Source organism: Diabrotica virgifera, chromosome 5 (genome assembly GCF_917563875.1).
Source record: "Diabrotica virgifera virgifera chromosome 5, PGI_DIABVI_V3a".
Lineage (NCBI taxonomy): Eukaryota > Metazoa > Arthropoda > Insecta > Coleoptera > Chrysomelidae > Diabrotica > Diabrotica virgifera.
Window position 1 is genome coordinate 218433408 of NC_065447.1, and position 72089 is coordinate 218505496.

The 72089-nt window shown below is 34.1% G+C and overlaps 2 protein-coding genes and 1 long non-coding RNA gene across 3 annotated transcripts in view; 1 reads left to right on the forward strand and 2 right to left on the reverse strand.

Annotated features, from left to right (window-relative positions):
• Nucleotides 1-31488: 31488 nt before the first annotated feature.
• On the forward strand, nt 31489-32936 carry LOC126884662 (uncharacterized). The gene is made up of 3 exons (XM_050650730.1): nt 31489-31967; nt 32037-32245; nt 32303-32936. Exons 1-3 carry the CDS (start codon nt 31697-31699, stop codon nt 32729-32731), a joined length of 909 nt encoding a protein of 302 aa, XP_050506687.1. The 5' UTR covers nt 31489-31696; the 3' UTR covers nt 32732-32936.
• LOC126884666 (uncharacterized) lies at nt 32923-36439 on the reverse strand. Its single transcript, XR_007698119.1, has 2 exons — nt 35787-36439; nt 32923-35625 (listed from the first exon to the last, which is right to left on the reverse strand). It is a non-coding gene; the product is annotated as an uncharacterized LOC126884666 (long non-coding RNA).
• Nucleotides 36440-71237: 34798 nt separating this feature from the next.
• Nucleotides 71238-72089, reverse strand: part of LOC126884663 (uncharacterized) — a 930-nt gene continuing 78 nt past the window's right edge. The window contains exon 1 of the mRNA XM_050650732.1: nt 71238-72089. This exon is cut by the window's right edge and continues 78 nt beyond it. Coding sequence (XP_050506689.1) covers nt 71279-72089 — 811 coding nt within the window. The 3' untranslated portion in view covers nt 71238-71278.

Sequence of the window (72089 nt, forward strand, 5' to 3'; positions counted from 1 at the left end):
GAAACTTATCAAACCTGTCGGGATTCTGGCCTGTCGGGATTTTGGCCTGTCGGGATTCTGACGTGTCGGGATTTTGGCCGTCGGGATTGTGGCTGTCGGGATTTTGGTTGTCGGGATTTTGGGGTAGACCCATTTTTGGCACCGTACCTATTTCCCTGCTTGGTATCTTCGGCAACCACTTGGCTAGACCCCGATTAAATATAAGAAGAAAGAAGAAGAGGAAGAAATTTCTGGTCCTGTTCACGACCACCTCCCTTAGTGGATTGTACTGAAGCCTGTCTTGGATGGTTGCGTTTAAAACTGCCTTGTCATGACGATCAATTTATTAACCTGTACATGCTAGGTAGTTATTGCCCAAGACAAAGAAGACCTGGAGTATATGGCTAGAAAACTAATGGAAGAGTACAAAAAATGGGGCCTCGAAGTAAATGTCCAAAAAACACAATATCTTTGCGTAGGAGGAGAAAATAATCCAGATGACCTCGACTTAGAAGATGAAACTATTAAGAAATGTGACCAATGTACATATTTGGGGGTAAAACTGACAAAGACAGGACGAAGTGATGAAGCCATAAAAGACAGAATAACCAAAGGAAAACAAGTTATAGGTGCGTTGAATTCAGTATTATGGCAAAAAAATATAAGACCGGAAACGAAAAAACGAATATATAATACCATATTAAAACCAGTAATCGTCTATGGCTCAGAAGTGTGGCAGTTATCACAAAAACTTAAAGGTAACCTATTGGCAGTTGAAATGGATTTTTGGAGGAGAGCAGCGGGAAAGTCTAGATTAGAACATGTGAAAAATGAGGACATCAGGAGACAAATGAAAGTACAAAGATCAATTATAGAAGACATCGAAAAACAACAACTAATATGGTACGGACATGTTAGACGTATGGGGGAAGAAAGACTACCCAAAAAGATATTAGAATGGGTACCACCAGAGAAAAGAAAACGAGGACGACCACCAACAACATGGATCCAAGGAATCTCAAAAGCAATGTCAGCAAGAAATCTATCTGAAGAAGACTGGCAGAATAGACAGGCTTGGCGAACGGGAACCCAAAGGCGTATTACGCTGTGAACGGGATTTATATATACATGCTGTTTCCATTCTTCCAAGCTTCTTCCAGTTGGCCTGCGCTATGGTGAAACACGCTCAAAGTCCCCCCGTCTAAATATTTGAAATTCCGACCCAGTAATACTTTCGCTACGCCCTGTATATCGATCTTCCGCATAGTGCAGAGTATGGCGTTATTCAATTCTCACGGGATTTGGATGTTTATTTCGGTTCATGCGATTCTTTGAAATTTGGTGTACTAAGGTGCCCCAAATTGTTGATATCCTACAAAATTGTAAACGGAATATTTTTCAAAGAGGTTCCACGTTAAGTAGGGACTCAGAGTATTAAAAGGTTTTTATGATATTTACAGTTTTGGTTTATGTTCGTCGGTATATCCAAATAGCTAGAGGAAGAACCCCTGCTATGCTGTAGACGTGTAGACTGTTGCAGTCTAGAAGATGAAAGGTTTTTATGATATTCACAGACAACAAACCTATTGTATGTGTATTGCAACAGGAAAGGCTTAACCTAAGTCGAGGCTTTTAGTAAAGCTCTGAAATATTGTTTCTGAGGACTAACTGTAATATTCTGAGTCATCGCATTTCGTGTAAACTCAAGGGATTTTGTTATTGCGAAGTTTAAGTATTTGTAATTGGTTGAAAGTAAAACCATCATGGCGTTCGAGGGATGTCTTGAGAGTTTTTTGGACCATTTGATTGGTAGAGAAATATCTGGTATGATTCCTATTGGTCTAAGTAGGAAGTCACTTTTTTTTGGGAGAAGGAACCTAACTTGAGAAGGGTCGAGTTAGCGGTCCGAGAAATTAGTTCCGTAAAAGCCATCATCATGTTCAGTTGAGTTCCGTAGAAGTCACCATCAAGTGAAGTTGAGTGATGAGTTCCACCAGGGCCATCATCGAGTTAAGTTGAGTTTTGGTTCCGTAGAAGCCATCATCATGTTCAGTTGAGTTCCGTAAAAGCCATCATCATGTTCAGTTGAGTTCCGTAGAAGTCACCATCAAGTGAAGTTGAGTGATGAGTTCCACCAGGGCCATCATCGAGTTAAGTTGAGTTTTGGTTCCTTTAGGGCCATCGTCATGTGAGTTGAGTTCCATTGAGTGTTTCGGAATGTAGTTTTCCAGTTTCCCAGCCGGCTAGGTTGATTCCAGCCCGGCGAATGTGATGGTGTATCGTGAACCCCGGCGATTTTCTCGCTGTTTCTAAGCAAATCGTCGTTATCATTTCATACCAATTTTGGTATCCACTAATTTCTTTTAAGCAGTCAGAACCAGAAGTAGGAGAGAAGAGTTTCAATTTTCGCATTACTATGTTTAACAGTGCAGTTAAAACATGTAGTATGCTCACATACTTTATTTTGGTCAAAGTTAATGAACTTTCAATAATCATGTTCGAGTCTAACTAAATGATTTATGTTCGAGTCTTAACTAAATAATTTTGTCCGAGTAAAAGTAATTTGATCCAGTTTAACGAACTTTTAAACTATTTATGTTCGAGTTGAAAGCTGAATTTTTCTATAATAACGTTTGTTTATAAACAATGTACTGTTTGCTGTAGCTATTCACAGTGAAGTGTTTTCTCGCGTAGTGAAATGGCGTTTTGGACTTACCAACCAACAACAGAAGAAAACAGGACATTCATTGAAAGGTATAATTTGTATGATTGTAAACTTTTTCGTTTCATCTTTGTTTATTTGGTAATCTGGTCTCTAATTATAACAGAGAGATCAGAGATTAATTTTTTTGTTTTTAATAAATAATGTTTGATTTTCAACATATAATTTATTTTCTTCCCTTCTCTCTTGAATCGTAAGAACATTAAAAAATTGACTGAGTATAGAATTCTGAATAAATAAGGTAGGTTACGTTATAATATTCTGTATATTATGTATATTTTTTTATTTGACTGTTTTCTGTTTTATTTTGATTTAATACCATTTTTCTTTTAATATTTGTTTTTTTTGTATAAATTCTGGTTCCTTAGGTAACCAGTGGCGCCCAATATTTTATTTTTTTTTTCTTTATTTTTTATTTCACATCCATATTCCGATTTTTCTATCTTTCTAATTTTTCTAAGCTAATAAGAGTATATCATAACACCTTATAAGAATCCACTCACTTAAATCTCTTGATGACTTGAGCTTCCGAGGTACTTAATAAATTTTGTAGCACGAATTTTGTCAAATCTAAATATATCTTCATGTCTATCTAATTTGTCGCGCTACAATGGAACTCCATACTGAGATTGAATATAACGTAGGCCTGATATAATCGAATTTTCTTGGTCTGAAATAGAACACTGGTATATGTAGATTTTAACCAATCCCTTCGCAACTAATGCCTATTTCATGTCTTCTTGGATGTCTGCTGTGAAAAGATAATACACTGGGTCTTTTCTATGTTGATCTTTATGATATTATTTGTCTGTGTAGTCTGCAATTCTCTTTAGATGATTTTCAAATCTCTCAAGGATCCTCCTGTTGTCTTTGGCTGCGGTATATATTGCTACGTCCGTCGTTTGTATATAGGACTGTGTTTGCTCGGTTATCAGTGGGCAAATCTGAAACAAAAATATTATATAGTATCGGTGGTAAAATGCTGCCCTGAAGCATCCCCTCTTGAATTGCTTGCGTCCTGGGCATCTTTTTGTCAGCTGAAACCTGAAAAGTTCTATTAGTCAAATATGTATTACATGCAAATATGTATTACATGTTGACTAAGTAATGAAGCAGCCTAAGCTCTTTTCATTTTGTAGGTTAGGATTTTTTCCAAATTGTGTCATAGGCTTTTTCTATGCTCAGTATGGGCATCCCTGTTCTTTGTTTCTGTTAAAGTCGATTTTTGCGTCACTGACCAGTCTTGCTAGTTGGAGTTCACAATTTCTTCCTTTTCTGGAATCTAATAGATCTTCCCGGATGACTCTCCTTTCTGCATGTTTGTAAGTGCAGTCGTAATATTGGTGTGTAATTCTCTGGTGTTCTTCCTGCCTTCATTGGTTTTTGGCAGTGGAAGAATTTTTGCATGTTTCCATTTAGTCGGAAAATATGCGTGTTCTAGTCAGAATCTTATACAAATACAACATTATATAGAACAATTATTGCACTATCATTTTTTTCGGTAGTTACATCAATGTAATATTCTGAATGTCTATTTCCTAATAATTTTCTTAATACACTCACCGGCACAAAATTCGGCCACCCAAAATTTTTGATTAAGTTTGACTATCTATAACTTTCTTATTTGTACTCCGATTTTCAAGATTCTTGCATCAGTTTGTATGTACATGTATTGATGTTGTTTGTTTTTTATTCCGGTAACAAAATTTTTTTGCTTAGATGGCATTATACGGGGGTGAATGGAAGCGTTGTATTTTCTCCTAACTTTAAAAAATTCTGTGGAATAATTGGAGGGCTGATTTTGTTTTATACTCCTTTTATATTATCCTGAAGATATCACTAAGGTTTTGTTTTTTGAATTATATGAATATTTCTTTTCTTGTAAGAGCTGCAGATAAAAACACTCCTTTGAAGATTTTTTTAATTAAAAGTATCAAACGCACTAAAATTAACAAAACAAAACAAAATTAACAACAAAATAAAACAATTCAATAGCGGGTATGTCCACCTCTTGCAGCAACGACTTCTCGCAATCTGTTTGGCATCGAATAAAGATGTGTTATCTGTGCCTGAGAAATAGCCCGATATTCCTCTACCAGGGCCATAACTGTATCAAATTTTCTGGAGGCCTAGGATGACGGCGAATAGCCTTTTTTAATTCATCCCATAAATGCTCAATATGATTGAGATCTGGGCTGCATGCGGGCCATTCTAATCTTATCAATCCAACCTCTATTTTGTGAGTCCATCAGTGTTTTTATTAACAAAAATTGGTACAGTACAGCTCTTACAAGAAAAGAAATATTTGGATAATTTAAAAATCAAAATTTTATTGATGCCTCCGGGATAATATGACAGGACTATGAAACAAAATCAGCTCTTCCATTTTTCCACAGAATTTTTTAAAGTACAACGTTACCATTCACCCCTGTATAATGCCATGCAAGCAAAATTTTTGTGTTACCGGAATAATACCAAATGATATAAATGCATATCATCATCATCAATGGCGCTACAACTATTCGTGAGTCTTTGCCGCGTTTACTATTGCCTTCCATGTTTGTCGGTCCTGTGCCACTTATTCCCATTGTCGCACTCCCATTTTCTCTAGATCTTCTTTGACTGCATCTCTCCACCTTTTTCTAGGCCGCCCTACAGACCTTCTTCCATCTGGCCTTTTCCAGAACACATTGTTTATAAGGCGATTGTCGTTACTGCGTATCACATGCCCTGCCCATCTGAGTCTATTAGCCTTTATATATCTGACTAGATTTTCTTTTCCGAATAGAGACTATAGCTCGTTATTGTATCTGCGCCTCTATACGTTTGTCAGGCTCCATCATTCGAAGGATTTTACGTTCCCAAACCAGCAATTTATTTACTTCTCTTTTTGTTCGCGTCCATGTTTCGCTTCCATACGCGACTGCTGGATGTATTATCGTCTTATATATCTGGATTTTTGCACCTCGTGAAAGAAGTTTTGACTTCATTAGATGTTTCGTTGCCAAGAAAGATCTGTTTCCTGCCATTATTCGCGTTTCAACTTCTCGCTCTAATTTGTTGTCATTTGTGATTGTTGCTCCAAGGTTTTTAAATTCTTTAACCACTTCGAAGTTATGATCGTTTATAGTAATATTTTGCCTTATTCGCCGTCGTTCTTGTTTTGAGACGACCATATATTTTGTTTCGTCTTCATTTATTTTTAGACCGATGTTTAATGCAGCTTCTTCAAAGCTGCATGTACATACATGTGCCTACAAACAATCTTGAAAATCGGAGCAGAAATAATAAAGTTATAAATTGTCAAAGTTAATCAAAAATTTTGGGTGGCGGAATTTTGTGCCGGTCAGTGTATTTTTGCTACTCCTGCTGGACTTGGGTTTCTTCTTCCTCTACTATGGATTCGTGACTGTTATTTATATTTTCGTAGTTGTTGTTTACTATTTATATGGTTTGTCCTTTTGACATGTTTTGCCATGTTCTCCAGCCAGTTTTCTTGCTATTGCATCCACTTTTGCTTGAGTTTCGAAGTACGTTCCTTCGTTGTCAATGATTCGTGTTAAATTGAAAATTGCAGATAACATTTCCCTGTAAGATTTTCTTTAATAAATAAGGACAAATAATTGTTTTATTAAATTATGACTTAGCAGACATTGATTCTCTGATGGTGCTTAGTATGACGGTGAGAATTATCCTTACTCAACTATCTGCAATTTTGACGATTGACTGAACCATATAGGCAAAATGTTACCTTATCAGAAAACATAATTTGTTTCTTCTTCTTCAGGTGCCATCTCCGATACGGAAGTTAGCAATCATCATGGCTAGTTTAATTTTTGAGGCAGTAGCTCTAAATAGTTTTTTGTGCTGCATCCAAACCATTCTCTTAGGTTCTTCAGCCATGAAATTCGTCTTCTTCCGATGCTTCTTCTGCCATCTATCTTACCTTGCATTATGAGTAGCAGGATGCCATACTTCTCGCCCCGCATCACATGTCCGAGATACTGTAGTTTTCTTTTTTTAATTGTAAGTTCAGCTTCGTTCTCTTTACCTATTCTTCTCAGTACTTCGTTGTTCGTAACTCTATCTACCCAGGAAACCCTCATAATTCTTCTATAAGTCTACATTTCAAAGGCGTTAAGTCGTCTCATTGTCTCTACATTTAACGTCTATGATTCCACTCCATAGTAGAGTACCTACACTGTTATACTTAACATTTTGTTAGGCGTACGTAAGAGCTAATGTTAAATCTTTGCTACATAGGACCTTTTCATTTTAAGTGTACTTTTTTACTCTTTCGATCTGCTGGCCCTCTACTATCAAGATTTCGTTATTATTATGGTTGTTTTTATTAATTTTCATAAACTTCGTCTTTTTGATATTGAGAGAGAGTCCGTACTCCCTACTACACCTTACTATTTTACTCATGAGTCTTTGCAGGTCTTGTAAACTATCGGCTATTATTACTGTATCATCTGCATATCTGATATTGTTAACTAAGATTCCATTTACTCTTAATGCCGACTGTTTCATTTTCCAGAGTTTCTCGCATTACCTCTTCAGAATAAGCGTTAAATAATAGAGGTGATAGTATGCAGTCTTGCCTGACTCCTCTCTTTATTTCCATTTCTTCAGATGTTTCTTACTATTGCTCGCTGATTGTAATAGAGGTGTGTTATTAGTCTTAAATCTCTTTCATCTAGGTTTTTAGTTTTCAGAATTTCCATGAGTTGATCATGTTTTACTTTATGAAACGCTTTATTGTAGTCTATAAAACAGACGTAAAGAGGACGGTTAACATCCAAACATCTCTGTGTCAGCACGTTGAAGGAGAATATTGCCTCTCTGGTACCCATATCATTGCGGAACCCATATTGAGTGTCACTAATATCCAACTCCAGTTTAGAGTGTATTCTGGCGTGGATAATTTTTAGCAGAATTTTCAAGGTATGCGACATTAAGCTTATGGTTCGGTATTCACTGCATTCTTTGGCATTCACTTTCTTTGGCAAACACACAAATGCTGATGTCAACATTTCTCTAGGGATGATTCCCGTAGTATAGATAGCGTTGAACAGTTCTACTATTATGTCCAGGTTTTTCTCGTTGACCAACTTTATCAGCTCGCTAGGTAATTCATCTGGACCAGCAGATTTATTGGTTTTCATAGAGTGTATTGCCTGACTAACCTCTGATGTGGTTATCTCTGGGCCCACATCTCCGGTTTGGCTATCTACGGATGTACTAGCTTCTCTCTGGTCATTAAATAGTTCCTCGATGTGCTCTTTCCATCGTCGTAGGTTTCGTTCTGTCTCCGTTATAATATTTCCATTTTTGCCGAGCAATGTATTTGAGGTTCTTCTATTTCCTATTCCGGCTAGTTCTTTGACTTTTTTATGTAGGTTGAAGTTGGCATATCTGTTTTGAGTTCTTCTATTTCTTTACATTTTTTGAGAAGCAGGTTTCTTTAGCCTCCCTAATTTTTCTTCTTATTTGGTTTTGAAGCTGTTTATATCTATTAATTTGTTTAAGAAAACTTAAATTTGGTCCATAATTTAGCCGAGGTCTGTAGATATCTTCCCTATCATATTCGGAAGCGTGGTATTCAATACTATGTTTAATTAAAAAACGGAATCTAAAGAGCTGGAGATTTAAAGATTTCTTACGTTGGAAAACAAATTCCGGTCACAGATTAAATCCGAGCTTTCTATGCTTTGCAAGGCAAACGGACGATAAATGAATATACGTGGGAAATCTACAACCAAGACTCCAACGAATTTAATTCCTAGTACTCAATTTGTAAGTAAACGAAGGTAAAGAAAGACAGTTTAAAATTTAGTTTCGATACAGGGACCACCACCATTTGCTTTTTCTTTAAAAATATCTGTAACTGCTGGCAGGGAAATCAGCATAAGATTTTATTGACTAATAGTAAAATACTTTTGTTTGCTTTCCTTTCAGTAACTTGATTTACTCCAAGAACAAAGAGATTGTAAGGGTCATATTGCCCAATTCGGGGCCGACCCGACGCTGCAGCTTGTCGTCAGCATCGTCGGTCGGCGCGGCGGCGTCTCTTTAGGAAACGGCGCTTTATGTAATAACGCCGACGTATTGCGTGGCGGAACACCAGGTCTTACAAGTGCCAATGTAAGTGAAATGAGAAGAGTATAGGCTTTCTAAGTGCCTCTCCTCTTGTCACAGTTCAAAGGATTTTTTGCGAGGCAATAACAAAAAGATGTTTGCGAATTTCAAAGCTACTTTTAATGTTTGTCAGTCTTCTCTATATACGTGTATGTATGGAGTATGCGCAACAACAAAAAAATACCACGAAGAAAGCTTTTTCCATTTATTGTTGAAAAATTTTCTAGAGATGGATTAGCCTCGTTTTTATGTCGAGTTTGCTTGAAGAGCCGATGTATGAAATCCTTTTTTCTGCGAGACTTCTTTGTGTTGCGTTTGTTTCGTTGCTTTGATGAAAATATACATTATCTTTTCATTGCAATTCTTGAGTCAGTTCGGCTGTAACTACTTCACCAAAATGTAGGTTATGTCTACACAAAGTTTCAAATATTAATAATCTTCCCACTGTTCCTTCCCACAGAAAAGTCATGCATACTAAGCTTTGACAAGCAATAAAGTGTTTCAATTATCTGAAATCAATTCTAAATGTCCAACATATTCATAAAATTTAGCATTTTAACAATGGCTGGATATTCATAAATTGTAAGTTTAATAAAAACAACCCATAGGACATCTTCGTAAGTCCTAGGTTTTCACCTAAAGTGACCGGAAGTAGAGCCGGAAGCGACATTTGAACTGTTCATGTAACATTAGGTTTCTACATCAAACATCAGTTTCTTTCTTAATGTCCAGGATAGCAGTGGTTTAGTGAAAGTATTGTTCCGATTGGTAAAAATGTGTTGGATTTTGCTAATTCTTTAAATTGAACTTCGTTTGGTACTTGTGTCTTAGTTTGACTGTAATTGAAAGGCGAAATTAAAATCATGAAGCAGAAAATCATCAATAAAGCACACACAGCAATAATCAGGGAACTTAACAGTAGCAATAAAACAAGAATAAAAACGGAACATGGACTGACCGAAGAAATAAACGAGTCGGCAGGAATAAGGCACAGTCATAGCCTGAGTCCGAATCTCTTTAACGTGATCTTGAATAAGATAATAAAAAGCATAAATGAAAACAACATTGGATGATGCAATAATCAATGCAGAAAATGGAGATGACCTCCAGTACATACTTTATAGATTCATTGTAATAGCTCACAAGTTAAAGAGGCCCGGTCAATAGCCAAAAAACCCAGCAGATGTAAACTAATGATTAACGAACACAATAGAACTAGAAGTCTTGAATTTCAACTACCAAGGGGAGAACATCGGAATACTTGATGAATATCATATGCGGGAACAAGTATATGAGCGTAGGGAGCAAAATCCGGATATAGGTATAAAGCATGTGTAAGACAAGTACTAACATACGCAGCGGAAACTAGAGCTGAAACGACGCTTACAAAAACGCCGATGAGATCTACAGAAATGAAAGTATTAAGAACCATAAGAGGAATTTCTCTCAGAGATAGAATAAGGAGTGGGGATAAACTAAGAAAAATTGGAGTCCAGGATGTATTGAGATGGATACCAGCATGAGACCGTAATGGAACGACCATTTGGACAGATTGGACCCAGAAAAAATCCCGACATTCGCAAAAACACTAAATCCAAAAAACCAATAGTACAAAAAACCACTAGGAAGACCCCCGAAGAGGTAGTACCTATGCCAGATGAACATCAATATTACAAAAGCTGGAATGATGGAATAAACAGGGCTATGTCCTACTTATAAGAAGAAGACGAAGAAGAAAAGAAGAAGAATAAGTTTCTTCTATAATATAATTGTATAGTGTTACATAGAGTTCGGATTTAAAAGCACAAAGAAATGCAAAAAAAGCGCTTAAAGAGCATAACGATTTTATGAAAAATACATTTTATTATACAAAAAAAAGCATGAAAATAAGCATATAAATTTACTTTTTAAGAAAATATATATAATTATCTCTAGGCTTAGCTTAAAAACTAGCAAAGACCTATTATAAATTTAAAAATAAAATAGAATAAACAACAAAAATAGATAATTGAAACAAAAATGCTTTAACCTAATTGCGTTTCTCCAAATATTTTATTGTTTCATTCACATTCACAGAATAAAAATTGTTTTTGATAAAAACAAGATTGTTTTGTAATTCTGTTTCACCTAAAACATCTTTACAATCTTTTATCGATTTGCTAGTTACATCTTTAAGTTCCAATACGAAGCTTTTAAAATTTTCGAAAAATGCGGCGGAGTATAAAGCTGCATCTAACCATCTACCCTACCCAGTTAACACTGGTTCCGGTGGTAATGGAGTGTTAGGGAATATATGTCTCTAAAAAGTTGCACCCTTAAAGAAGCTTTAATGAAATTTTTTTTCCATTTTTTATCAACTTATTAACAAATGGAAATTGCAGCCGTCTAGTCTCAGCAACGCGATTCAGGCCGTGTGCTGGACACGTACAGTGAATTAGTTTTGAATAAAACACTTTAAGATTTGATGCTGTTTTGATCATATATGGTGCAGCGTCGAAAAGCATTAATACTATTTTATTGGTGGGCACAGCCTCGGGAAGATAAAAATTTGTTAAAGCGTCATTTACGAATCTTGGAACTGTATTATAATTGTTATTTGTTGCTTCTAGTTCTTTTGAGCACACTAAATAACCCTTCGTCCAGATTTCTTCGTGAAGTGCGCCTAAGATTCAATTAGCAACGTACCTTCCACAAGTATACGTAGTCTCGTCCACAGCAAACCAGATGTAATTGTTTCCCACTAGTGTCTTTACTTTTTTTCTGGTTTTCTTGTAAACGCAATTAACATATTTTTTCGCAGAGTACTTTTATCCGGCGCATGTCTTCGATAGTATCTACTTTTCGAAAAACAATATAAAACTTTCATTTTGCAATATATTTAATGGGAGATCAGAGTCCGTAATTGCACTACATAGATCAAAATTAAATTTCTGCTGTTCGCAAATACAAAAATGATAATAGTAGATACATAAAAAAGCACCAAATAAGTACAAAAATTCAAAAAAGGCATACAAATTTAAGAAAAGTAAAGAAAGCATAAATGGTGTCAAAATTATTTATTTATGCATATTTCCTTCATATTTAAAAAGGAAATTATCCTGCTTGTATTATTTACCATAAGCATTATGCTTAGAAATCCGGACTCTAGTACAACTGTTGAAGAGAAATATCCTTGAAAGTTGATTAAATACTAAATGTGTAAATCTTGTTTGGATCTGATGTTCAGTTTGCTTTTCATAATTTTACTACTAAGTATTGACAAAACAAATTTCGTAAAATCAATTTCAAATATTAATAATAATAAAAGCGACTCGTGTTTCCGTTGAACCTTTAACGTATGCACAATCAATCAGAGTCCCAATAAAAATCTATCTCGAGTCATTGCATCCTTTACCCGTCCTTAGGTCGTTCTTTATTCATGAGATGAGCGCGCGGGAAATGGCAAAATACCCCGGAAAATACCTCGTTCGATATATTTCATTCCTTTTCAAAACCAAACACATCACTGTTGATCAATTTGTTTTCCTTGTGATAAATTATTCGCCGGTAGGTTTTCCTTCCGCTAAGAAAAACGATTTTTCTCTTTTCTGCGTTTTTTATTGGTGAAAGAGTTGGAATTTGTGAGTAATAGTTCGGTTTGCTGCTAAGTGATTTTTTAACCACTTGGGATAATTACGTAGTAGTTTGCTGTACAACAAATAAATGACATGGCGAGATAACCGTATTAAGCGATTTTTTGTTTAATAGAACGGGCCAAAAAATAAAAGAGTGCTACGAACACATGAATGAACCAAGGCTTTATTTACATTAAGAACTGCTAGATTCGGTTTGGTTAGATTCAATGTAAGGAGGCGTATAACCACCCTTTCACTCAATCTAAGATGTCTATTGTGGCTTATATATAGGTTAAAGTTGTCCTTCAGCCCAGTGGCGCACCCAGGGCTTTCTCTTTCCAGGCCCATATAAATTATTTTTTATGTGCCCTTTCCAGGGCATATAAAAAATAAAGAATAGTAGTAAAATGTAACTTGCCTTTCTCAAAAAATACAAAAAAATTTCGGTGCTCAAGCCAACCCCTCCCCCAGAGGAAAATTCTAGGTGCACCACTGTTTCAGCCTTTTTATAGATCTATTCTTGTAGGTCCTCTTTATATAGTTTCTGCAGGCACATATCTATAGAATAAATATTTGCTTAGGAGACAGTGATTGATGCTTAGATTACTGTAGACTTTCAATAAGGCTTAGGATTGGCTTCCCTCCACTTATTCCAGCGTTAACTCTGTTATCAGTTTTAGAGCCATCTGTATACCAGCAATGATTTGCCATTATGAGATTCGTTTTATTCGACTACTATTCGTCCCTTCCTAGAAAAACGACCTTCCTCTAAAAGGCTTTTGAAATTATATGTAGGTTGCATTGCATCTGGTACCATTAACAACTCTGAATAATTTATTATATTTCCAAATTTTATCCTGTTATTCTTTCGCACTGCTTCCTGGCCTCTGATCCGGCTTCTGTATGCTTCTCCCTTTGCTGTCTTCTCCATATCTGTACGGAGGGAGGCCAAGTATGACCTTAGTGGTGGTTGGGATAGTCGAAATCACTCCACTACTGTGATTAAGCATGATTGTTGTTGAAGCTTATTCAGCTTCACTCTGGTAGTATATTGTTATCATTAAGACCACCATACTAGTGCTCCATACTTAATCATAGGCCTGCTCATAGTTATATATAGCTAGTACATCTGTTTAGGTTCTATATCCCACGTGCATCAGATTATCCACGAGGTCTAACCACAGGAGGGAAGAAAGTACTCTCCCTCTGGGTGTCCCTTAGTTGTTTTCGTCTTCTTCATCATCTTACATCAGATTCTAGCAGATCTTGCAGATTTGCTAGAATCAGTCTATTCTACAGCATTGCTTTGATCCAGTTGCATACGGTAGTCGATATCCCTTTTAATGCCCACTATGCACTATCCACTTACTGAAAAACTGTCTACCTTACTGTATTAATTTAAAATAAAATTAAACACATTTCGCGCAAATGAGTAAATTTTATGGGCAAATGGTCTTTTAAAAGAGTGATTATGATGAATGTTAGAGATTTACTGTATTCAATAGTTTTATTGATCTTAGGCAGTGGTGTCATCGTGTGGGAACGCGTGGGAACGCCGTTCCCGCACTGGTTAAGAAAAGAAAAAAAAATAATAGAGAATTTAGGTTTTGTAAACAAAAATTAGCAGTGCGTTCCGGCACTGCGTTCCCGCACTGCTAATTTTGCCATGACACCACTGATCTTAGGCTACGGCTCCACGGGCGAGAAATTGACGCTAGCAGTAGCCGTAAAACGAACTTAAGGTTCCGCGGAACGGAATAGGAATAGTCGAACTGTACCGACTACAGGACTTGTGCGTAGTCGGTTCAGTTCGGCTATTCCTATTCCGTTCCGTGGAACCTTAAGTTCGTTCTACGGCTACTGCTAGCGTCAATTTCTCGCCCGTGGAGCCGTAGCCGGTTGTTCGAACGCTAATCAAAAATGATCATTTTCAAATATTTAATTACTGTCACAACTGTCAATGTCAATTTTGATTGGGTTGCTGAAAACATAATTATTGATTAACATTATGAAATTAGTTAATCAGTTATGTTAATAATTGTTATGTTAATTGATTAACTAATCTAATAATTATAACCAATTATGTTTTCAGCAACCCAACTAAAGTTGACATTGACAGTTGGTGACAGTAATTAAATATTTGATAGTGATCATTGTTGATTAGCGTTCGAACAACCGGCCCTAAAACAGAAACATAACTGAATAATCAAATAAAATAAATACGAAAACTACAATACCTTGGTCACGTGATGAGACGATCAAAATACCGCACAGTCCCCAAATTGCAAATTTCGAAATAGTAAACAGATTGGCATGCTTGGGCTTCCTGATAATCAACAATGGCGGTCCTCAGAAACCAAGCGAAGATTAGCAATGGCCCTAACCGTAACAGCTAAATTAATTAAAATATGGAAAATCGAAAAAGTACAGGAAATACTAAGCTAAGGTTGGTCAATAATCTTATTGTTCCCATTGCTACATAGGTCGCTGAAACCTGTACTCTCAAAAAAAATCAATAGAAGTAAGATCGAAGCCTTTGAAATAGAGTTGCACAAGTTTGACTTGAATGTTTGAACTTGACTTGAGTTTAACTTAATTTTAAGTCAAACTCAAGTCAATCCTTCTGACAAATATTTCAAGTCAAGTCAAACTGGTCAATCGTATAGGTTTGAAAATTCAAACTGTTTGTCAAACTAGTTTGAAAGAGTTTGAAAAATAATTTATTTAGGATTAGATATACTTTTTTGTCGAGATAGACATGTTAGTTGCCAATTAAGATAAGAAAATTAATAATACAATGAGTGCCACATAAAAGTCAAAATTTTCAATGTGTTTTAATTTAAAACTTTTAAATGTAGATATTTATTTTTTTCGAATCCTGAGAAAACTAATAAGTATTTTTGAAAAATTTAAACGCAGAATGAAAGATTGCGTTATTACCGAGGGCCGAAAGTCTCTTAGAATAAATAAAAAGTTTCTTTTGAATGAAATATTTGCAATTAATAATAACACTAAATTTTCCTTTTTATGTTCACCCCTGTAACTTATTAAAATAAACATTATAGAAGTTTTCAGTGATGTTCGTCCCTCAGAAATAATGTAATCTTTCATGCTGCATTTAAATTTTTTTTTTAATTCCTATTAGTTTTCTCAGGATTTGAAAAAAATTAATACATTTAAAACACATTGAATATTTTGATAAGCGACATGTTACGCCTATGCCCTTAAAGGTTACAATAAAATAAGACTATTTGGTTTTTCAATGGACAGCTCAAAATAAAATGATTTGGAATTTTTATGACTTTCTTTTATTAAAAAAGGCATTTATTTATCTTAGGGCCAGTTCGAAAAAACATGTGGTACCAAGCTGCTAGTTCACTCGAAAATATGTACCACAATACAAAAGTTATTATTGCTGTATATTCGTTGGTATTTCTTTAAAAGTCTGGCTTAGCATACCTACCTAGAAAGCCCGAAGGGATCATTTTGGCCCCACGTTCTGTGGGGCCAATCAATGGGGCTCATCAATTAAAACTCAGTTTAAAGAAATTAAATCTGCTCTAGACGATAGAATCCGATTTTATTTTTTACTTTCATTGTTTAACACATTCGCTGCCTATCAAAAACATTCGGAACACCATACAGTTTGCAGTTTTTGATATTTGCCACACATTGCCTTGTTACAGTCGTGACAATGATTGGAAGTATGATTTCCTTTACAAAATATTTTCAACTGATATTTTTTTCGTTTTTGGATAGTAACATTAATTAGTTGTTAATAGACCTGGTGTTGCTAGGCGTAGTTCCAGATTTCGGAAGGCAAGGTATGGGGCCCATAATTCTTCACACAGCCGAAGAATAAACTTACGAAGACTGAGTCTACTTCCAGTTATTTCTTTATAAATAATCCATGCATTTATTGCTTCCAAGTCAAGAGTATTATAAAACATGTACATAGGCCATCGTCTTGAAGTTACTTTCGTAGTATAAAGACGCGTCATTTGGTCCTCTACACCAACAATTGTATCTTTGTGTTCACCAACAATTTTATCTTTATTACGTAGATGATTAGTACCAGTATAAGGGTAACCATTTACAATAAACATATATAGGTACATCAATATAATTTTACCTATCCGACAGGAATTTGAAAGTAAGGCTCATCGAATTTCCCAGAAAACGATAATAACTTACACAGGGCCAATTTGGCCCCTTTAGACTTCTATGGTAGACTTGTTAGAGAAACCATTTAATAAATTTAGTAAACAATCTTTTTTTGTGTTAAATAAGGCTTTGTATCAAAATATTAAAAGTCATAAAATATGAAATTATTATTGCCTCAAATAAAAAAAAAACTACAATAAGTTCAAATCGCAACAGGGGCCAAATTGACCCCTCCGACTTTCTAGTGTTAAAATTCAAAACTAACCATAGGGTTATTAGACCTGGATCCCGCGTACCAAAAAAATTTATTAATGGCAAGCTGAAAATCTGTTAATAGCTTAACGGTGTCTAGTCGGACAAACTTTGATGTACGCGAACACTGGAACAGGGGAAGTTTTAATTGTGGAACATTTTAAAAATTTGGAACGTCAGATTACGAAAATGTCCCATGTATTTTGTCGGTCAGAACATCCAATTGATTTGTTACCATTTCATTAAAATCTCATGCAAAAATTAGACTGCTATTACTAACCAGCAAGATTCCTGTCATCTGACATGTTCTTCGTGTTCCACTCATTAAAATGTCCAGTTGGTGATAAACACCAGTCTGGTTTTTGCATGAGAGTTTAATGAAATGGTAACAAATTAATTGGAAGTTCTGTCCGACAAAATACATGGAACGTTTACGTAGTCTGACGTTCCAAATTTTTAACCTTTTCCACAATTAAAACTTCTTCCGTTCCAGTGTTCCCATACATTAAAGTTTGTCTGACTAGACACCGTTAAGCTATTAACAAATTTTCAGCTTGCTATTAATCAACTTTTTTTTGGTACGCGGGATCCAGGTTTATATGGTTTTATATCTACAATTTAAATTTTTTTCGGATACAAGCTACAAATGTTGGGTTTAAATTTTTAAAAAATTAATGTATAAATATGCCTTAAGCTTTCTTTTTTAATAATTATCCCAACTGACGCGTTTATTGGGTTTTATTTGTCTCTCTGCGGTTTAAATATCGTATCAGCAAATACATTTCTGTTTATTGAAATTTGTCAAAAACATTTTTCTTGACCTTGTTGGGAGAGGGTGGGAATTTCCCCTACCCCTCCCCCTCCCCCCGTTGATCCGCCACTGAACAAATAAAGACGTAGGCGGTCTCGTTTAAAATTGAAAATAAACACGTTGCGTAATATTCAAACTTTTCAAACTGTTTGAAGATGTTTAAATTCAAGTCAAACCTAAAGATATCGAAATCAAGTCAAGTCAAACTTTTTTATACAAAAAGTTTGATTTCAAGTCAAGTCAAGTTTGTGGAGTAAAATCAAACTAGTTTGACTTCATGCATCTCTACTTTGAAATGGGGGTTTACCGAATAATTTTACGCATGTCCTGAACAGAACACGGAACCTGTCTGTCAATTCTGGAAGAGCTTCATATATAGGCCTGGATCCCGCGTACCAAAAAAAAGTTGGTTAATAGCAAGCTGAAAATTTGTTAATAGCTTAACGGTGTCTAGTCGGACAAACTTTGATGTACGGGAACACTGGAACAGGAAAGTTTTAATCGTGGAACAGTTTAAAAATTTGGAACGTCAGATTACGAAAACGCCCCATGTATTTTGTCTGACAGAACTTCCAATTGAATTGTTACCGTTTCATTAATCTTTCGTGCAAAAATCAGACTGCTATTTTTCACCAATATAACTCCTGTCATTTGGCATGTTCTTCGTGTTCCACTCATTAAAATGCCCAGTTGGTGATAAACACCAGTCTGATTTTTGCAGGAGAGTTTAATGAAATGGTAACAAATCAATTGGAAGTTCTGTCCGACAAAATACATGGAACGTTTTCGTAGTCTGACGTTACAGATTTAATCTGTTCCACAATTAAAACTTCCCCGGTTCCAGTGTTCCCATACATCAAAGTTTGTCCGACTAGACACCGTTAACCTATTCACAAATTTTCAGCTTGCTATTAATCAACTTTTTTTGGTACGCGGGATCCAGGTCTAATAAGCATGCTATTAAAACAGTAAACCGAGCATACCTAAATTATTTCGGCCCTATAGCTAGAAGAATGTGCACCATGGAAGTATTGGTAGAAGAAGGAGGGGTAGAAGGCCGGAGACCAACAGGAAGATTTCCAATACGATGAGCAGACCAAATGAAGACTCTGGTGGGAAAATTTCTACATGAAGCCATCCAAATACCACAGGATCGCGTCCATTGCAGACAGCAAGCTAACAATATTTAGATTGTCATCACGCCTTGACACGGGCTCAACGAAGGGGGAGGAGAACATCGGAGCATGGAACATTCCTTCAAGAAGTAAAGTAATTATCTAAGCCCGTAAAGAGTAGGTGTATAAAGATAAATTAGCCATTTTATCAAGAAGGAAGACGGAAAAACAATGTTTTGGAACAGGAATTTGATGTTTACTTTTAAAGAAATATTCTCAAGGGAACAAGAAAACATTTCTGTTTTCATCGGTTTTTGGGAGATTCGAATTAAGCAGAGTTTATTGTATTTTAAAGCAATTATGTACATATGTACATATTACGTACTGTGCCGTACTTTAGCTGCTGTGGTACATTTAAAACCATATACGAGGACACAGGATCCTTATTTACGACTTACTTGAAATATTTACAAAGCAAATATGTTAATACGGCTACAGATGTATGCACATTAAAACTAAAGTGCGGACAGACCTTCATAAATTACATTCGTATTGTAATTAACACGTTTTCATTGTTTAATTAGAAGATGGTGATGCTAAAGAGATAATTAACGGCATACGACGATCCACAACTGTTGACAATTAGAGGGAAGATAAATTCTTACGAACGACCAGGATTATATTTAGAAAATTAGGATGTGATGAATACGTTTTCATTTTTTATTTCGGAGGATGATGAATGGCCATCTTCTGCTACATTAATTTCTGCTTCTGTCCCTTATTTGCGTCTTTAAATATATACAGACCTTGTTATTCATGAAAAAGGATTCTAAATAAGAGGGAATTGTGCGGTTAATGTTTTCTGTCGCCCCTAAATGTGAACTTATATCCTCTCGATTATAGATATAGCATATTCGGTTTTTTAGCTGCATTAGAAAATTAATTGTACGCTTAGATTATATTATAATTTTTAGCTTATACAAATTAATGACTATATGGGGATAACAGAAGTCATAAAAGATAACATCTACTTCACCTTATAATACAAGGAAAAGTGGAAGGAAAGAGATGGGTTTGTGGAAAGAAACTTTCTTAGCTGCGTAGTATTAGGCAAGGGTATGACAAAATACATACAGGAACTCTTTTATGATACTAGATCCGAACAAGAACAACCTCCATCCTACATATATGTGATGACCACTTACCAATCACATCAGATGAAGTGGAAAGAGCAATATCACAACTAAAAGATGGCAAAGCCTCTGGACCTGACAATGCATAATATGATGAATTCATAAAACTATTTAACACCGACGCGACGGTACTCAACGCCTAACCAAAATATTTAATGACATATATTTACGCGGTTTAATACCAAGAACATGGCTGAAGTCGACGTTTATTGCTTTACCAAAGAAATCAAAATCCGTATCCTGCAGTGATTTTCGAACCATCAGTTTAAAGAGCCACATTTTAAAATTATTTCTAAAAATTATATATCAAAGAATATATTGACTGTTCAAAGAAAAAATCAGCCGTACACAGTTTGGTTTTCGGAATGCAGTGGGTACAAGAGATGCTCTATTTAGTATACAAATGCTATTTCAACGATGCAGAGACGTAAATTGCGATATTTATGGATGTTTCATTGATTACCATAAAGCGTTCGATACAGTAAAGTACGACAAGCTGATGGAGATATTAACCAATATTGGAATAAACACCTGTGATTTAAGAATTATCAGCAATCTGTACTGGAATCAAACATCAACTATCTGGACAGAGGCAGGAGAATCAGACGATATCAAAATTAAACGTGGGGTCCGTCAGGGATGTATACTATCACCACTTCTGTTTAACATTTCCTCTGAGCAAATCTTTCTGCAATAACATAAGATACGCAGACGACACGGTGATATTCGCTTACAGTTTTAAAGCCCTCCAGGAGTTAATGAACAGAATGGCAGAAGTCAGTCAGAGATACGGACTTTCACTAAACACTAAGAAAACAAATGTATGACGATCTCTAAGAAGGAACAGCAATTTGGACGAATCAGTGTGAACGATCAATAAATAGAAAGAGTAAAAACATACACCTACCTTGGTAACGTCAATGAAAATTGGGACCAATCCATAGAAATCAAATGTAGGATAGAGAAAGCAAGATCTGCATTTCAAAAAATGGCCAAGTTATTCAAATGTCATGATTTGTCGATACCCATAAAAATCAGGTTACTACGATGTTATATCTTTCCTATACTGTTGTACGGAGTTGAGTCGTGGACTCTCACAGATGCCACCTGCAAGAAAATTAAGGCTTTTGAAATGTGGCTTTATCGTCGAATCCTGAAGATATCTTATACCGTCCACATTACTAATTAGGGTGTTTTGCTGAGAATGCAAAAAGAAAAAGAGCTGTTAATAACAATAAAAACAGCTAAAAGCGAATATCTTGGTAACATCATGAGGAACAGTGAAAGATATGGACTGCTGCAACTAATCGTACAAGTAAAAGTAGAAGGAAAGCGTAGAACAGGAAGACGAAGGATTTTCTGGCTGAAAAATCTACGTACGGGGTTCAAACTGAAGTGGTAAATGGACATAATGGAAATAAAGGCAACCTCATTGCTAGCTAGGAAGGCAACAAGCCGACTCTTAGGACCTGGTGACCTTTTTGGCTGGCCAACTACAATATTCGCAGAAATTGTCAAATATCGCTCCCACACGCAAACCGTGAACAGGTGGGAAGAAGGGCCAGGATGTAGACTTCCCAAGATAATAAGGAACCTTGAGAAGTTAACATCAGAAAAGTACTTGGGAATGACCAGGAATCAACCTACGCTTGACAGTTGGTTTTTAACTGGCTATTGTCAAAGCAAACACTTCCACACCATTGGGCTTGTGCAGGACACACCTCTGTGCAGGGAGTGTGAACGAGATGACGAAACTGTCGGGGATGTTCTTTTGTGAAGGTACCCCGTCAAAATAGCCCCGTCGAAAAACCTCCGACAAAATATCCCCGACATAATATCACGCACACAAAATAGCTCCGACAAAATAGCCTGCAGACAAAATAACCGCGGAGTAATGGCCCGCCCACAAAATAGCTCCGACAAAATTGTCCCGACAAAAAAGCTCCCTTGAGAATTCATCATGAAATTATCCCTTAAAAATGCATTTTTTTCGGAAATGGTAATTATCCTCTATTCAGATGTTTATCTTAACCACATTAAATAAAAATGGTCTTTTCAGAGAACTCGAACCTGTCTTCTGTTTCGATTAAATGTGTTCTGCTTTTCGATTAAATTCAATGTTCAAGCCAGCTCCCGCCAACCATCTGCCTCTTGGAAGTTTGAACATTTAATTTAAGCGAAAATCAGTGTTTATTTGTGATATAAACATTTTTGTCTGATTTCTGACAGCAGTAAAATGTATTTTGAATTAAATAAATTACATACATTCTTTTTTCTTTGTCAAATAATTTAAATTAAAAAAAAGTTTTTGGACACCTTGTATTAGGTAAATGTTTATATTACTGAATAGAGAATTAAACAACCTTTCAAATGAGCTAGCACACGACCCTTATTCTTATTTAAAAAAATTATCGATTACGACATCACGCCCAGATGGATGACGTCACTAGTATGACATATATACCAAAATATCGTAATTTTAAAAATAAAAATCGACCTGTTTCAGGATTTTTCCCTAACATCGCGGGTTTACGAAATAACGAATTTATTCCTTTCATTTGCACCATAGGGGTATCTCAGGGGGAACACCACTGCAGGTTAGAAAAATCAGGATAGGGTCGTGGAATCTTGGTAGTCTTGCAGGTAAGAGTCTGGAGTTAGTGGATGCGCTCAAACGAAGGAGAGTTCAAATTGCTTGCATTCAAGAAACTAGGTGGAAAGGTCAAAGGGCGAAAGAACTAGGTGAAGGTTACAAATTGTGGTATGCAGGGAGTAGTAACACTAGAAATGGAGTTGGTATAATTGCTGATAGTGAAATGAAAGATAACGTCGTGGAAGTTGTAAGAACGAGTGATAGAATGATGTCAGTGAAATTTGTAACTGATAAAGAGGTATTGAATGTTGTGTGTGTATGCTCCTCAAACAGGTCTGGGTGAGATTGAAAGAAGAGCTTTCTATGACAAATTAGGAGACGTCCTGAGTGATATTCCGTCAGAGGAGAAAGTTATAATAGGAGGTGATTTCAATGCACATGTGGGCCAAGCCAAGGCAGGATACGAAGCAATACATGGGGGATTAGGCTTTGGAACTAGAAATGAAGCTGGAGATGACATGCTTGAATTCGCAACAGCATTGGATATGGCGATTGTTAACACATTCTTTAAAAAGAGAGAAACTCAACTTATTACCTACAAAAGTGGACAACATCAATCCCAAATAGACTACTTCATGATAAGAAAAGAAGACATACGTGGATGCAAAGACTGCAAGGTAATAGTTAGTGAGACAGTAAGCCAACAACATAAGCTGCTTGTTCTGGACATCGAAGTAAAAAAGCGAAACTAAACAAAACTATCGGAGAGGACCACAAAAAATCAAGAGGAGGATGCTAAAAGATGAGAAAGAAGGTCTATTCAGGAGAAGATTAGTAGAAAAAATATATTGGAACATGAAAAGAAGCCCTAATACAATTTGGAGAAAAATGGCCAGTAGTATTAGAGAGACTGCTATTGAAATACTTTGGAAAACGTCAGGAAAAAAGTTTAAGGATAAAGAAAAGAGACTTGGTGGTGGTCAAAAGAAGTACAAGGAAAAATAAAAGAGAAGAGAAAATTATATAAAAAGTGGCAAGAAACCAGATCCGACACAGATCTTGATCTTCAAAACTATATGGTGGCGAAAAAGGAAGCGAAAGTAGCAGTAGCAAAAGCCAAAGCAGAAGCGTATTCAAACCTATACGATCAACTTGATACCAGGGAAGGCGAAACGAAGATATATAAAATAGCCAGAGAGCAAAGAAAGCAAAGGATTTTAATCAGATTAGATGTATCCGAGATGAAAATAATAAAATACTAGTTCACGAAAGGGATGTCAAAAAGAGAAATATCCGAGAATCAATTTGGCTTTATGCAGGGCAGATCAACAACAGATGCAATTTTCATTATAAGGCAGTTGATGGAAAAATGCAGGAGTAAAGAAACAAACGCTCATATGGTATTCATTGATCTTGAGAAAGCATATGATAGAGTTCCTCGAGAGATTCTGTGGTGGGCACTCAATAAGAAAGGAGCCCCTGGTGAATATGTAAAGATTGTGAGGGATATGTATGAGGGAGTAACGACTAGTGTTCGGACAGGTGTGGGAGAGACTGATAAATTTCATGTGAAAGTAGGATTGCACCAAGGCTCTGTGCTTAGTCCGTATTTATTCTCATCAGTTTTGGACCAGATAACAGCGAAACTACAGGGTAACATTCCATGGTGCTTAATGTATGCTGATAATGTCGTGTTAGTAGGAAATAGTGAAAGAGACTTAGAACAAAAACTGGAACAGTGGAGGCAAGCTCTGGAGGAAAAAGGTTTAAAACTTAGTAGGACAAAAAAGGAGTATTTAGATTTAGAGTGTTCATTTAAAGATGGAGTTACTACAAATAAAATGGTATCTTTGGATGGTAAACTGATTGTAAAAAGCAATAGTTTTAAGTACCTGGGATCGGTATTACAGAGTAATGGAGAAATAGATGGAGATGCATGCACTAGAATTAGGGCTGGATGGATGAAGTGGAAAGAAGCGAGTGGTGTGTTGTGTGACAGAAAAATTCCAATGAAGCTGAAGGGAAAATTCTACAAAACAGCCATAAGACTGGCTATGATGTACGGAACTGAATGTTGGGCAGTGAAAAATAAAGAGGAACAACGAATGCATGTGACGGAAATGAGAATGCTTAGATGGATGAGTGGAGTGACAAAGAAGGATAAAATTAGAAATGAGTATATTAGGGAAAGTCTAGGTGTGGCACCAATTCATGCCAAAATGAGAGAGCATATAGGTTAAGATGGTTTGGTCATGTTTAACGTCGAGACGTTAATCACCCAATACGAAGAATAGCTGAAGTGCAGATTTATGGAAGGAGTAGGAGAGGAAGACCAAAGAAGACCTGGGGGAGACGATAAGGCAGGACATGTTGGTAAAGGGGATTAACATTGATATGACCCAAGATAGAATTGTGTGGATAAATGCAATTTAGGGAAGCCGACCCTGCATAGGGATAAGGCAAAGAGAATGATGATGATTTGCACCATACATACTCTATGTCTGAATTGCAGATATGAATGAATCAGATTAAATTAAATTATTAGAAGAATTTTTTTACTAAGCAACAACATTTTTGTTTAATTTATTAATATTTTGTATTTTGACAACGACGTCCGAAGTGGAAGTCGAAACGTTAATAGAATAATTTTTTTAAGTTAAATTGTGGCTTATTTCAGAATTAGAATAGTGATTTAAAATAAATGGTCCTCTGTTAAAAGGTAAAACTTTTTATTGGGGGTGTTGTCACCGGGGCTGTTTTAGTCAGGGCTGTTTTAGCAGGGGCTGTCTTGATCGGGGCAATTTTGTGTGCGATCTATTTTGTCGGGGCTATTTTGTGGAGGCTATTTTGTAACCGTGCTATTTTGTCGGGGCTTTTTTGACGGGGCTGTTTTGACCGGGCCATTTTGACGGGTCAGGTTTTGTGAATGTCCGGAGTTATCGTCAATACGAGAGTATGCGTTCGGCGAGCCTTGGCCTACACCTACCGACATAGGGGATATGTCCCCTGGTTATTTGTCCACCTTCCTAGAAAAGGCAGGATTGATAATGAGCTAAGACCGATGCCACATTATGCGTTTTGACCGGATGCGTTTACGCCGCATCCGGTGAAAACGCATAGTGTGACAGATCGGTCGGGTTGCGTTGGAAACGGATGCGTTTTGAGTCATCGCTACGCGCTTACGAACTGCACCAGACTCTACGCATAGTGTGACAGGTCGGTCCGGTTGCGTTGGAAAATGGATGCGTTTTCACCGCATCCGGTCAAAACGCATAATGTGGCATCGGCCTAAGGACGACAGCTGCGTTGGAGGATGCACAATGGGTCAATTGTGGCCTAAGTGCTGTGGGACTTGACTTGCTCTCCCCACTCTACAGATACAGACAATCTAAGGTATTTAAAAACGACGCCTTTTTACAATCATTTATATGCAGATACTCCACTGTATCTTGATTTCACTGTTCCAGTGTTTGTTACATTTTTTAGTATTATCTACTAACGTCCTTTTAACATTAGGTTTTAATATATAAATCCCTTAAGTTTGATTTTTTTTCATTTTTCTAAAATTAAAATATTGTCATTTGACCCTGTTTAATATCTTTATAAACTGATGAACATATTAACATTATTTGGAAATTAATCGGAAGTTGAAACAAAGCACAGCGCACAACCATAACTCACTAAATGGCTATCAGTCTTCGAACATGAACAGATTTATGGAAACAAGTTAAAAATAAAAATATACAGAGCGAAATTTATATAGTGTTTCGAATGATTCACTCGATAGGAAAGTACAAGGTTCTCATTAGCTTTCCTCGAGATGTTCGGCATTTGTTTTCCGAAGAGAGACACAACACAGACTTGTATAGTCCACTGACAGATTTATGCGTTATTTGTGGAAACAGACGTTGAGGGTCCTATATAAACAAATACTTTTCCATTCTTCATGTTTAACTCTACGTTTCATGTTTTTCAAATACACACATTTAAACAGAGGCGTCCGCGTCCCGACTAAATGCTACTTATGAATAACTAGTAAAAAACAGAGGCATGACTTATTGATAAGACATGGATCATATTATTTTCCGTCATAGCTTCTTCTTCCAAATGCCAAAAAGATGTGAAAATGCAACGATAATTCCAATTTTAAAAAGTGGCGATAGTACGAAATGTAATCACTATCGAGGAATTTCTTTATTAGACGTAACATACAAAGTTATAGCTTCTCTAATAAAAAAGAGGATAGAAAAAATAGTTGAACCACAATTTGGAGAATACCAGGCATGTTTCTGAAAGGGTAGAGGAACAACAGACCAAATCTTCACAATAAAAGAGACCTTAACGACCTGATATGAATATAATATTTCAATTACTATTCTCTTCATTGATTTCAGCAAAGCATACGACTACATAAAAAGAAATAAGCTGATAAATATTTTAGAAGAATTTAATATCTCAAGAATGTTAATTAACCTAGTTAAGATGATAATGACAGGAACAACGAGTAATGTGAGAATTAAACACCATGTATCTGAATACTTCACCATCAAATCCGAATTGAGGCAAGGAGACCCCCTATTAACTTTACTGTTCAATGTAGTGCTTGAGAAAATAGTGAGAGACAGTAATATGAACTGTAAAGGTGATATATTGTACAAAGGACATCAAATTATGATCTATGCGGATGATCTAGCAATTATAGCAACCAGTGAAAAAGAACTACAAGACATAATGAGTAGAATGGTGGAAAATGCTTTTAAAATGGGATTGCAGCTAAATTAAAAGAAATGCAAATTTACGAGAGGAACACGACAACCCTTGCAGTTCGAACTAAACAAGGGGGAAAGGCAGTTTTGTTTTAATTTGATTCAGAGTTGGACCACCATCTACAGATAGCTATTTCTACATCTTATGCTTCATCAGTGTAGCTATGCAGTCCCAACTCTGAAACAAAAATCAACAATCCTGCCTTTTTAAGGGAAATCACCGCGATGCAGTAATTCCACCTTTAAGACGCAAAACAGCGAAATCTCTAGTAAAACTAGGAAGACGAAGAAAAGACCCAGATGCAAAGTTTACTGTAATAAAACAATTAAAATAATTGAAATAAAACAATAAACAATATTTTAAATCCAAGACTTTTCGTCGAAAGAAACTGCTTTCTGGTTACATCCTGAATCTCCGGCTTTATAAGCATGGAGACGACGAATATAGAAGAAAGTAGAAAGGACAATGGTCACGTATCTACTCCCTTTTCGTCTAGGAAAAAGTGCCGAAAGACAGTTTCGATTACTCAAAAATCTGAGTAAAGAAGAACAAGGGGGAAAGGCAGTTTTGTTTTAATTTGATTCAGAGTTGGACCCCCATCTACAGATAGCTATTTCTGCATCTTATGCTTCATCAGTGTAGCTATGCAGTCCCAACTCTGAAACAAAAATCAACAAGCCTGCCTTTTTAAGGGAAATCACCGCTAGAGATGCGTCAAGTCAAACTAGTTTGACTTTATTCAACAAACTTGACTTGACTTGAAAACCAAACTTTTTTTGTAAAAACGTTTGACTTGACTTGATTTCGATATCTTTAGGTTTGACTTGAAATCAAACTTTTTCAAACAGTTTGAAGTTTGAATATTATATTGCGCAACGTGTTTATTTCCAATTACCGACTTTTGTTTTGACTTATTTGGATAGGTCTGAATCTGTACTCTGCTAATCTGTACTCTGTAAGAGAAAAAAGTCTGTAGTCGAAGCAGAATTAATTAATAAATATATTGATTTATTTGAACTAATGTGAACTAATTCTTTAAAACGACATTTCAAAGTCGCAAAAAATTTATTAAACCTACTCTATTAAAAATATAATATTTTGTTGTTCCTTCGTAAATTTAAATTTTCGTTAAAGTAGATTAAACTAAAATTTGTATGATAAAAAAACCATCCAACGAATTCTTTGTTAATCTAGTAACCTTAGGGTGACCAAATCATAAACTTGAAAAAACGGGACACATCCAAGGAGCAGTAGCGCACCTAGTTTTTCTCCGGGGGGGGGTGGCTTGGGCACCGACTTTTTTTGTGGTATTTGTGAAAGACAAGTTACATTTTCCTACGATTCTTCATAATTATATTTTTTATATGCCCTGGGGGAAAGGGGGTTTAACCCCCAAACCCCCACCTCCTGGGTGCGCCAGGAGGGTTTGGGACGATACCCAAACAGGTAGGAACGATTGAAACTTGGGAAATAAAACATAACATCTTTTAAAATAGAAGCATATTTTAGCTAATTTGTTACCTATATATCCTTTTCAATTTACCTTTGACTGTAATTTACGTACCATCACGACTGCGAAACAGACAGAACACTAAAAAACTCCGCCATAATGACAAGGATCAACAGCCCGTCAGAAGAATACAAAATAGCAAGAAACAAAGCCAAATTAATAAATAAAAAGAAGAAAAATGACCGGTAGAAGATAATTTTAAGCATTAACACAAGAGGACTAAAAAAACCAAAAAGAAGAAACCCTATTTGAAGACAAACAGATCAGCAGAATAGGGGAATAATAGGTATTACAAAAAAATGCTATTTAGTATGAAGGAAACACACTGCGATGAAAAAGTAAGGCCGTAGAAGATAACGACGAAGTAGAAATGTTTACAGAAGTACAAAAACAAATATTAAAATCCTAGGAAACGGAAAATCATCAGGAGAAGATGAAATAGTTGTGGAGTTAATAAAATACATCAGGAGCAGAATTCCATAAACAAATTAACCAGCTAATACAACAAATATGGACAAATCAGACTATTAGACGATTGGAACACAGGCAAACTAACGCAAAAGATGGAAAACATATTAAGTTGCGAGATAACAAGAAATGAAACTAGTGAAGGTGGAAGATTTAGCGACAAAAACCTATAAACTTACATTCTATTTATTGTTTTCCACCTTTAGACGTATCAGAGGGGTATGCCAACTAAAACTGCCACTCTCCCAGTGGCAGTTGCCAAACTCGTCCGATGCGTTCAAAGGTGGGAAATAATAAGTAGAATATAAATTTATAGGTTTTTATCGCTAAATCTCCCACCTCCACTAGTTTCATTTATTTTTATCTCACAACTTAATGTGTTTTCCATCTTTTGCGTTATTTTGCCGGTTATTAACGCGCTCATCACTGTATAAAAAAAGGAGATCGGGAGGAATGCGAGAATTACAGACCAATGACTTTATTAAACACCATATTATAACATTTTAGCAAACATACTAAACATGAGACTTAAATCATGCGCTGAACGAATATTAAAAGAATATCAAAACGGGTTCAGACCGGGAAAACGACAATTAATTCCATACATACAGTGGAGCAAATAATTCAAAAATCGAGAGAATACAACAGAGAAAGGCACCTAATATTCATAGATTTCAAAAGCGCTTTTGATACAATCATTCGGACGAAAATGATGAAGGAGCTAGAGAATGTTGGAATCCCAGAAATATTAAGACACATGCTGACAGTGAGCCTAAAGAACACCAGACCAAGGATCAGTTTCAACGGAACAACTCCTAAGGAGATCAATGTAAACAAAGGCGTGAAACAAGGCGATTCTATCTCCCCGACACGATTTATTCTTATGTTGAAAGTAATCATACGGAGGACAAACTGTGCAAACAAAAACATTATTACGGATTATACAACTTCAACTAGTAGCATATGCAGATGATCTAGTCATCATAGCGAAGACGAAGATGACACTTATAAAAGCATTTGGAAAATTAGATAAAGAAGCGAAGAGAATAGGACTAGAGATAAACCAGCACAAAACAAAATACATGACGATAGAGAAGGACGACACACTAAGAAATATCTAATAACACAGAACAATAAACTTGAAACTCTATCCACCTTTAGCTACTTGGGAGTAACAATAGGAAAAGCCGAGAGAGAGAGAACAGAGGAAAGAATTCTGAAAGGCATTAAAACATATAGATTGAATAGAAATCTGCTGAGAAACAAGGCTCTAAGGATCATGTGAACTTATAATGTAAGATTTTAATAAGACCTGTTGTTACATATGGGATGGAAACAACGACGATTAACAAGAAAGAGGAAGAGTGCCTTCTGAAATTTGAAAGAAAAATAATTAGAACAATACTGGGCCACAATGTAACAAGAGAAGCAGAAATAAGAATGAAACAAATGGCGAGATTGAAGAAAAATTAAAGAGAGAAAATAAATCAGATACATAAAATCAACCCAACGCAAATACGGGACATTGCGTCCCGAGAGACTTTTTCGGGACCCCGGGACAAATCGTTAAAAAACGGGACAATCCCGATTTTTCGGGACGTTTGGTCACCCTAAGTAACCTCCAACAATTTTTAGTTTGAATATTATTTTGTTTGTGTCGTTTAAATCAGAAATTCTGGTGTATAAATAGAACTCTTTACCTACATACTTTTCTTTTATTTCGTAAAAATAGGATATCTCTTTGAATGCGATGACATCCGGACAACATCTGTTTATTTTTTGACCTGGCCAGCCCTTCCGAGACTTGCGTCTGTTAATGAAATACATGCAGTGACACCAAATTTAATATTTTTTGAAATATCCCTTGCTTGGCAGAGTTTTTTATGCATTATGTAGGGGTAATATATACAAGGAAATGAAACGCTTTCGTCATATTTTATTATCAATAATATTAATCAAGTCAATAATTAAGTTAAATCAAGACTATTATATACCTAATAGCTAATATGCAACAATTACAAGGCAATAACAATTACCTGTTATTATTCTTAGGAAATCTAAATAAACTTATTCCTCTTCCTGTCGCAGATGAACATCTGCGAAATACACACGAGTAACCAGGCATTTTATAACCATAACCATAATGATACTATAGAGAGATTTTGCACCTCTTAAAATAACCGCTGATTTTGGCTCCGCTATGGTTAACTTTATTAAGCATAACGATTACGGCAACGTTAAAAAGAAGAGTTTTTGCAGCCTGTCAAATAGGTTTTTCGTGTCATGTTATTTAAACATAACCTCACTTCACAACGTTATTTTAATTTTCGAATATCAAAATAGAAATTTTAGTACAATCAGGGTACAATGGAAGATGCATTAGATAACGTTATCAGGAGGGGTCGAGGGCGAAATGGTATTGACCACAATTTAGTAAGGGGAATAATTTTAAATGATATATTTGTAAATCCAGTAGTAAATCCCATTCAAGATCCAGTTTTACAGTTTGATTTAGACAATATGGAAGACAAATATGTAAAGCTCAACTTCAGGTTTCAAAGAGAAGATCTTATAAGATTGGCAGTGGCATTGGGAATTCCTGAACAAATAAAGACAAGGTCTAGACATTCATCTGGAGGTATGTATGCAAGTTTGTTGCTTACTCATCTGTATTCTATATTAAGTAAGATTTTTATACTATTTATAGGACTCGAAGGACTATGTATTTTACTAAGAAGATTAGCATATCCAAGTAGGCTTTGCGATTTGGAACAACTTTTCCGAAGGTCCGCTACATCAATATCTGAAATTAGTAATTATGTTAATAACCATATTTACAGGAATCATGGTTATCTGTTAAGAGATTTGGGAAACTTGCCATGGTTAAACAGGGAAAAACTAAGTGCCTATTCTAATGTAAGTAAACTTAATTTGTATTCTAGTAAAATATTTCAGCTTTTTATATATTTGTAGTCAATTGCAGCAAAGGGAGCTGCAGTACAAAATTGTTGGGGATTTATTGATGGCACAGCTAGGCCAATATGTAGGCCAACAGAGTTACAAGAAGAATACTATTCTGGACACAAACGAGTCCATTGCTTAAAATATCAGTCTCTTATTTGTCCTGATGGAATTATTGTAAGTCTTCTGGGGGCATATTCAGGGCGTAGGCATGATGCATTTATTTTTGGACAAAGTGGGTTGTACACTCAGTTGGAACGAAAATGTACATTTCCAGATTGTATATATGTCATTTATGGAGATCAAGCATATGGAATCCGAGAGCTGCTCTTGTGCCCTTACCCTGGCCGAGGAATCACTGAGCAACAACAGAACTTTAATTTAAGTATGAGTGTAACTCGACAAGCAGTTGAATGGGGATTCCAGAAAATTATTTCTTAGTTTGCATTTTTAGATTTCAAGAAAAATCAAAAACTATTATTGCAGGAAGTTGAGTTAATGTTTAAAACAGCTGTTCTTTTATGTAACTGTCATACAATTTTATATGGAAGTGAAACAGCACAATTTTTTAATATTGAACCAGTATCATTAGAGGAGTATTTAAACCTATAATATGTTAGTTTTAATAAATGTTTATTTACATGGACTTGTGTATTATTTATTTTATCTATTTAACACTAACAAAAACAAAGTAAAGTCTTAGGAACTAGAACTTTTGATTAACAAAAAAAAACATTGTATCATAAGATGGTATTTAAATTAAGGGGTTACATAGGTCTTGCGGGTAAAAAAAGTGACTTTTTAAAAAAATTACATCTCAAAAACTAAAAATTATTTTTATTTATAATTGTAACGTGTAATAGTATAGTACTTAAGGTACTCTCAAAAAAAATTTTCATCCAAAAATGTACATTTTTGTAGAGTTGACTGCAATTTTTCGACAACAGCCCGTTTTTTGCGGTGGGCAGCATAACTAAGTCCAGTCTCATCTGAAATCAAAAATTTTCTTGCAGTTTATACCTCTGACTAGTGAATGAACGAAGGAATTTTTATTAGGTGAAGTCGTTTTTGTTTTATGAAAAAAAAAAAACTTGTTTAAAAATGGTCATTTTTGAAAAAATGAGAAATATTGGGGTCGAAAATGTGTTTAAACTTATGTAAAATCTTGTAATTTCATTTCTTTTTAAATTCCTTCGTTCAATCACTAGCCAGAGGTATAAACTGCTTACAAGAAACTTTTTGATTTCAGATGAGACTGGACTTAGTTATGCTGCCCGCCGCAAAAAAAGGGCTGTTGTCGAAAAATTGCAGTCAACTCTACAAAAATGAATATTTTGGCTGAAATTTTTTTTGAGAGTACCTTAAGTACTGTACTTTTACATGTTCCAATTATAAATAAATGCAATTTTTAGTTTTCAAGATATAATTTTTTTAAAAAGTCACTTTTTTTTAACCACCAGACCTAGGTAACACCTTAATAGGAATACTTAACTATCAGGCACTGATAATTATGGAAGAGGGACAAATGCCAGATGAGTGGAGATGCAGTACCTTAGTACCAGTATACAAAAATAAAGGAGACATCCAGCAATGTACAAATTACAGGGCCATTAAACTACTTAGCCATACTATGAAAATATGGGAGAGTGAGTGATAAAAGAATATGGGAAGAAACTGAAATATCTGAAAATCAGTTTGAACTTATGCAAGGAAAAATCAAAAACATACTCTCTCTTTGAATAATGTCATGTCAGAGAGTATGGGAACAACAGAAAATGCATGGGTATGGAATGGAAGCGTTATAATACCCATACATAAGACAGGAAATAAAGAACAATTTTGAAACTATAGAGGCATATCGCTTATTAGCACAGCATATAAAATTTTATCAATTATCTTGCTAAAGAGACTCACTCTGTGTTCGGAAGATATTCTAGGCGACTACCAATGTGGCTTTCTTCTGGAAGGTCAACGATAGATCAAATATTTACAATCAGACAAATATAAAAAAAAACTGGGAATTCACTCAAGATGTACACCAAATTTTCGTAGATTTCCAGCAAGCATATAATTCCATAAAAAGAAGCAAACTATGGCTACCAATGTTAGAAATGGGAATATCAAGAAAATTAGTGAAATATCGAAACAAATGCTCACATGGTATTTATTGATCTTGAGAAAGTATATGATAGGGTTCCCCGAGAGGTTCTGTGGTGGGCACTTAATAAGAAAGGAGTTCCTGGTGAGTATGTAAAGATTGTAAGAGAGATATGTATGATGGAGTAACGACTAGTGTTAGGATAGGTGTAGGAGAGACTGATAAATTCAGTCTGATTTTAAATATCTAGGGTCAGTACTACAAAGTAATGGGGAATTATAGGAAGATGCGGTTAGTAGAGTTCGGGCAGGATGGATGAAATGGAAGGAAGCAAGTAGCATGTTGTGTGATAGATGTTTCCGATGAAACTTAAAGTAAAATTCTATAAAACTGCAATAAGACCGGCTATGATGTACGGGACTGAATGTTGGGCAATTAAAAAGAAGGAAGAACAACGAATGCATGTAGCTGAAATGAGGATGCTTAGATGGATGAGTGGAGTGACAAGAAAAGATATAATTAAAAATAGGTATATAAGATGAAGTGTGGGTGTGGCACCAATTGATGCCAAAATGAGAGAGCATAGTTTAAGATGGTTAGGGCACGTTCAGCGTCGAAGTGTCGACCATCCAATACAGAGAATCACTGAACTGCAGATCCTGGGAAGAAGATGAAGACCAAAAAAGATGTGGTTGTAGATGGTTAGACAAGATATGCTGGTAAATGGAATTAATATTGATATGTCTAATGACAGAATCTTATGGAGAAAGGTAATTAGAGAAGCCTACCCCATATAGGGATAAAGGCAAAGATAATGATGATGATGATGACTTAACTATCAGGCACTATGTGGGGTTTCATATGTAAGATAATATATATTTGAAATAGCTAAGAAAATGACATTAATTTATCATTTTAGTTATAAGGACTGTCAAGAGATCATTTTGTTTTTTGATGCTATCAAGTAAACATTTTTTTTCTTCAATTTCTAACATTTGTTTTTCCTTGTCTAAAGTTAATTTATTTTTTTCTTTCTCAATGTCCAACTCCAACTTTGTTTCCTGTATAACAAGTCTTCTTTCTTCCAGGGCACATTTCCTTTCTTCCAGTGCAATTCTTCTTTCTTCCAATTTATTCTCTATTTCTTTAAGCACTTTTTGTTGTTGATCATATTTTTCGAGATAATTGATCCCTTGTCTTTGAACATGTATTTTTCTTTTCTTCGTTTTTTTAGGTCCTACAACAAAATACTATAAAAAATATTTACAAACAATGGTATATGTTAAAAAAAATTGGATTTTCATTGAATAGAGGTGACAGAAATTAACTTTTCTTTCATTAAAATATTTTCTGTAACTTTAAAAACAACACTATTATCAAATGTTTATACAAACTTACCTAAAACTTTTGAATGTTCTTGTGTTTGAGTACTATTGATGTCAACAGGTTGTTGATTGGGTTCTTCTGGAGTAAAATCTGTCAGTAAAATATGTCATTATTTACATTTAGCAGGTACTTTACTACTGTTAACATCCATATTAAATTTAAAAATATAAAAAGGTATCAACAGAGGCTGTATAAAATAAAAATTATCCACTAGATGAACATAAACAAGACATCAAAACTAACTTAAAATGTTGGGTTAGGTAGGGATATGGTAAAAAGCAAGAATGCCATATTGTATATATATTTTATGAAGGACTAAAAATTAAAAAATAGTAGGTTCATTTATTACATTTAAATATTGCGATTTCTACTTATTTCTTTTTGCTTTTGTAAATTTAAGCATATACTTGAACAGTTTTTGATATTTTAATTTATAGGACATCAAAATTAGAATCTATGTAAATGTAATTTTACTGATTTTTTTACATTCTGGCAACAAAGCAATTTAACCATTACTATAACGATAACGATAAGCACTACGTTAAACCTCCGTAAATTACGGAATCCCTTATGTTTAATAACAATAACGGATCATATATTCGCTACTGCGCAGACGTAGTATAACGATAACCATAACGGAATTGCAAAATAAGAGGTGCAAAATGTCTCTTATATGTACCTATAATATATAACTGAGGGGCTCGGTAGTAAACAATGGTAAGGGACAAATTTTGATTTTTCGCGGAATCGTATGTAAAAGATTTTACAAATTTAAAAATTTTAAAATTTTTAAAGATTTTAAAAATTTTACTTGGTTCATCCTCCTAATAATAGATGGAGCCAGATTAATTTCTTAAAATTTGGTAAGGGACATGCATAAGCATGAAAATAATGTTATGTGTCCATGATAATGCAGGTTGTTCAAATCTAAATGGCTTTATTGCTTTTAACAGTGACAATTATGAGAGCTACGATGATTGCAACTCAGATAAAGATCCTGAATTTCAAGTATTTAGTGAAGCTAGGGTCAAGTTTCTATAAAGAAGACAATTTCTTTATAAACTTAGAATAAATGTTCGCAAGTAAAAAATGGTAAGGGATGTACTTAACATTGTTTACATCCACGTTCACTTTGCATAAAAAGTTAACAGTTTTTACTTGCAAACATGAAAATAAATTCTCTCCAGCGCTATATTATTATTTTTATTTAAACGTTTTAGAAAACCCGAAAGATGTAAAATCATTTTGGGAATTGATTCCAGCTGTTTACTACAAATGGTGTATCTAAATTTAAAATGAATTCCTAGTACCTACCAAATTATGTTATGTAATTATGTAACACTTTACGTTAAACTATTTCAAATATTTTAGGTAAACAATGTTAAGTCGTAGTTCATATTTTCCTACTTTTCTAATTAATCATTATAAAAAAATATTTGGTTTTCCATATTTTGCCTACGTATTAACAACATATTCAGCTAGTTTTAACACATGCTCCATACTCTTATATTTTTTAATAAAAAATATAAGAATATTTTTTTTTAAATTCAACACATCAAAACTCAAAACTTCTTTACTGCCCCTTACCATTTTTTACTGCCGGACCCCTCAATTATATAAATGCTCAAATAAACTTGTTAAGTCGAGTATATACCATATCCACGAGGAACAAGTTTTCCTGTAGTTAGCTGTATACCATATATTACAAAAAACGACTAAAATTCTTTATAAAAGGTATATTTGTTAAACTCCCTATAAAGGGCTACATTACAAAACTAGTTTTCGATAATTCGATAAACTATAATTGCTTCTTGTATCAAGTTACTTTTATATGGCACTCATTGTATTATTAATTTTCTTATCTTAATTGGCAACTAACATATCTATCTCGACAAAAAAGTATATCTACTAAATAAATTATTTTTCAAACTCTCTCAAACTAGTTTGACAAACAGTTTGAATTTTCAAACTTGTACGACTGACCAGTTTGACTTGACTTGAATTATTTGTCAGAAGGATTGACTTGAGTTTGACTTGAAATTAAGTCAAACTCAAGTCAAGTTCAAACATTCAAGTCAAACTTGTGCAACTCTAATCACTGCGATGCAGTAATTCCACCTTTGAGACACAAAACAACTAAACGAACTAAACACTTTACGGGCAAAAATGCAAATAGAGGCAGTGGAAGAATTTGTATATTTAGGAGCTAGAATAACTGAGAAGTGCGAGGGAGACAGAGAAATTGACGTAAGACTTATAGAGGCAAATAAGACTGCGGGAGTTATGAACCACCTCATAAGATCGAAACAGTGGTCACGAAACGCAAAACTTCGTCTTTATAAAACTACGCTAACAACAACAGCAATATATGGATGCGAGACATTATAGAAAAATTGTTAAGATGGGAACACAGGATTTTGAGGAGAATACTCGGAGAAAAGAAAACAGAAGATGGTTATATTAGGCGAACAAATAAAGAAATTTATGAGGTCTAACAGAAGATTGCAGTGGCTGGGGCCATATTGAAAGAATGCCAGAAGGAAGAACACCGAAGGCAATAGCTTGGAAGACATCATGCTATAAGAAAAAGAAGGAGAGACGATTTGGAAGAAAAGAATGTCCAGAATTGGAGAACCATACCACTCAACAGAAAAAATGGAAAGAAATGATCGAGCTCTGGGCCTAAATCGTCTGTTTCAAAGCTGTCGATTTATAGCTTCTTCTTCTTCTTCTTCTTCTTCTTTTTGTGTAGACATGAGATATGAATCTGTCTGTTTTTCAATGTGCCTCCAGTGGTATTCCCACTGATCGTCTTCCTATTGGGAACAGCCTCTCGCCGTCCTTACTACTATATTTGTTGTCATTCGGCTTATGTGTTCGTTCCATTCTACTCTTATGTGTCTTACCCAGTTATTAATGTTTTTCACATTGCATCTTTGTCGTATACTTCTTCATCTATACTTCTAGCTCTGCCCCAGAGTGTCTTACCATCTATTTTTCGAAAGGTTTTCATCTCTGCTTTTATATCATTCTTTTTGTTCTCTCCTATCAGGTCGTGTTTCTGCCGAGTATGTCATTATTGGTATGATGACTGTTTTGTAAATTCTGCCTTTCATTTCTTTTCCGATATTTATATTTCTCTATATTATTTCATTCAGATTGCCGTGTGCAAGTACCCGGAGGAGATACGAGGAACGATAGTGCGCGAGTAGCGGAGAAATCTTGTAACTTTCTTCGCATATTTCTTAAATAATTCATATTATCAGTTGAAATTGTCATACTGACATATTTCATAAGTTGAAGCAAATATATTGAAGAAAATGGGATTTTGCAAATGCTGTGTTATAAATTATAAAAATACAACAAAAAATTGTCAATTTAAGTTCTATTCGTTTCCAACTTCTATGCACAAATTAATACAAAGAGAAAAGTGGATTTCCATCACAATAAAGCAGAAGTAAGTAACATAATTAGTTAATTACTACGTACAAAGTTTACCTTTTAATAACATAACCTCAATCTTACTTTTTCTTTTTATTCATTTTTGGGCTACGGCCTTGACAGTTATCCAATAATCAGGACTAATATAATTGGCCAATATAATTAAAAGTGCTACAAATGTTGCTGAGCTATGAAACTAGGTGTCGCTCTTCGCTCTTCCGAACTTGCACGGCCCCAATAGTTTGTCAGGGCCATAGTTAATCAGTTCTATAGCTACTCATCCCGGTCCTGAAGCTTTTCCATTTTTTCATAATATTGGCGTGTTTTCAATTTCTTCTGATATTATTTCAGTTCCTTCGCGGCAGAAAATATCATATTTTTCATAGCCCTTATCTTCAAATATAGATATTTTGACAAAAACAAGGGTGCACTACTTCTAGCAAAAAAGTTTGTCAAAATTAGATAAAATTTGGGGGGATGAATTTAAAATGCGTACTTGCCTAAGTAATTTAAAGTCGTGGTTTATATTTTTTGTGTTTAATATGTGTAACTCAATTGCGTGACCGAGTGCACTCGACAGAGTGGAGAATATGTAGTCACCCTCTTCTATCCAAGTACAAGGGCTCTCCGTACTTGAAATACATTTACCAGTGGCGTATGTCCCCAAATTTGTATATTTCTCTGCTTTCTACAACTGCACTTCTTTGTAAGTTATATTAGTTTGTATTTTTTGCTTTTGTTTAATTACAATATTACGTACTTGGTTGTTCCAATGTTTATTTTAAGTAAATTTCTTCTTCTTCTTCAGCCTGCTTGCATCCACTCCTGGACAAAGGCCTCCCCATGAGCTCTACACTCTTCTCTGTTTTGTGCTATTTCGTGCAAGTTTCTCCCTACTTTGGCTTTGATGTCGTCTAGCCATCGTTTTTGTGGTCTTCCTCTACTATGACTATGACAGTGTTCGCGTGGTCTCCAATGTACAATGTTTCACGTCCACCTGTCGTTGTTTTGCCATGCCACGTGTCCTAACCCAGTTCCATTTCATTTGCGCAATTCTTCCAATTACATCTTCCTTATTCGTCCTGCTTCGCAAGTTCCACGTCCTCGTTTCGTATATGTTCTCTTTGAGATACTCCCAACATGGCTCGTTCGATTGTCGTCTGTGTTGTTCTTAATCTCTTGGCAGACAACTCTGTAAGTGTCATGGTCTCCATTCTGTAAGTCATAACTGGTAGAATACAACTGTTGAATACCCTTTTCTTTAGATTTATTGGTATCTTTTTGTTTTACAACACATCACTGAGTCTTCCTACTGCTGCCCAAGTAATTCGGATAATAATAATAAGTATGAGGACGTAAGTGTGAGTATGAGTATGAATAACTGAGGACCGAAAGACAGTTCTTTTCCTAGACGAAGAGAAGGTAAATGCGTGGCCTAAGTGTCCTCTATTTGCTTTCTCCTATTTTCGTCGTCTCTACGTGATTATATATTGTAAAATCCGGAGATATGGGATGCAGCCAGAAAGCAGTTTATTAACGAAAAGTCTTAGATTTAAAATATTGTTTATTATATTTTTATTTCAATTATTCTAATTGTTTAAAAAGTAGTAAACTTTGTATCTGGGGCTTTTCGTTGTTTTCCTCGTAATACGAGAGATGTCGCTGATTTGCGTCTCAAAAGGTGGGTTCATTGCATCGCGATGTTTTGCCTTAAAAGAGGCAGAATGTTTATATTCCCTTCAGAGTTGTGACTGCATAATCTTCACTGATGATGCATAAGGATGCTGAAATAGTTGCTATATGGAGATGGTAGTCCAACTCTGAATCGAATATAAACAAAACCTGCCTTGAACCCTTTTTAATCTTTTTCATTTTACTCAGTTTTTGATTATTTAGAAACTGTCTTTCGGTCCTTTTCCTAGACGAAGAGAAGGTAAATGCGTGGCCTAAGTGTCCTCTATTTGCTTTCTCCTATTTTCGTCGTCTCTACGTGATTATATATTGTAAAATCCGGAGATATGGGATGCAGCCAGAAAGCAGTTTATTAACGAAAAGTCTTAGATTTAAAATATTGTTTATTATATTTTTATTTCAATTATTCTAATTGTTTAAAAAGTAGTAAACTTTGTATCTGGGGCTTTTCGTTGTTTTCCTCGTAATACGAGAGATGTCACTGATTTGCGTCTCAAAAGGTGGGTTCATTGCATCGCGATGTTTTGCCTTAAAAGAGGCAGAATGTTTATATTCCCTTCAGAGTTGTGACTGCATAATCTTCACTGATGATGCATAAGGATGCTGAAATAGTTGCTATATGGAGATGGTAGTCCAACTCTGAATCGAATATAAACAAAACCTGCCTTGAACCCTTTTTAATAAGTATGGCATTTTTGCCGGGGAGATCCTTTCGGATTGTTTTGGTGCCATTTATATCTTTAACCTTGTTTCAAGTAACTAGTGTCGATGTACAGTAGCCCAGGGGGACCGATGGCTTAACGTGTTCTCCGATGCACGGTGAAACGGCTCGTATCATTTTTAGAAATGAAAAATTGATTGTCGTTGGCAGGGCTCGAACCCGCGTGCTCTGGCGTATGAGGCCAGTGATCATGCCGTTGAGCTACGGCCGTTCACGGTCATTCGGATTCTTCTAGTTATCTCTGCCGTTTGATTCTGTTAGCCTAGTTTGATCATGTGATCTAGGTATACCCTTCGACACTTTATTTGATTTCACTTCCATCTAAGCCGATTGGGATATTTTGATTTTTTTCCAATTTTGAACCAATTTTTTCAGATTCTCGTTTAAGCTCTATCAGCATGCTGATCAGTTCATCTATATTGTTGCTTATGAGTACTATGTCATCGGCAAATCTTAGGTGACTTAAAAATTTGCCATCGATTTTAATTCCACGTTGTTCCCAATTTAACTTCTTGAACACATCTTATAATGCAAGAGTAAATAATTTTGGAGATAATATCACCATACTATGGTGTCTCCCTAACACGTCTTTCCGTTTTTATTTTGCTTGTTGTTAGGCCTTCTGCTACGTTTATTTGCATAGTTGCATTGTCGTATATGTATTTTTGGAGTATTCTATATCTGGAATCAATCCTCGCGTTATTTATTCTGTCTAATACGGTCCAGAGATTTATGGATTTATTTATTCGATTTATCGAATGCCTTATTGTAATCCACAAATGCCAAATGAAGGGGTTCATTGTATTCGTTACACTTTTGGATAAGTGTCCTTATTGTCTGTAGGTATTCTATGGTACTATAACCTTTGCGGAATCCCGCTTTTTCAACAGATTGGTAACTATCGAATTTATTTGATTGTTTGTTGGTAATTATCTTGGTAAGCAGTTTGTACGGATGGTGTGGATGAAGTAAACTTACAATCAAGTAAAACACTTCTTACGTTCCTATAATGGTATATTTTTTATTTAAAAATTCAAAAAATCATTCTTAGGGTGCGCTCACTACGGAGACCAAAGGATGGTATCCTAGCCTAAAGCATGGTATCGTACTCTTCATATTCGTGAATTCTGACATTCAAAATAATGCATTTATTTTACATAGCGATCGATAATATAGTTTCAGTGCAATAGATCGCCAGGTAAAATAAATGCATTATTTTATATGCGAGAATTCACGAATATGAAGAGTAGGATACTATGCTCTAGGCTAGGATACCATGCGATGGTCTCCGTAGTGACCGTAACCTTTGAGATCATCATTCATTTTGTTTTCTTAATGTGTAGTGAAAGTCCATATCTGTGACCTACCTCTGTGATCCTATTCATTAACTCTTAGAGGGCTTCATAACTACTGTCGAATACCACCGTGTCGTCCACGCAAATCTGACGCGGACGTTCGAATGTTGAAGCCGGAATTCTAATTAACGGATAATGTATCATAATATCACGCTTTTTTCACACACTAAAAATTTTGAACGTGGGATGGTTGAAATGTACATAGTGGCCCGAGCAATCATATGGAATCTTTGTTCATTCACCGAACGTTTCAATCGGTGAAGGGAGAAAGATTCCATATGATTGCTAGAGCCACTATGTACATTTCAACAATCGCACGTTCAAAATTCTTGGTGTGTGAAAAAAGCGTGATATTATGATACATTATCCGTTAATTAGAATTCCGGCTTCAACATTATTTGCTGCTCCTTGAAAGATTTCCTCAGAGTATTTGTTGAATAGCAGGGGTGATAGTATACATCTCTGTCAGACCCCACGTTTAATTTTGATATCATCGGATTCACCTGTGGTGCTTCATCAGCTTGTGGTGCTTTATGTATCAAAATAAACATAATATAAACACAATAAAAATAAGAAAGTTACAATATCTGGGACACGTAATGAGGGGACCGCGATATGAAATGCTAAGACTGATAATACAGGGAAAGATAAGAGGCGGAAGGAATATAGGAAGAAGGAGAGTGTCATGGTTAAAGAATTTAAGGGACTGGTTTAGATGCAGTTCTATAGAACTCTTTAGAGCAGCGGTGGATATAGTAAAGATAGTGATGATGATATCCAACCTCCGATTAGGAGACGGCACTTGAAGAAGAAGAAGATGTATCAAACGCTTATGGTAATCAGTGAAGCATGCATAAATATTGCAATTCACATCTCTACATTGTTGAAATAGCACTTTAGGCTAAAGGGAGTCTCTGTCCTACCCACCACATTATGAAAGCCAAACTGTGTACGGCGTCCTTTTTCTTCGCGCAGCCTATATATTCTTTGATATATGATTTTTATAAATAACTTAAAATATGGTTGATTAAGCTGATGGTCCGGAAATCTCTGCAGAATACAGATTTTGTTTTCTTTGGTAAAGCAATAAACGTCGACTTCAACCATGTTCTTGGTATTACTCCGCTTAAACATATTATGTCGTTAAATATTTTTGTTCGGCGTTGAATACCCTCAGTGTTAAATAGTCTTATGCGTTCAGCAAATGCATTGTCAGGTTCATGAGTTTTGCCATCTTTTAGTTGTGATATTGCTTGTTCCACTTCATCTGATGTGACTGATTGGAAAGTAGTCATTACTTATTAGATGGAAATTGTTCGGACCTATTATTATCAAAGAGATCTTATATGTACCTATTTGCAAATATCTTGATTATTATATGTGATGATATTTCCTTGTTGGTCTCGCAGTTTGCTAGCGGTGTTGGATTTCTGAAGACCAGCTGCTTGTTTAACCTTTTTATGCAAATTAAACGTATCATGTTTTTATTACGACGACTCTTCACACTGTGATTTTAACAAATTTTCGTTGGCCTCTCGTATTTCGGTTCTTATTTGTCTCTTAATAATATAGTATATTCTTTTGTTGTTCTTTGATATTCTTTTTTCTTGCATGAGTTGCAATATACCATCATTCATGGGGAGGTGACAGGAAAGGGAGGGCCGGGGAGATGACGCACGTCCTAGTTGAAAAATTTAAAACAGTGGAGTGGAAAAACAACCATAGAACTCTTCAGAACTGCTGCGCAGTTGCAAACGTGTCCTTGATCGCCAAAAGGATGATGAGGCACATGAAGAAGATAATTCATCCAACTGTTCCCCTTCTCTTTCTCTTCTATTAGATGTTCTTCTTCGATCTTGTTCTTCTTCTTGCAGTACCGTCTCCTATCGGAGGTTGGCTACCATCACAGCAATATTAACTTTGTTGGCTGCAGTTCTGAACAACTGTATTGAACTGCACCCATACCAATCCCTTAAATTTTTCAACCAGGAAATCCTCCTACGTCCCACACTTCTCTTTCCTGAGATTTTTCCTTGGATTATGAGTCTTAGCAGAGAATACTTCTCTCCTCTCATTATGTGGCCTAGATATTCCAGTTTTTTCGTTTGTATGGTTTTTATGACTTCGCATTCCTTCCCCATCTTCAGCAAAACATCTTGATTTGTTACTCTTTCTGTCCATGGTATTTTCTACATTCTCCTGTAGCACCACATCTCGAATGCCTCAATGTTTTTGATGTTTATCTTTTTCAGTGTCCAAGCTTCTATGCTGTACAGCAGAACAGAGAAAACATAGCACCTTAACATTCTCGTTCTTAAGTTTATATTTATGTCCCGGCTGCATAGGAAGTTTTTCATTTTGACAAACGATTGTCTCGCTATCTCTATTCGCCTCTTGATTTCTCTTGTCTGGTCATTAGTATCAGTGAACCAAACCCCTAAATATTTGTAGGACGTAACTCTTTCAATTGGCTGATTATTTATGGTTAAATTCACATTGGTGTATAGCTCCTTCGGGAGCGTTCAAGTATTACGTAACGCAATTTTTGAACGATCCCTTTGTTACAATCATGAATTTAGTCTTTTTGATGTTCAGTTTTTATTAGACCATTAGTACTTATTGGTATGAGTGTTTATGTTTTCCATCAAATACTAAATACTGTAAATTTGCTAGGTTATCTGTTACTATTAGCGTATCGTATATTGTTAATTAACTCTCCGTTAATGATCATACCAATGTTTTGCTCTAGGAGCGCTTCCTGACATATTGTTACACCTCGACGAATCTCAATTTCTTCGGTTAACTCATTGTCAACCTTGATTTTTGCTGTTTGTCCCCAGTTTTTGCAGTTTGTCGATCTTGTTAAATGTTTCTAAATAAATAAAGTTAAGTTGACTAAATTAATAAATAATCCCAAATAGGTACCAAAGATAATATAATGGACGGTTTTAATATGATTCCCAAAAACGGTTCTAAAAAATCCAAAAGTGGAACTGAAATTCGAGGAACCGGAAACATTCTAATGTCTGCGTCATACATAACAACGGCCCCTCAAAACGCCTCTTAATAACTGTCAGTAGATTGAGTTCAGTCCAAACAAAAATAATATCCGGCAGATTTTGCATTATTCTCACGAAATCCAGTAAAGTCCAATTAGGGTCCGCCCGGCACGTCTTTTGTAGAAACTCAATCAAGAGAGCGGCGGCGGCGGTGAAAAAATCGCCCAAAGTTTACGTATAATTCTAAATCCCCTCGAAATAAATTCACAGTCATATTGTTTGCCCGAACGCAACATTGAGATGCAAAGCACGCTTTGATCCTTTCGAGAAGTGACGGGGCCTGACAGCTCAACAAAGCCTCGTTCACGCTGTTGTGCTCGACGCCAAAACGGTCCTTATGGACTTACGGTTTAGAGGCGAGCTTTTTGCGGATCGGCGTCGTACGTACGTCACATTGCACTTTCACACGCAGCCAGGAGTATCGAACTCTGGAAATATGAATTTGCCCCCGGAGGATGTGTTTGCTTGCTTTTAATACCCAAAACAATAGCTAAATGAGTATTATACTTACTGGGACATAAAGAAGTTAGGATAACAACGACAAGCGTTAGTTTCTTCTTAACAATAAATAAAAAGAAAACATTTTCATCACTAATTATAGTAGAATCCGATCATTAGATTATTTCTATTTTACTCACTTTTGTACCTATTTTGTACTTAACTCACTTTTTGCATTTAACTTTCAATAAACATAACCAGTTAGAGTTAGAGTCTCTATTCGCAAAGGAAAATCTAGTCAGATATACAGGGTGTCCCCGAAAATAGTGCGTTCCTTAAAGGTATAGCTAGAAGGCACAATGTAGAGCAAATAAGTCGTATAACATTTTTTTCTAAATTGATCCGTTTGACCAAAACACGAAAATACATTTTGATATGCAAATTGAAGTCTGGCAACAAGGTGCAACTCAAAAATCTATAGATTAAAAAAGTAGGTTTGTAGGTCAGTTGCATCTGGTAGGTAAAACAATGTAAATATCAACCAAACCCATATCCATTATTTTGCAGGTAGGTACCTACCATGTCAACAACCCCCAAAATCACACCTCAAAGTAAATAAACAAGGGGTTATTAAGTTAAATTTCCACAGTCACAGCAAGTTCTTCTAGGATACGTTGCCATGTCATTCACTTACTTACTTAATCAGTAGACCCATTTGTACCTTTCGGTGTTGGGCTTCGGTGTGTCATTCAAATTTATGAAAATAAAAATTCACTTATATGGAGAACAATGTAATTTTTTTCTTGGAAACAAAAAAAACTTTTTTGTTTTAAATTGTGTATTATATCCATACCTTAAAGGAACGCACTATTTTCGGGGACACCCTGTATAAAGGCCAATAGACTTAGATGGGCAGGGCATGTAAACGACAATCGCCTTGTAAACAATATATCTGTGAAAGGCCAGATGGAAGAAGGTCTGTAGGACGGCCTAGAAAAAGGTAGAAAGATGCGGTCAAAGAACCTGGTAGAATCTGGAGAAAATGGGAGTGAGACAATGGGAATTAGTGCACAGAATCGACAAGCATGGAAGGTATTAGAAATAGCAGATAATAAAAGGTACAAATAAACGTAAACAAACTATTTATTTTAACCGAAAAACCGTAATATTAAGCCGTGTGAAGTTGGCACCTCTAAATACGATTTTTTCAAAAAAAAATTTATTTTTTAATTGTCCATCAAATGTCCACTCTTATCCAGCAAAAATTTTTTTTTGTCCACCTTTTGTTTACGAGATACTAAAAAAAGTGAAATAAGGCCCAACACCCCGAGTCAAAAAACGTCGTAAAAACTGATACGTTTGATTGTCCAACTGTTGTCCACACTTGTCCAGGCATTTTTTTTTAATTTTCCACCTTTTATTTATTTAAATTAGCAATAATTATCGTTTGTTAGTAAAAATGCCAAAAAATGAGAAATTTTGGACATTTTTTTTCAGGTTTAATTGTCCATCGAATGTCCACCCTTGTCCAGCGAAAATTTTTTTTGTCCACCTTTTGTTTACGAGATACTAAAAAAACGTGAAATAAAGCCCAACACCCCGAAGTCAAAAACACCTCGTAAAAACTGATACGTTTGATTGTCCAACTATTGTCCACACTTGTCCAGGCATTTTTTTTAATTGTCCACCTTTTGTTTATTTAAATTAGCAATAATTATTGTTTGTTAGTAAAAATGCCAAAAAAATGAGAATTTTTGGAAATTTTTATTCACGTTTGATTGTCCGTCGAATGTCCACCCTTGTCCAGCAAAAAGTTTTTTTGTCCACCTTTTTTGAAAAATATAGTTTAAAATAATTTTTCGGACCGGAAAAAAGTACAGTTTTCCCGAATTCGAGATAAAGTCGTCAAAACTGACAGGTTTCGATTGTCCAATAGTTGTCCACACGTGTTCAGGCATTTTTTTTTACTTTTCCACTTTTTTCTTCATTATAGGAATAAGGTAAGCGAGTGTAATTTCGGCGGTAAGGGTTATTTCGGCGGTTTTCTCAAATTATTAAATTTATTAACGTTCACAATAAAAGAAATTAAAATATAGGCATTTCTACTCATTCCCTATACATCTGGCAACAATATTAAATAATTTCGGTTGGAATAAATACCTACGTGCCGGCCTAAAAAATCATAGTTTACTCGTGTGTTAGACATTGTAGAAGATGAATCTGCGATCTTATAAGGTAAGTGATCTGTACGGATTTTTAAAATTCTTTTTTCTTGCATTTTACTTGTATTTGAAAATATAATTTTGTGTTCGGAGTAGTCTGTAAGGTTTGAATTTCATGCTTTGAGTCGTATTTTTACGTTTTGGCTTTGTTTTTACAATAAATAGAGCACCCCGAAATTACCAACAACCTAAAATAAAGTGTTGGTAATTTCAGCGGTATTGCCGAAATTTACCGCTACACCAGTTTATATTAGGATTTATTTATTTAGTTTAATTGTCAGCAAAAAATATAAAAAACAATAATTAAGCTTAATAAAAAAATATCTCTTTTTTTTAAATAACTTCGTCATTCTTTTTGTAAGGTTTATTCTTAGTAATACTATTCCTAATTTTTGACGTATTTTGAATTGCATTAAAAAAAATTAAAGTTGCAAGCATTTTTTTCTATACATTTTTGTTTATATTAAAATTGTGTTTTAAATATTGTTTTTCCTCCAGGTAAGCCTCAAAGGTTTAGACTTGGTGTTTTAAGTCGTATTTTAGTTTTTTGTTTTATACTTACAAAAATAAGTGAATGCCGAAATTACCAACAGCCTAAAAGAAAGTGTTGGTAATTTCAGCAGTACTGCTGAAATTTCCTGCTAGACCAATTTGTATTAACATAAAGTTTGTTTAATTCTATTGCTAACAAAAAATATGAACAACTATTAAATTTAATAAAAAAATAACACATTTTTTCTTGAGGTAATTTCGTCATACTTTTTATAAGTTTTATTTTAAGTAATACTATTTCTATTCTTTAACGTGTTATGCATTTCACCAAACAAAATTAAAGTTGCATGTATTTTTTCTATACATTTTTGTTATACTAAAATTGTGTTTTGAACATTGTTTTACCTTCGAGTTAACCTCAAGGGTTTAAGCTTTTTGTTTTAGGTGATATTTTGACTTTCTGTTTTACACTTACAAAAAAAAGTGAATGCCGAAATTACCAACAGCCTAAAACAAAATATTGATAATTTCAGCGGTACTGCCGAAATTTCCCGCTAGAACAATTTGTATTATTATTTATTCTTTAAATTCAATTGCCAACAAAAAATATGAAAAACTATCAAGTTTAATAAAAAGGTATCTAATTTTTTTCTTGAGGTAAATTCGTCATTCTTTTTGTTAGTTTTATTCTAAGTATTACTGTTTCTATTTTTTAACGTGTTATAAATTACATTAAAAAAATGAAAGTTGCATGCATTATGTCATAGATTTTTTTATATTCTAAAGTTGTGTTTCAAATATTATTTTAACCCCGGGTTAGTTTCAAAGGTTTAAACTTTATGTTTTAAGTCGTATTTTAATTTTTTGTTTTATACTTACAAAAAAAAGTAAACGCCGAAATTACCAATAGCCCAGAACTTAGTTTTGTAGTTTCGGCGCTATTGCCGGAATTGCCTTACAGACCAATTTCATTAAGTCATAAAGTTTTTAAATTTAAGTAGTTGTTAACAAAATTGATAAAAACGTATATAGTAAGTATTTTATTAAAAATTGTCCAACTTTTTTATGCGGTAATTTCGTTATATCTTCTTTCAGTTTAGTTTTAGTTAACTAAACAATAAATTGGGTCTTCAGTAGTTAAGTAAGTACTTAGCTAAAACGAAATAACAAACATACTGGATCAGTTGGGACTCAGACAATTTTGTCTAAAGATGAAGAGCAATTTTTAGAAGAATGGATACTTAACTCAGCAAGGCAAGGATTTCCCGTTACAAAAGAGCAGCTTTTAAATAACGTAAAAGGAATACTGGATGATCTGCAGCGCCCAAATCCTTTTCACAACAAACGGCCGGGTAGGGATTGGTATGACAGATTTATGAGAAGGCACCCCAATATAAGTCTAAGGATGTCCCAAAATTTGACTAAACAACGTTCTAAAGTATCGGAAGAACAGATACGTAACTGGTTTGCAGAAATAAGTAGCTACCTTGAAAAAGACGGCTTCTTAGATATCCTCCTAGATCCAAGCAGGGTGTATAATTGTGACGAGACGGCTTTTTTTCTGTCTCCAAAAGGAGACAACGTTTTGGCCAAAAAAGGAGATAAAAGCGTCTATGCGTTTATTACTACAAGAGAAAAAGAGTGCCTTTCTTCATTAATAATGGTTAATGCTCTAGGCCAGTTGCCTCCTCCTATGGTAGTTTACGCAATGCAACGAGTTTCAAAAGTGATCAGTTCCAGCTTTCCCAAAGGTTGGGCAATGGGACGCTCCGAAAATGGATGGATGACCCAGGAAACTTTTTTTGAATACATTGCGAATGTATTTATTAAGTGGTTACATGATAACAAAATTCAAAGGCCAATTATTTTATTTGTTGACGGTCACACTTCTCATCTAACCCTTCAGCTCAGCCGATTCTGCTCCAAAAATGGAATAGTTCTGATCAGCCTATATCCAAACTCTACCCACATATTGCAACCATTGGATGTGGCTTTATTCCATTCTCTTAAATCAACCTACAAAAAACTTATTCAAAACTGGCGCGTAGATAATCCAAATAAAACCTTTGCCAAATATGATTTTGCTCCAATTCTAAATGAAGCGTTATTAAAAAATTGTCACTTTTCAAAAACAATACAAAATGGATTTCGAGCTTGTGGGCTCGTGCCCTTTAACCCAGATAACATAAAATTCCAAAAGTTTTTTAAAAACGGTGTTACTCAGGATCTGCAACAAAGTTTAGATGTCGAAAAAAAAACTAAAAGAAATCAAAGAAAAAGAGGAAAGAAAACAAAGCAGGATTGATAAACAAAAAGAAAAGGAAAACCAGCAGTTAAAAAAGAAACCAAATACAAAAAAAATAAATCTTCCAAAGATGAACCAGCAAAAACTGCTTTAAAATCAGATGTTGGAGAGTATTTGGTGGTAAATTATGAGGACAACCTATTTCCAGGAATAATTATCTCTGTGAATAAGGAAAATAAAAGTTTTAATGTCAGGTGTATGGAAAAGTCGAGGTCTTTTTGGAAGTGGCCACAAAAGGAGGACATTATAACCTATCCAAAAGAACATGTTTTCTGTTCGATTAAAGAACCAAAATTGATAAATGAAACCAAAAAAATTTATGAAGTACCGGATATGCCAAAAAAGGTTATCAAATTATTTAATAAATAAGGGTTCCTATAATACCAAAAAATAGTTTTAAATACCGTTAAATACCTATTAAGTTCAACACTGTTTTGCAATAATAAATGTTTTGTGATTATTAGTTGGTATATTATTAATAAGGAATATTTTTAAACATTTAGATGTAAGTACTTATTTGTCCGTTCTGTTTTGTTATGAACGTTTTTTGACAACATGAAGTAAGTAATGTTTAATGTGTTGTCATATTTTCACATCTATACTTTTTTTAGGTGTTTATTTCAGTTTTAGTTCCTATAAATGTTTGTTTAAAATGTTAATAAATGTTGATTTATTAAATGTTTGTTTAAAATTTTCTTATTTAAATTTTAAATAAAAAAAGGCAAATATTCTTCTAACAATAGTTTGTCTTCAGTCACCACCGAAATTACCAGCATAACCATCACGAAAATAGCACCTCCCTATGCCGAAATTACTGACGTAGGTAGTTTCTGCACTCTTCTTTTATTTAACTAAATCAGAAAAATAAATAAAATAACTAGCCTTCCCCTTTTGATAAAGACATTATTTCTGAGCCGAAATCACATACTGCAATTTTTATAATGTGTATAACTGAGAAGTGCTTGCCCTAAAAAATTATACCTTAACAAATAAGGCCTTAAGCCGCCGAAGTTACCCTCACTTACCTTAGTTGTAATTTTTTAATAAAAATGTCAAGAAAAAAAAATAAATCTAATATTTACTCGTATGATTGTAAATCTCGGCTTCGCCTCTGTGTATTTTTTTTAATACAAACTTCACACTCGTAAATAAAATAACCCTAGTTATGTAATACATATACTATTTTTTATTTTTTTTTTCATATTTGATTGTCAATCGAATTTCCATCCTTGTTTAGCTAAAAGTTTTTTCTGTCTATCTTTTTTTCAAGAGATTTAAAAAAAAAACAAGAAATAAGGCCCCACACTCCGAATTGAAAGAAAAGTCGTAAAAACCGATACGTTTAATTGTCCAACAGTTTTCCACACGTGTCCAAGCATTTTTTTTACCTGTCGCATCTTTCATTTACATTTTATATCAATAATTTTAATTTGTTATCAAAATCTTCAGAAAATGCAAATTTTTGAAAAATTTGTCTTTCACACTTGATTGTCTATCGAATATCCACTCTTGTCCAGCAGGAAGTTTTTTTTTGTTCACCGTTTATGAAAAATATGGATTCAACAATATTTTGAGATTGACAAAAAGCGCAGCAATTCGACTTTGGAAATAGTCGTTCAAAATCGAATGATTATCCAAGAAGCTTGCCCCAACGGTAATTAAGACGTATATTCTCAGCAACTATAATGCCAAATTAAGTAATATTTACAAGAGACTAAATATCTTGGTCATAACTTAGTCAAACAAAATCAATGGTAGTACATTTTGCACCACGGATAAATAGCTATTTTCGTACGTGTGAGCAAGAAGTCGATTTTGGCGAAGACGAAATTTTTAAGGCGATTGCTCACAGGTGCGAACATAATTTTTCATGGTGAAGACTCAAAAATTGTGATTTTGCGTTACGCACACGTACAAAAATCACGCTTTTTGTGGCTGAAGCATGAAAATGCTTTTTTTTGCATGTGTGAATAGTTGTGTTCGTATGTACACATGAAATAATCATACGAGTGAATAAAAAAATCTGTCCATGATGCGAAGAGATATTTATTCGAACACAGGCTAAAAATCTCACTTTCGTCCACGCTGCGGACAAAAAACCGAACTATTTTACATGTAATATAATTAAGTAGAATATTTTCAAGTATATACAGGGTGAGTCATGAGGAACTGTACATACTCCTACCTCATATAGAGGCTCCTATGGGGAATAGCAAATGACCATTAAAAAGTGTCTGCTCCCATTGTTTAATAATATACAGGGCAAGTTTCGCATTTTGACAGAAATTTGTATTCGTCATAATTTTTGAACGGCCAGATCGATGTGTCTCTTATTTTGGTGAATCGTTACACTATTACCACTTAATCAACTGATTTATTCAAACTAGAAAAAAATCAGGTCCGGCTTTAACAAATTAGTTCGTTTGGGTCTTAGAAAAAATTTCACCCTGTATACTCTTTTTGAAAACACTAATATGATATGAATTTTACAAATTAGACAAATAAATAGGCAATTAAAATGGCATATTTATTTTTTTCCCTACACGATTCCTTAATTTTTCAAAATCAAATTTGTCAAAATTGGAATTTTAACCTAAAAATGAGAAAAAAAGTGAAATCACGGTTTAACTTGCTGCAACTCTGTTTCATTTTAATATTTTTTTTCTGAAATTTTTACAGCACATATCTCTTACCATTGTGAAGACTATGAAAATTGATGTAGACTTTCAGTCTTCTTCTCGTAAAAGTTACGAATTTTTAAAAATAAATGGTGCAGATTCGTGAATTGCAAAATTAAATCGCAAAAATTATGTGAAAAAATTTAAAAATTTATCTATTTATCACGCCTATGTTAAACTATAGAGTCCAAAGAGAAATTTTATGGGGAGTTTTAGATCTAGACGTGTTATAAAGAAAAAAATGGTAAAACTTTTAATTTTAATAAAAACGTTGTTTATTTTTTTATTTTTATGGTAAAATTGCGATTTTGACAAATTTGATTTTTTAATAAAAAATTAAGTAATCTTGTGGGGAAAAAATAAATATGCCATTTTAATTGTCTATTTGTCTAATTTGTAAAATTCATATTAGAGTTTTCAAAAAGCGTATACAGGGTGAAATTTTTTCTAAGACCCAAACGAACTAATTTTTTAAAGCCGGACCTGATTTTTTCTAGTTTGAATAAATCAGTTGATTGAGTGGTAACATAAATTAAATATTTGTTCAAAAAAAATAATCTTTGTAATAAAAGTTAATTTTTTTAAATCTATGGTTCACTTTACCAAACTCTTAATTCATAGTCAAATTTAATTTTTTTATAAAAAATTAAGTAATCGTGTGGGGAAAAAATAAATATGCCATTTTAATTGCCTATTTGTCTAATTTGTAAAATTCATATCAGAGTTTTCAAAAAGCGTATACAGGGTGAAATTTTTTCTAAGACCCAAACGAACTAATTTTTTAAAGCCGGACCTGATTTTTTCTAGTTTGAATAAATCAGTTGATTGAGTGGTAACGTAAATTAAATATTTGTTTAAAAAAAATAATTTTTGTAATAAAAGTTAATTTTTTTAAATCTATGGTTCACTTTACCAAACTCTTAATTCCTAGTCAAATTTTATTTTTTTATAAAAAATTAAGTAATCGTGTGGGGAAAAAATAAATATGCCATTTTAATTGCCTATATGCAATAATTTGTAAAATTCATATTAGTGTTTTCAAAAAGTGTATACATGGTGAAATTTTTTCTAAGACACAAACGAACTAATTTTTTAAAGCCCGACCTGATTTGTTTCTAGTTTGAATAAATCAGTTGATTAGTTGGTAATAGTGTAACGATTGACCAAAATAAGAGATACATCGATCTGACCGTTCAAAAATTATGACGAATACAAATTTCTCTCAAAATGCGAAACTCGCCCTGTATATTATTAAACAATGGGAGCAGACACTTTTCAATGGTCATTTGTTATTCCCCATAGGGACCTCTATAACGAGGTAGGAGTATGTACAGTTTCTCATGACTCACTCTGTATATTTTAGAAAATGAATTGAACACTTTTTCAAATAACTATAACTGATGAGCAAGTTGCCTGTTCATAGCTTTGTCTAGAGATCAGTTGGACAGTCAAATCTATTAGTTTTTACGACCTTTTTTCAAAGTCCAGGTGCTTGGCCTTATTATGGGTCAAATATTTGCTTGGAAAATTTTCTTGCTAAGCAATAGTAAAAGTTAAAAACATCAAACAAACAATAATATATTTCTTCACTAGTGTGGAAAAGTTTTTTAAACGAATCTGAGGGTTGCAATGCGAGCCGAAGGCAAGCATTGTAATCAGATGAGTTAAAAAAACTGTTCCACACTAGTTAAGAACGATATTTTATTCAGCAATGTGTGAAAATGCGAATATTGCATCGCTCGAGCGTGTGGAAAAGTAACCTTTCCTACACTGCGTTGAATAAAAATATCATTTTTTGGAATTCGCATTCATGATCCATTGTTGCTACCAAACTAAAAAATATTGCTGAGAAAAAACCAATGTTTCACAAGTAATGAAAATGTCTGAACACGAATGGACAACTATTGGACAATCCAAAGCTCTTAGTCCTGACAACTTTTTCTCGAATTCGGAAACTTGTACTTCTTCCCTGTCCAAAAAATTTTTTTCAACTATTTTTTTCAAAAAAGGTGAACAAAAAAAAACTTTTTGTTGGATAAGGGTGGACATTCGACGGACAATCAAACGTGAAAAAAAAATTCCAAAAATTCTCGTTTTTTGACATTTTACTATAATTATTGCCAATTTAAATAAACAAAAGGTGGACAATTAAAAAAAATGCCTGGACAAGTGTGGACAACAGTTGGACAATCAAACGTATCAGTTTTTACGACGTTTTTTTGACTTCGGGGTGTTGGGCCTTATTTCACGTTTTTTTAGTATCTCGTAAACAAAAGGTGGACAAAAAAAATTATTGCTGGACAAGGGTGGACATTCGATGAACAATCAAACGTGAAAAAAAGTTTCCAAAAATTCTCATTTTTTGTCATTTTTACTAACAAACGATAATTATTGCTAATTTAAATAAATGAAAGGTGGACAATTAAAAAAAATGCCTGGACAAGTGTGGACAACAGTTGGACAATCAAACGTATCAGTTTTACGACGTTTTTTTGACTTCGGGGTGTTGGGCCTTATTTCACGTTTTTTTAGTATCTCATAAACAAAAGATGACAAAAAAAAATTTTTGCTGGACAAGGGCGGATATTCGATGGACAATCTAACGTGAAAAAAAAGTTTCCAAAAATTCTCATTTTTTGGCATTTTTACTAACAAACGATATAATTATTGCTAATTTAAATAAATAAAAGGTGGACAATTAAAAAAAATGCCTGGACAAGTGTGGACAACAGTTGGACAATCAAACGTATCAGTTTTACGACGTTTTTTTGACTTCGGGGTGTTGGGCCTTATTTCACGTTTTTTTAGTATATCATAAACAAAAGATGACAAAAAAAAATTTTTGCTGGACAAGGGCGGATATTCGATGGACAATCTAACGTGAAAAAAAAGTTTCCAAAAATTCTCATTTTTTGGCATTTTTACTAACAAACGATATAATTATTGCTAATTTAAATAAATAAAAGGTGGACAATTAAAAAAAATGCCTGGACAAGTGTGGACAAAAGTTGGACAATCAAACGTATCAGTTTTTACGACGTTTTTTGACTTCGGGGTGTTGGGCCTTATTTCACGTTTTTTTAGTATCTCGTAAACAAAAGGTGGACAAAAAATTTTTTTTGCTGGACAATGGTGGACATTCGATGGACAATCAAACGCGAAAAAAAAAATTTCCAAAAATTCTCATTTTTTGTCATTGTTACTAATAAACGATAATTATTGCTAATTTAAATAAATAAAAGGTGGACCATTAAAAAAAACGCCTGGACAAGTGTGGACAACAGTTGGACAATCAAACGTATCAGTTTTTACGACGTTTTTTTGACTTCGGGGTGTTGGGCCTTATTTCACGTTTTTTTAGTATCTCGTAAACAAAAGGTGGACAAAAAAAATTTTTGCTGGACAAGAGTGGACATTTGATGGACAATTAAAAAATAAAAAATTTTTTGAAAAAATCGTATTTAGAGGTGCCAACTTCACACGGCTGTAATATTACACTATACAAAGAAAATAAGATACGTGTTTCTACAACGAGATATTCTTACAGACTAAATATCGAAAGCAGAACTAACATACAGTTCTGGCATTCATATCCCTTGTAACATGATATTTTATGCAATTTTAGGTAATAGTGTATCGCCCTAATGCATTCGGAGAAATGCCCGCCCACGAAGAAAGACATGTTCATTCTAACACTTAACAAAAATATATTATAGGTTATAAGCAAATTCCAACATCCCCTTGCAACTAAAATTATTTTTGAATTAGTCAAATAGACCCCCTTTACTTCCAGCGGTATATTAGACTCCTTTGCATCTTTCATCATAAACGTGTACAGCAATTTGTCAATATAACTGGCTTGATTTAAACTATACAGGGTGTTTCATTGGGAAAGTAACATACGTTAACTGTAGAAAGAGGACACTTAGGCGGTCTCAAAAATACCATACTTAATGGGTGTTACTCTATTAATAACAAAGATACTGAGTTTTTCTACTATCGATAGAGATACTATCCATTTTGCCATTTTCTTAATTGGTTCATATCTTTTTAACCACACTGTATATTTATCCTATATTTGGCAAGAAGATATTATTTAAGGTGTAAAATAAATTAATTTATTTACAATTGTAAAAAATCCAGGTCCGGATTAAAAAATATTGGAAAAATATTCCGACCCAAAAACAACACCCTGTAAATTCAATTTTTTTAAAATGGATTTTTCAGTTGAAAAGAGGATGAAAAACTAAATTTAGTGATATACTTTGAATTTTTGGCAAAATGATTTTTCTGGTCAAATTTTGAATTTGAATTCTGAAATTATGTGAATTTCGAGAGCTCTAAGTAGAAAAAAATTGAAATACAGCTTACAACTTGTCAACCGCACTGTATATTTATTTTATATTTAACACGCGAATATTCTTTTAGGTGTCCAATCAATTAATTTATTTACAATTATAAAAAATCCAGGTCCGGATTAAAAAAATTGTATAAATGTTCCGACCCAAAAAAACACCCTGTATATTAAGTTTTTTAAAATGGATTTTGCATTTGAAAAGAGGATGAAAAACTAAATTTAGTGGTATATTTTGAATTTTCGGCAAAATAATTTTTCCGGTAAAATTTTGAATTTGAATGTTGAAATTATGTGAATTGCGTAGCCCAAAGTAAAAAAAATTAAAATATGACTTAATTTTAATTACTACCATTATTTAATCTAAATTGGTAAAATATTAACATTTTGACACATAACAATAATTTTAATATGCTGCAAATTTTCTCTGTTTTGTTATAATTTTTAGATACTTTGTTTATTAAAGTGATGTATTCTTTATTGACTCTTTATTCATTATTTAAAGATGAATATTCGCCATAACCTATTTATCACACATAATAAAACACACTGAAATGTTTTAATATTTTACCAATTTAATTAAATAATGGTATTAATTAAAATTTAGTCGCATTTTAATTTTTTCTACTTAGAGCTCTCGCAATTGACATAATTTCAGAATTCAAATTCAAAATCTTATCAGAAAAATCATTTTGCCGAAAATTCAAAGTATACCACTAAATTTAGTTTTTCATGTTCTTTTCAAATGCAAAATCCATTTTAAAAAAATTTAATATACAGGGTGTTTTTTTGGGTCGGAACATTTTTACAATATTTTTTAATCCGGACCTGGATTTTTTTAATTGTAAATAAAATAATTGATTTTACACCTAAAAGAATATCGGCGTGTTAAATATAAAATAAATATACAGTGCGGTTGACAAGTTGTAAGCTGTATTTCAATTTTTTTCTACTTAGAGCTCTCGAAATTCACATAATTTCAGAATTCAAATTCAAAATTTGACCAGAAAAATCATTTTGCCGAAAATTCAAAGTATACCTCTAAATTTAGTTTTTTATCCTCTTTTCAAATGAAAAATCCATTTTAAAAAAATTTAATGTACAGGGTGTTGTTTTTGGGTCGAAACATTTTTCCAATATTTTTTAATCCGAGCCTGGATTTTTTACTATAGTAGTTAAATTAATTTATTGTAAACCTTAAAGGATATTTGTGTGCCAAATATAAAATTAATATACGGTGTGGTTAAAAAGTTATGAACCAAATAAAAAAATGGCAAAATAGATAAAACAGCCAGTATCTTTGTTATTAATGGAGTAAGACCCATTAAGTATGGTATTTTTGAGACCGCCTTAATGTCCTCTTTCTACAGTTAACGTATGTTACTTTCCCAATGAAACACCCTGTATATCCCTTGATCGCACCTTTCAATCTTCATACCTTAGTCCAGTGATACTCAACCTGCGGCCCGCGGGCCGCATGCGGCCCTCTAGCGTTTTTTTATGCGGCCCGAAGGCTAACTAAAGGGACCTGTGATCAAATTATTTGTCAAATTTCACGTGGTTTTCAAATTATTTGATAGTGTGCCGATGTGTTTGAGGCGTGTTTGAGCGTAAGGCAGACAATTTAATGACTTTAATTTTAAATTATATTGAAATTTTTAAGAACTCTGATTAAAAAGCAGGGTATTATAAACTTGTAATAATAAATTATTAAAGTTAATGAACAAATACTCATTTTAAAAATAATCAATACTTATTTACTACAAAAAAATTTAAAATAATTGTGTCCTTGAAACAACACCCTGTATATTAAAATTTTCAAAATTCGTCTGCACATTTGAAAAGAGCACAAAAAATTAAGTTTAATTGTTCGCTTTAATTTTTTACGCAGATAATTTAATGACATTAATTTTAAAATCATATCGAAATTTTTGTTTTGAAAGTTTGAGTTCTTAAAAATTTCGACATAATTTCAAAATTAAAGTCATTGAATAAAAAAAGCAAAAATAAAAGCTCCATTAAATCTCTTTTCAAATGTGCAAACGGGTTTTGAAAATTTCAATATACAGGATGTTGTTTCAAGGTCACAATGAATTTATAATTTTGTTTAATCCGGAACTGGATTTTTCTTGTGATTAGTAGTTGGGTGGTTTGGGTTCTAAATGTGATATATGTGTACCAAATATCAAAAAAATATATAAAGTGGTTCTAAAGTTATGGGTCCAGAAAGAAATGGGCAAAATCGATAAAACACCCTGTAACTCGGTTATAAAGTCAGTGGAGCAATAAATTTAGTATGTCTAGAACCGCGTTATTTACCTCTATTCAACATTCAAGTATTTCCGTTTCCCAATGAAACACCCTGTATACTACTTCATCTTGATTGCGGCCCGCAAGCTTTGGCAATAGCTACTATGTGGCCCAGGAAAGAAAAAGGTTGAGTATCGCTGCCTTAGTCTCATAATTAAAGACTGGATTATATGCAAAATGCATATGCATATATATGCTGCATATTTCTCATGTTTTTCATAAATGCATATGCCTTGCATATTTGGAGATTTAAGAGCATATAAATGCATATTTTGATGGGAATTTACTCTACCCCATTTAAAAATAAGGTATATATTAGTAACATCAACATCCATTAAAATAAAATGTGAAAGTAAATATTTTGCTGTTAAGCTCCTTTGTTGTTGTACCCATAAACATAATGGGCGTTATTTATAGCTGCAGGTATCATTATCCGGATATTTAAGATTTATAGACTTCTCAGAATTTACAAATTACCTAAGTAAATACCGATTATATTTTGAATAACATTACAAATATTACCTGTACTTTCTGCTGGTGTCGGCCAACTATGAATTATTCTGGGAAAACCAACCAAAACGAAATTTTAAGGCAGCGTTGCCAATTTAGCTTATTTTATGCTAGATTTGGCATATTTTTGTGTTGTTTAGCTTATTTATTTCTTGTTTAGCATATAGCATATTTTCTAGCATATTAAATAATATAAAAATTATTTAGTAAAAATCGAAAATCTTCTAATTCAGAACAAATTTTTATGTTGGCCTTACAATTACTAAAACAACTTAGGAACTCTCTCACAGGAACTTGAAACTGATATCAGTGAGTCAAATCTGATTCCTAACAAAAAATGTTTAACCATTCACACATACACACCTACATCAGCAAATCCCTTCGCCTTCAATAATGTTTATATTAGTACTTATGTCTGTGGACCATGAGATTACTATTAACTACAGGATCATGTTTCAGCATTTTTTAAAACAAATAATTTATCTGTACTGGGTTATGCTTGCTATAGGGATTTTTTATTAGTTGATAATGGAATACCTACTGTTGAACTGATCATTCCATCATTCTTGTGAGGTTTGGCAAATACTATATTGGTCGAGTTGGCAACACTGTTTTAAGGGTAGGATAGATTATTTTATTTTATGAATGGTTAGTCTTAAATCAATCGCCGATTATTCAACTTTTGTGATTGCAAGTTATTGACTATACTGTGTAAAAAAATCATTTTATTATTATTGTGAAAATGCCTAAAGTAGCAAGGGAAAAATCAAGTCTTCTCAGAAGTTGGATTGGAAGTAACAATCATCTAAAAGTTATCGACAGTGAAAGTATGTTTTGCACCATTTGTGATAAAAAGGTAAGTTCTCCACTTCAATAGATTTTTAAACTTATCAAACTTCTTTGCACATCTATGTGTCTGTCTATTCTAAAATGACAAACCGTCCCATTTCTTCAAAAACTGTTTTTTAAAGTTCGCAACGGTTTGGCTTATACAGAGCGAGGTGTTGAGAGTGGCCCACCCTGTATACTACGGTACACTGACTGTACTTTATTGTTTGACGATTTCAATTTCACTTTGAGAAATAAAAAAAAATTGGGGGAGGTTTAAAAAGTTTGATCATTTTAATGTAGGTATCTATTTACGAAAACATCTAAAACATCATTATCATTATATTCCAGATTCCATGTCAAAAGAAATTCCAAGTAGTTCAACACATAAAAACTTCACTTCACCAAACTAAGCTATCAAAAAATGATAATAAACCTCGCCAGCAGATTCTACAGAACAGTTTGCAGATTCAGAATACGTCAGTTGGGCAAGAAACCTTTGCAAAGGATTTATGCCATTTTTTTTTGAACTGCAATATCCCTCTGCACAAGTTAGAACATAAATCGTGTCAAAACTTTTTAAAAACTTATTGCAAGATTAAAGATAAACCAGCTCAAATACCAAGTTCTTCAACTCTTCGGAAAAAATATGTCAGTGCATGTTACAAAGATGTGATGACGAGTATTAAAAATCAGTTAAAAGCCGATTATCTTTGGATTTCCGTCGACGAAACAACGGATACAAAGGGTCGACAAATTGCGAATCTAATTGTTGGAGTTCTTAACGACTCTGGCGATTTTAAAAACTCATACTTAATTAGTGTAAAATGTTTGGAAAAAACAAACTATGCTACAATAGCTAGATTTGTTAACGAATCCCTAACAAATTTTTTTTTACCTGATCAAGTACCATTTGAAAAAATATTATTAATGCTTAGTGATGCCGCCTCATATATGATGAAAGCTGCATCCAATCTTAAAATCTTTTTCCCTAATTTAATTCACTGTACATGTTTGGCGCACGGCCTAAACAGAGTTGCAGAGAAAGTTAGAATTGAATTTCCCAATATAAACACCTTAATAAATAATGTAAAAAAAGTATTTCTGAAAGCACCACTACGTGTACAGGTATATAGGGAGATGCTTCCCGATATTCCTTTACCACCAGAACCAGTATTAACCAGATGGGGAACTTGGCTTAAAAGTGCTATATTTTTATCTGAACACTACGACGACATCAAAAGCGTTATTTCAAGTTTTGATCCGACTTGTACCGCTATTGATAACTGTCAAAATATTTTTAAAGAAAAGTCTATTAAAAATCAATTGTTGTATATAAAATCGAATTTCGATATCATTGAAAGTTCAATTACAAAATTAGAGGCTCAAAATTTATGTCTTCACAATAGTATGTCTATTGTTGATTCGGTTAAACAGAAAATAACAAATCTGAATGGGGAAATTGGAGTAAAAATTAAAGATAAACTTGATGACGTTTTAAACAAAAATGAGGGTTTCACTTTATTGCGTTCAATAAATAATATAATCAATTTTGGAAACTTCGATGAAAATATTAATATGGATCCGTCTCTAATAGCAAAGTTTAAATATGCCCCAATTACATCTTGTGACGTTGAGAGATCTTTTTCTGCCTATAAACAAATATTAACAGATAGAAGACATAATATTAGTTTAGAAAATATGAATCAATATATGATTATTTATTGTAACAATAAAAATATGTAAATTTGTTTTATTGTACTCTTTTTATAATATTAGTTTAGAAAATATGAATCAATATTGTAACAATAAAAATATGTACATTTATTTTATTGTACTCTTATTTATCTTGTGGTCAAAATAAAATATTTTGCCGTTTTATTTGTCACAAAACCTGAAGTTAAAAAAATATATTAAGAAATAATAATACAATTTGGTTTAAATTCAAACCTATTTATTTATTTTTATTATTTTTTATTTATTTATGTATTTAACGTAAACCATAAAATTATTCATATAAAAATAAGTGCATATATAAATGCATATTTGCATGTTAATTGTGCATATTCAGCTTGTTTTAAAATGCATATTGCATGCATATTTTAGACATTTTTTAGTGCATATTTTCCAGTCTCTACTCATAATAAACACCCCTTGATATACAAGAAAAGAAATAAAACCGGACTTGTGTCCATTTTGCGAGGTTCAACCTCTGTTTCCTACACTATTTGCCTATTTAGCTTAACTACTAATGAGTTAGTATACGATTGACATCCTGTCATTATTTAAATATATCCGATTATTTTTATACGCGTGTTTACTTTAATTCGAGTTGAATGCGTGCTCTTTGCCTAGCATTAATTTATTATCAACTTCCTAAGCGAGAATCAGAAGTAGAATGCGAAGACAGAAGATTTACTTATGTTATCAAACCTAGAGATAGTTCGAAGTTGTGCTTTAATTCCATGACTGAGCGAGTCACTGCTCTAACAGGAAACCGTTTAGACCCTTTGTCCAAAAGAATGTTACCCGAAATATTTCCTAATATTTCCCCCGATATGTATGATACAAACATAACTGCTTTTTCTCAGCAAATAAGAAAGCCGAGAAGCATCAAAGGAGTTCCTGGTTTAGCAAATGGTGAAAAGCGGTTTGGGAAAGAAAAAACTCTTCGTACACCTGGACCTGCATACTATCAGTTGCCACAATTGTGGCCTACTCAGAAACAGCACACTAAACCATTTGGAGTAGGTGTTAAAATAAGACAGTTAAATGTTCCAAATTACCCTGGACCAACAGACTATAATCTAAGAACTATGGTTCAGTGTAGAAGACCTGCATACCAGTACAACTTTGGCCATTCAGAAATGACTTCCTGTATAGAATGTTTTTGTGTTCCAGATCCGAGTCATTCTTGTACATTGTGTCAGAAAGTATGTGAAGGTGACTACTGGCAACAGAATTACGAGATATTTATGTGCCAGGACTGTTTCAATATCGAAAAAATTACTGGAGAATTTTACCATATTAAAGAACTACGAAAGTTTAAAAAAATCAGGAATTGCTCTTTTATGCATCTCCATAATAAAACTTCAGCAGCTATGAGAATCTTGCCTGAAAATAAAATCAAGAAAAAGATTAGACTGGAGAATTACTTGGATCTATATTTAAAGTGTATATAACTTTTTTAGAATTTATTTAAATATGTATAATTTATTTTAATCTATTTTTATGTACTATCGTGTCCAATATACCTACCAGAAAATTGTTTCTTTCAGTTATTCTTTATCCTTATTAGTCCAATCAACAGCCATTTTCTCATGGAATTTTGAGAACCAAGGTCGATTTCCTTAAAAGTTTGGATTTAGGACGTCCATCAAGTTAGCAGAACAAAGTCAGCAGAACACAGTTATTCTTATACCATAATTAAGTGTAAATTAAATGCAAATTTAATGTTCCAAGAAAAAATGTATTGCTCTTTTCTTTTAAAAGTTATCGCATGTTCTGCTAACTTGATAATCAAGCTAGCAGAACACTAGTTCAAAAATTTGATAAATCATTTATAATTGAATGCCAAAGTATTCTATGAATTAAATGCTAATTTAATGTTCCAAGAAAAAATTTATTGCTCGTCTTCTTTAAAAGTTATCGCATGTTCTGCTAACTTGATAATCAAGCTAGCCGAACACTAGTTCAAAAATTTGATAAATCATTTATAATTGAACTCCAAAGTATTCTCTGAATTAAATGCAACTTTAATGTTCCAAAAAAAAATTATTCCTCTTCTTCTTTAAAAGTTATCTCATGTTCTGCTAGCTTGATTATCAAATTAGCAGAACATGCGATAACTTTTAAAGAAGAAGAGCAATGAATTTTTCTTGGAACATTAAATTAGCATATAATTCAGAGAATACTTTGGTATTCAATTATAAATGCTTTATCAAATTTTTAAACTAGTGTTCTGATAGCTTGATTATCAAGTTAGCAGAACATGCGATAACTTTTAAAGAAGAGCAATACATTTTTTCTTGGAACATTAAATTTGAATTTAATTTACACTTAATTATGATATAAGAATAAATGTGTTCTGCTGACTTTTTTCTGCTAACTTGATGGACGTGGATTTAGGTAGTATTTATTACCTTTATCAAAATGTAACCTACGCCGAAGCGGGCTTATGCCCTGGCGGTGAAAACAACCCCATCTAGTGGATGAAAATTTGTTCAATTAAAATAACTATGGAAGTCGATAGATTGATCAATTCTAAGTAAATTTTGATCTATAATTTTTTTTTGCAAAGTTGATAATTTCCAAATTATTAGCGATTGAAACTATGCATTTTTCATTGAAAAACCTCACGTTTTATAACCGCTTTTCATGAATAACTTTTAATTTTACAGCAAAAATTATTAAAAACAAAATTGTAGCTTTTCAGCATTTTCGGCAATTGTAGCATTTCTATAAAGTTATTTATGAAAAACGGTTATAAAACGTAAGTTTTTACAATGAAAAATGCATAGCTTCAATCGCTAATAACTTGGAAAGTATCAACTTTGCAAAAACAATGTTATAGAACAAATTTACTCAGAATTGGTCAATTTACCGACATCCGTAGTTATTTTGATTGAAAAAAATTTTCATCCCCTAGATGGGGTTGTTTTCACCCCGAGAGCAAAAGCCCAGTTCGGCATAGGGTAGATTTTGAAGATGAGGGTCAACCGAGCTTAACTCCAAATTTTCATTAAAATCGGTGTTGATTTTCAAAATTCCACGGTTTTACAGTTTTTTGTACATACTTCTCTGCAATTACGGCAGGGAATAGATCTACTTCAGATTTAAAAAATCTGCCAACGCTAGCTCATGGAATTCCCCAGTCACCTATCCATGGAGAAATCATGTCCCAATCCAAAGCATCCCCATTTCCACCCTTTCCTCCCTCCACATCCAAACCTACTCGCCAAAACGTTCTAGCCAAGGGGGTTTTTCAATGGCTAAAAACTACAAAAGTTATTTTTCATGAAAGACCAAACTATTGAATGGTCCTCAGTCTCTGGCGGCTCCAACCTCCAACACCCTCAGCCAAGGAAGCACTTGAAGCAAGGATATACCCGAAGAATGGAAAAGAGGGTAGATATTTCCTATTCCAAAGAAAGGTCACTTTACACAATGTAACAACTATAGAAAAGTAACATTGTTAAACAGCTACTACAAAATATTGACATCACTAATCAGTCAGAGACTCTCAAACTACAATAAAACTAAAATAGGTGACTACCAGCAGGGATTTAGAGAGGGAAGGTCAACAGTAGATGCAATACACATAATCACCCAGTCAATTGAGAACGAACATGATATTGACTTCACATCCTTTTCATAGATTTGATAGCCTAACAAGACCCGATCTAACTGAAGACATGAAAAACCTATATACCCCAATAAAACTTATAAATCTATTTAATGTCGCTGAAGAAGAAACAATATTATGAGCTATACAAATAAGAGGTATACAGTTATAGCATCGACGTCGCAACTTGTGGCGTACGCTGACGACATAGCATTGATTAGCAGAAAACTAAACAGTTTAAAGGAAGAATTTGCGAAGTTTTACAGGGACAGGGAAGCATCCAAAAGCCAATAAATCAAAACAAAACAAAATACCTAATATACTCAAGAAAAATACAGTTAATGTGACAAGGTTATATACTGGCGATTATGAGTTTGAATAGGTGGAACACTTTAAATATCTTAGCGTCTTAGTTAGTGGAACTAATGATAGATGCATAGTAATCAATGAACGAATCCTGACAGGAAACGGAACCTACTGGAAATACAACAACTTCCTCGACGATAAGAAGCTTACTCAGAATACTAAACTAAAAATTTACAGAGCAGAAATTAGATCAATAATCAAATATTATGGTGCTGAAATAATGTATCTGACACAAAAAGATGAAGAAAGATGAGGATACTGGAGAGAAAAATAATTCGGAGAATAGCAGGCTCATTAAACTTAGGTAATAATGAATTTAGAAAATTGATGAACTACGAAGTAAGAGAAATTTTGAAAGGAGAAGACACCGTAAGATTTATCAAGGCACAGAGACTCAGACGGATGAGACATATAGAAAAGATAAATCCAGAAGCAGTTTTCAATAAAATCACCCAATGGAGACCAGTATCACGCAGACCACAAGGAAGACCCAAAACCAGATGAACAACCACCTTGTTGAGGACAAGAAGATGGGAGTTAGAGAATGGGTAATTATAAGCAAAAATGGGAACAAATGGGGAAATATTGTAGAAGATGTCAAGTCACACAATCAATTATTGTAAAACCAAAATCTTAATGCGGACCAATTCTCCGTGACAAATGAATCGGAAGATTCCAAAGAGGGTGGCAATCACTACGCTAGGAGTGTAGATGCCATGATAATGATGATAAGGCCTCGAGTTGGTTTAGAACCAGACTTCTTCGTGGTCACCACCAAATTGAACTGCTGTATCACCACGGCGCTGAAGCTATAAAAAGAGTAACAAACTACACTTGCGGGCAAAAAAGTCGGGTCACTTTATGAATTATTCACGTTAGATGTCTCGAATTTTCTAAACCTGTTGTCCAATTTGAGTGATTTTTTTAGTATGTTAAAGCCTAATTATTTAAGAAGATCAATTTAATAATACTGTTGCTAGACAGGTAAATGTCTTTTTATACCGAGTGTAACAATCATACTGTGTTTTTTCTTAAAGTTCAGAACATCCTGTGGAATATTATAGCATATAAAAAATATTGAAATTAAAACTCGATTGTAGCCTTAGGCTTTATTAACATTTCTTTTTTAATTCATTTGCTTATGTTGGATAATAAAAAAGTTAGGTACGTCAAGAACTAGCCATGTTTTTCATCAATAAATCCTCATTTTCTACTTAGTACAAGCCTAAAGTAGGCTATGAGAAATTAACAATTTAAAATTTAATGGATATCAAATTGTTAACAGTCAAAAAGTGTCTGGTTTGTTGTGAAAATTTGTAGATTTATGATTTAAAGTTTCAATTAAGTCCGTATTTTTTGTTGTTGTTTGGTGGAAATGGAACGCGCTACAAGGAATTTGACCTGCGATGAGTCTGTTCAAGCAGTGATCTTACATAGCGAAAGACTTAGCTACCATGCTATCGGCTTCTTATATTGATAACAATTTTTTGCTACTGCACGATAATGCAAGACCTCACGTTCACAAACTGTAACCGAATATTTACAACAGGTAAATCTTCGGATTTTGAATTGGCTATCGCACAGTTCAGATCTTAACCGGATCGAACATTTTTTGGACATAATTGGACGAAGACTACGACAGCGTTGGCCACTTCCTAGAACCCTACAAGGGGTAGAAACAGTTGCTCTCGAGATTTTGAATGATATTGATGAAATCCAAATAGCATTCCTCATTTTTGTAATACATAATATATAAAAGTACATATTATCTCTTTTATAATCGAACATAAGAGATTGAATCAAAAAACCAAATATTAAGAAAGGCTAAGGCTACAATTGAGTTTTAATTTCATTATTTTATATATTCTAGAATATTCCACAAGGTGTTCCGAACTTTAAGAAAAAAACATAGTATGATTGTTACACCTGGTATAAAATGACATTTACCTGTCTAGCAACAATATTATTGCACCGATTTTCTTAAATACGGTATGCGCCGAAACAAAGGACACTGAAATCAGGAAGCCTGTGAAATATAATCGCGTCATATGAAACAAGTGACAATAGTTGTCATGGTATTTTTAAACATTGTTTATTCTAACAAACTGTCAAAAAGATCCGAAGTGGTGCTTACAACGCAAGAAAATTTAACACTAACAACTGTACGGAAATATCATTTCCTTACAGTAAGGAAATGACATTTCCTTACAGTAAGGAAGTCCTGACTTTTTCTTCAAGAAATTTTGACAGGAATGTCAAAATTTCCTGGCGATTTGCGGAAAAAAATATTTATTATTGAGTATTATTTCCGCTCATACGGGAATGGACGATCAAATGGATCTAGTTTGTTAATGGTGGCCAATCAATTTCGGGAAGAGTTTCAGAAGCCTGCACCGACTAATAAGGACTTGTTAAGTGTCGTTGCAAAATTTCGACTAACAGGAAGCGTTCTAACTCAACACAAAAGCTGTACTGGTCGTCCAGTTACCGTGACAACAAATGCGAATCAAGTTAGAATCACCAAAAAGAAGTCTCCGCAGAACATCTCTAAAAATGAATTTGAGTGAACGTCTACCGAAGAATGTTTAAGAAGATTGGTGGTTTTGCCTATAAAATACAGATTGGGCAACACTTTACAAGGCACGATAAGAACTCAAGAGTTGTTTATTGTGCTTTAGTCTTGGCAATGGTTTATGAACAACCCCTATTTTTTTTATAACGTGGTTTACAGACGAATGTCACATCCATCTGAATGGATTTATCAATCGACAGACAAATCGTTTTCTTGGTTTTGAACGACCAGACATCATCGTAGAGAAACCTCTTCATAGTGACCGTGTAACGATTTGGTGCGCAGTGTCAGGTAAATAATGGATTATTGGGCCCTTACTTCGTGGAAGACGAGCGTAGAAGACCCGTTACACTAAATCAAGTGCAATATAGAGAACAAATTTTGACACCATTTTTTATTGATCTTAGACAATTCTGTCGTGCCAGAAACATACAGTTGAATACCCAATGGTTCCAACAGGATGGGGCTACTTGTATATACGAGAGCATCCTTAGATCTGATTCGAGAAAATGTTGAAGACCGCGTAATTTCCCGTAACACGAATTTTCCTTACCCTTCTCATTCACCTGATAACAACTCTTGTGATGCTTACGTATGGGGTATGCTAAAACAAGCCGTTTTTACAGAAAACCCACCGGCAACTATTGATGAACCCCGTGAAAAAATTTTGACCTTTTTCAGAAGAATGCAGCAGCCTATTTTTAATAACATGCTAAGCAATCTTGTTAAGCGTTATAAGTACTGCTTGGAACGCAATGGCGAGCACTTTGAACACGTAAGTATGAAAATATATTTACTTTTGATATATACAGAATTGTTAAAAGCATTTGATGTAGGATTCCAAATAATTTTCAATATCTAATTTCTTCTTAAGCTTGTTTCGAGGTAACAACGTTAAAGCAGCTGTGGTTTTTTCGTGTTGATGCATAAACGAACAATTTCTAATTTTGGTTAATTGCTTTAGTTCATCCAAAGAATAAAATTCGTTTGTAGCCAGCTCTATCATAAAACAAGACTGGCATAAGAACTTCGTATAATTTTGGTGCCAGTATTCTCCACCACATATTTTATTACACAAATGGCAAGTATCTGTTGGTTCTACTACACAAATAGTCTTTACACAAGCACTTCTAGTTGGACTTCCAAAGTTAGACTGAAAGTTCGATCTGTGACACAAAGAAATGTTTTGAAGGTTATAATCGGCAGGCCCTGGTATATTAGGAAGTTTTATCTCCCTTATTTTAGCACCTGTTCCAAATGGTTTAGCTGACTTTTTAACAACAAATCTACGTGAGACAGGCTGATAGGCCATTGGTGAAGGGGTCTGCTGGCTCTTTGTAGTCATAATTCTTTTTTCTTGGCTTGCTAAACCGGAGCTTCCTTTGATACTTCTTTTCTTACTGAGAACTTTGTGAAAGGCTGATCCAATTTTTTCTGTATTGTAACATCCTGGTCCTGTGCGAGGATTATTTTCGGGCATTAGTCTCTTCTGCTGAGGGGATAAGCCTTTGCCTATGAAACCAGTTTCTCTATTTTTCGTTGTACCAAAACAAAGGCGTTCGTAAGTCATAAGTTTTATGATATAAGTAAAACGGGAGTCGTCGCATTCTTCTTCAGACACTCTGCTC

Coding starts and splice junctions, on each gene's coding strand:
- LOC126884662 (XM_050650730.1), top strand. CDS start 31,697: ATGGAAGATGCATTAGATAACGTTATCAGGAGGGGTCGAGGGCGAAAT. Junction 31,968..32,036: donor GTCTAGACATTCATCTGGAG/GTATGTATGCAA, acceptor TACTATTTATAG/GACTCGAAGGACTATGTATT. Junction 32,246..32,302: donor AACTAAGTGCCTATTCTAAT/GTAAGTAAACTT, acceptor ATATATTTGTAG/TCAATTGCAGCAAAGGGAGC.